At 42.5% G+C, this 71,522-nt stretch overlaps 3 protein-coding genes across 4 annotated transcripts; 2 read left to right on the top strand and 1 right to left on the bottom strand.

The window, feature by feature from the left end:
• Positions 1-525: 525 nt before the first annotated feature.
• Positions 526-6,003, top strand: LOC112542735 (vomeronasal type-2 receptor 26-like). Its single transcript, XM_088128855.1, has 5 exons — positions 526-846; positions 1,226-1,531; positions 2,803-3,030; positions 3,910-4,030; positions 5,102-6,003. The coding sequence occupies exons 1-5, from the start codon at positions 526-528 to the stop codon at positions 6,001-6,003; spliced, it is 1,878 nt and encodes a 625-aa protein (XP_087984981.1).
• An 11,991-nt stretch (positions 6,004-17,994) lies between these two features.
• On the top strand, positions 17,995-41,173 carry LOC112542755 (vomeronasal type-2 receptor 26-like). The gene is made up of 8 exons (XM_088128854.1): positions 17,995-18,006; positions 29,919-30,097; positions 32,088-32,379; positions 33,031-33,352; positions 33,713-33,843; positions 35,546-35,773; positions 37,750-37,876; positions 40,278-41,173. The coding sequence occupies exons 1-8, from the start codon at positions 17,995-17,997 to the stop codon at positions 41,171-41,173; spliced, it is 2,187 nt and encodes a 728-aa protein (XP_087984980.1).
• A 7,725-nt stretch (positions 41,174-48,898) lies between these two features.
• LOC103059623 (zinc finger protein 202-like) lies at positions 48,899-60,406 on the bottom strand. Of its 2 annotated transcripts, XM_025176346.2 has the most exons (7): positions 58,870-60,406; positions 58,436-58,565; positions 58,205-58,287; positions 56,367-56,493; positions 56,191-56,283; positions 55,686-55,795; positions 53,340-53,472 (listed from the first exon to the last, which is right to left on the bottom strand). In XM_025176346.2, exons 1-6 carry the CDS (start codon positions 59,278-59,280, stop codon positions 55,707-55,709), a joined length of 933 nt encoding a protein of 310 aa, XP_025032114.1. In that variant the 5' UTR covers positions 59,281-60,406; the 3' UTR covers positions 53,340-53,472; positions 55,686-55,706. The 2 variants fall into 2 exon arrangements, with proteins under 2 accessions (XP_087985021.1, XP_025032114.1); XM_088128895.1 differs by lacking the exon at positions 55,686-55,795 and having other exon boundaries at positions 48,899-53,472.
• Between the last annotated feature and the right edge of the window lie 11,116 nt (positions 60,407-71,522).

Genomic DNA, 71,522 nt, shown 5'->3' with positions numbered 1-71,522 from the left:
GTTGCCTCACCTCCTTGGAAAAAGAAACAAATCAGGTCCCAAGAACATTCTTTGATTTACAACAAACTTTGGGCATTTCTTTCCTTTCCTTTCCTTCCCACAAACTCATTTCCTCAACCCTTCGGGGGGAAAAATGAAGAAGTGTTCCAATTCCAATGTGACCAAGGAGACAAAGTTCTTGATTGCTCCTTTTATTTGGCATAACCCCTGGAAGGGCTGCATGTGTCCAAGTCCAACACAATTTTGGGAGTCTTGTAGTTAGGGTCATTTAATTTATTTAGGTCATGTGGTATGAATATATCAGAATTCTGGGTTTTATGTGCTTGTAATACAATTGCAATGAAACAGGAATGCTTCAATTGCTTTTTCTTTACTGCTTCAAGAATTTCAGAGTCTGGTCATTTCCCCAGATAACTTGAATCATTAGGCAAATCATCCTTAGCTGGAAACGGTCACCAATTTTAGCTTAGCTCTGAAGGGGAAGGGGGCATTTTAAAAAATGGAAGAGAGATAATAACGTTCTTGATGGTGATATTATATGCATCTATTGACAGGAAAGAATACAAACAATACTGGAAAATTCTGTCCTTCCTTTTTGCCATTCAGGAGATCAACCAGGATCCCCATCTCTTACCCAACCTCACCCTGGGATACACTATTAATGACAATTTTTTCAAGGAAAGAATCACCTCAGATGCCTTACTAGACCTGCTTTCAACTGGGGAGGCCAATGTTCCAAACTATAACTGTGGAAAGCAGAAAAATATACTGGCTGTCCTTGAAGGGGGTGAAGTTGACATTTCCACCCAGATTTCAACCATATTGAGCCACTACAAAATCCCTCAGGTGTGCCTCTGTGTATGTTTGTGCATGGCAGCTTCTCAGGTCAATTCCACTCATGGTTTTCTCTAAAGAAATTCAAGGGTGGTTTCCATCTAAAAGTGGCAGTCAATGGTGAAGGATGAAATGGTGAAAGCAGCCACTTCCCTCATCATCAAGATCCCAGTCTACCTTAGGGGCCAGTGCTGGGTATGTTTGAAGGAAAAGTCCTATAGTCACTTATAGCTGGGTGTGAGTACTCCTGTAGGAAAGCAAATTGTGTGTGAAGGCAGTTCCTTGCAAAGGTGGAATGAAGATGTCTAACCTGGATCGTAAGGATAGACATATTCATTCCAAATATTGGAGCAGATGTGATTTGATCCAAAATTCTTTCTTTTCTTTTCAGGTCAGTTATGCTTTTGCTTCACACGTTCTGAGTGATAAAAAACGTTTTCCTTTTTTCTACCGAATGCTCCCCAGGGAAGGCACCCAATATCCAGGGATCGTCAAACTTCTCTTGCATTTTAGGTGGATGTTGATAGGACTCATTGCTCCAACCACTGAGAACGGAGAGAGGTTCACAAGAACATTGACTCCTATGCTTACAAAGAACAGCATTTGTGTTGCTTTTTCGTTAGGAACCTCCTTTTCTTTGAAGGACTTTGAGAAGATTATTGACCAGTTGGACAAATGGAGAAACGTCAATGTTTTGGTTTGTTACGTAAAAGCAAATTTCTTCCTAGGACAAATATTCTTCCTTCAAGTGATGATGCAAACGTTTATAGAACCCAAGGCTGACAAAGTCTGGATCACCACAGCTTTGTGGGATTTTACCCTGGAGTTGAAGTCTCTACAGTATATCTCCTCCCTCTATGGTTTTTTATCCTTTCTAGTCCACAGGGATAAGTGGGCAATAGATGCCAATTTTCCACTCCTTTACTCTTTGATTCTGAACTTTGTAGATGAAGGGTTTCATTGTTCATACTCAAAGCCAGTTGGGTCTGTGAAAGGATGGACAAGGTGCTGTGAAAAAGAAGATTTGAGGATCCCTTCCCCAAAAGAGCATGAAAAAATTTTGTCACTTGATGGTTATCACATTTACACCAGCCTCTGGGCTGTGGCACATGCCATAAACACAGCGTATTCCTCCAGATCCACCAGGCGTGTGAGGAACAGGAGCTATCAGTTGGAAGGTCAAATGCTTCAGCCTTGGCAGGTATTCTCTATTCTACCACTTCTCTAAATGAGAATCAGAGCTATAGTTCCTTATCATGAACAACTTTCTCTCAGAATTAGTTTATTTTGATCATGCTAAAAATGCAACAGAGAGATTAAATGTTATGAGATGCATCCTATTGAAAAATGCTTTGTATTGGTTCTGCTGTCTGCAGTCTTAGTAGGACTAAAGGACACCAGTGGTGGGATCCAAATATAGTGATGAAATCAGTGTCTACTTGATCCTTTTAATGATATTCCAAATGCATTACACAGAGTAGCCAGTCTTGAGATTGAGCCCAGAAAATTTTTCTCAGAGCACAAGTTTGCACACATGTAAAGGCTTTAACTTCCACACCTCTAAGAAAGTGAAGAAGTCAAGTCCCTTCGAATTGAACTCGACTTCTAGTGATTTCATGGAGTGGTTCCTACAGGTTTCTTGGTGACAGTCAGGAAGAGGCTTACTATTATCTGTTTCTGGGAATATAATTTCCAATCATCATATTTTCAATTCCTAATCAGGCCCAACTCTGCTTAACTTCTAAGCTTAAACCAAGTCAATCCAAACTTCTAAAAGCAAAAAAAAAAAAATTAAAAAATTGCATAAAAACATTCAGAAACAGAAAGAGCCAGGAGACATTCTAAAAAGTCACTCACAGCTACTCATGTTGGAATGAATTCTGCACCATAAGGGATCAGTGGATAAAAGGGCCAACTTGTCACATTGTTCCTGTGTATCCTGCAGTTTTTTCTTCTCTCCCCTTCTAGCTCCACCCGTTCCTGCAAAGCCCTCAGTTTCACAATGTTTCCATGGATGGGGTATATTTGGATGAAAACAGAGAGCTGGCAGCTGACTTTGACATCATGAGTTGGATTGTGTTCCCGAACAAGTCCATTGTCAGAGTGAAACTGGGGGATCTAGAAAGGCAGGGAACCCCAGACCTCAAGTTTACTCTTGATCAGGATGGTTTTGCAAAACTGATTTGGCTCAAGAAGGTAGGAACAATGGATTTGTTTCATTTCACAGACTCCAAAGCTTTTCAGTTCTGTAATAAACTCTCTGTGCCTCTGAGTGCCTGGGGATTGCACAGAATTGTTGATCTTCAAGAGAGAGGACTTTTCCCCCAGCTCTTCTAGTAAACTGTGCAGAATAAATATGATATTCACAGGAAGGCTACCTTTGGTCCTTAAATTGTTACTTCATCAGAAAAGCACCAGCAGGTTTCCTGGAAGTTCATGTATCACAAATGGAGAGAGGACTTTGCTCCTAAAGAATCTGAACTCTAAAATCAGTACTAAGGAACATCAAACACAAGAAAGCAAATGAAGGGAGACAAGAAACAAGAAGCAATATGCATGTCATGATGAGGGTTTAAGGTCCATTAGAGGTTTCAAATCTGAATCAGAAAATCCAAGAGGTGAAGGGGGCTATTGAGGCTCTCCAGCTGCTACTCAGTCCTGGAATCCAAATGAGTACATCCCACCCTCTAAATTTGCAAGTGGTTCCAACATAATTCAGGTTCAGTCCAAAGCAGGAGATTGACTTTAATCATTAGTATTTTTTTTCTTCTCTTTCCATTTTTTGGAGGGGAGGCAGGTCCTTCCAGTCAGTGCTGGCTCCTGGCAACTACCTGGACAAGTCCCTGCAGTTTTCTTGGCATGATTTCAGAAGTGGTTCTTCCTAGAGCTGAGAGAGAGGGGCTGGCCCAAGACCACCCAACTGCCTTCGTGCCTAAGGCAGTACTAGAACTCATGATCACCCACTTTCTAGCTGGTGCCTTAACCACTACACCAAAGTGGCTCTCTTTCTCTTTCCATAGGTTCTTCTTAACATGTTTTTTTCTTGGTCTTCCTTCTTTCTTTGCATAGCCCCTCCCTCCTTCCAGGTGTGTGGAAAGTTGTCAACCTGGATTCGCCAAGGCAGCTCAGGAAGGAGAACCTGTCTGCTGCTACCTCTGCCTTCCTTGTGCAGAAGGAACCATCTCCACTAAGGAAGGTGGGTGAAAGCACCTTTTGCCCAGGTATTGTCCATGGAAGGCTTCTGGAAAGGCATTTGTAATCTTAGCTCTTTCAGAGTAAGTACAGTACAGTACATATGTCATTGCCACCATGTCCATTGTGTGTGTCATGATCTCGTGCTACAAATGATGCAAGAGATTGTATCTTTTGTGTCACCATCTGTGATGGAATGTGAGAATGACCCTGGAAGACAGGGAGAAGAGATGCTACCTACAGAATGATCAGATAAAAGGGGGAGGAGCTGGCAATTGAGTAACGGGCAGAGAAAGAAACTTAGAAAGGATCCACCCTAACTCGTCAGGCAGTAAAAAGAGACAGCAGGAGATTTGTACTTTCAGAGTTGCAAAATTAATGTCAGCCCTCCCAGGTAAACCAGACAGGAAACAAGACCAGATGAGCTAATTCTGTTAGGGAATTTTCTCTGCCCATTACACAGTTGTGGGCTCCTCCCACTTTTATCTGATCGTTCCCTAGGCAGCATCTCTTCCCCTGTCTTCCGAGGTCATTCTCACATTCCATTACAGTATCAGATGACATAAGACAATTTAGACAAATGATGTATTATGGGATGGTTTGCTTCTTTTAGTTCCATCCTGGAGGGACTTGTTTTATTAATATTTAACTAATATTGTTTTCACCCAATCTGGACAATCTGGGGTCCAATTTACTTGCCATTTAGTAAACTTCTAAACTAGAACTTTTTCTGAATCTCCCTTATAGCTGGCAAGGGTTGTTTGTTTGTTTGTTTGTTTGTTGCTTTTTTGTTTTTGTTTCTGTTTTTTTGTGACTATGGAACATCCCCATCCATTTCAGCCACTTCAACTGTGCAAGGAGAATTATGGAACTTGCTCTAGTGCAAGCAGGACATCTGCTCAGGGACATCACCCACTTTCCATCCCACTGATATTGTCCCATTGGGAGAATTATTCATTCTTGCCTAAACCATTTCTAATGTTAATTTTTATTTTACTATTTTGAGGGTGTCTGCTCTAAGCCAAACAAGGGTAAGCAGTAAAGGGTATATTCTGCTTGTTGTTGTTGTTTTCAGATGCAGAAAAATGTGCCAAGTGTCCAGAAGATCAGTATCCAAATCAGGAACAAACCCAATGTATCCTCAAGGTCATCACTTTCCTGTCCTATGAAGAAACGTTGGGGGTCATTCTGGTTTCCTTTATCCTATTCTTGTCCTTCATAACCAGTGTGGTATTAGCCATCTTCATTAAACATCTAGAAACTCCAATAGTTAAGGCCAATAACCGCGACCTCTCCTATATTCTCCTCTTGTCCCTCCTTTTTTCCTTCTTAACCTCCTTCCTTTTCATTGGTCCTCCAAGGAAAGCAACTTGCCTTCTCCGACAATCAGCCTTCAGCGTCATCTTCTCGATTGCTGTCTCTTGTGTCTTGGCCAAAACAATCATGGTGGTGCTGGCCTTCTTGGCTACAAAACCAGGAAACAGAATGAGGAGATGGCTGGGGAAGAGCTTGGCCAATTCCATCATTCTTTCTTGTTCCAGTGTCCAAGCTGCCATATGTAGTTTCTGGCTGTGGAATTCTCCACCCTTCCTTGACTCTGATATGCACTCACAATCTGGAGAGATCATCCTGCAATGTAATGAAGGGTCTGATGCCATGTTTTATGTTGCTCTTGGCTACATAGGTTTCCTGGCTGCTGTCTGTTTTACGGTGGCTTTCCTGGCCAGGAACCTCCCTGGGGCCTTCAACGAAGCCAAGCTGATCACCTTCAGCATGCTGGTCTTCTGCAGCGTCTGGGTCTCCTTTGTGCCCACCTACCTGAGCACCAAAGGGAAGTACATGGTGGCCGTGCAGGTCTTCTCTATCTTGGCCTCCAGCGCTGGCCTGCTGGCATGCATCTTCATCCCCAAGTGCTACATTATTTTACTAAGACCAGATTTGAATACAAAGGAGCAGCTAATGATAAAAGTAAAATAGAGAAAGTGCTTCCTATTCATCCTTTTTTCAAGGAGAGACACCTGCCACCTCTTTGTACCTCCCACATGCCTCCCTTGGGCATTTCTGTTCTGCTCAAGGACCATCTATCCATGGCTGAATCCACAGCATGGAAAGCACCATAACTTCCCTTGTGTTGATCCGGTATCTCATTTCAGTTATTATCCACCCAGTTTAAGATGCAATTTATTTAACTAAGTTTACCCTCAACAGGGCACATCTCATGAACTTTGCACAGTGGGATTGATAAAGGATATTAGAATATCCAGAGCTCAGATACTTTGGTCACCTAATGCGAAGAGAGGACTCTTTGGAGAAGACCCTGATGCTGGGAAGGATGGAAGGCCAAAGGAGAAGGGGACGGCAGAGAATGAGATGGTTAGATAGCATCACTGAAGCAATGAGCATGAAACTGAGCAACCTCCGGGAGGCAGTGAAGGATAGGAAGGCCTGGTGCGATGTGGTTCATGGGGTAACGAAGAGTCGGACATGACTTAACAACTGAACAACAACACCAAAGATAATCCAAGCCTATTTTATTATTACAAATTATTTTACTATTACAAGAACCAGCCAGCTCTCTCCAAAGACCCAAATGCTTCCCACCTCAAGCCTGTCAGAACCCTCTCTTTTCCAGTATTAGCTGTCAGGGGTATGGTGACTCCCTTTGGGCAACCAAGATGGGTTTTTCCTTAAACTGGCAGCTGCTCCCCACTTCCCCTTCTTTTACTTCTTTGGCAGAGAGACCATTGCCATGTACTTCCTGGCAGATAACCTATCCTTCCAGATTGGCCTTTCTCTTCATTTTCCTCCTAGCTCCCTCCTTCAAGCCTCTTTTCAATGGTTCTGCTGCAAACTGTCAGATACAAACTGGATTGGACATCTGCCTTTTGGAGCTGCAAATTCCCCAAATGCACTTTCCCATGGAAACTAAACTGTCAGCTCAGCCATAAAACATTTAGAAGAACAAGGAATGATGAGAGGCTGGGAGAAGATCCCAAGAGCCAGACACAGACTCTGGGAAGCAAGGACAGTGTGATAAGCCTTATAACAGGAACTCTTCTGAAAGAAAAGATATCCATGACATTCTGCCTCTTTCTTCCTTCAAAACCCCCACTGTCTTTGTAGTCCTGCCCCATGGCCTCATAGCTATCTCCTAATGGCCTCACCAACCTCAGTAGATACCTAATGCACTATAGAAAATCAAACACTTTGCTGCTGTACCAAATCATCTGAATATTCTATTTTGCATAAGTTGATAGAGAGGAAATGTAACCCTACCCTTCTTTTGGCCTGTCTCCAGCATTGTCAATAAACCAATTTGAATTCCAATGTAATTGTGTCCTGGTTTCTGATTCAAAGGTAAGATTTGCAAAATTCTCCTACACTCACCCAAGGCACTCTACTTTGCTATGATTGATCCCAAGCTCATGCTTCCTCATCTGGACCCTAAGAGCTTCCAGGCTCTGGGAGACCATCTTGTTCAGAATAGCATTGGGATGTAAAGCTGAGGATCATCAACAGATGCATGATACAGTAGATGTTGTCAGATGTTGTAATGTTGTCATTACAGATGTAGAGGAATGGAGGGAATGGCCTTGAAGGACAAGAGGAAGAACCACTACCAAGGATTTGAGCCCAGGCCAAGAAACTAATTTGAGCCCATGTCAACAGAAGATTTTCCCCAGGGGTTTCATGTTGAAGAGGAGTGAATTGAGCCCCATAGCAAAGCAACTCATAATTGAGGGGCTTTGGTTTGGCCTTTTACTCCCCACAACCAATGGCTGGATCTGCCCCCTCAAGAAGTAGGAGAAGCATTGTAGTACACAACCAGTCTTCAAAGGCAGTCCAGAAGGAGACCATAATTGATGATATCAAAAGCCTCTGAAAGACCAAGAAATGCCAAGAGGGTCGCACTCCCCTATCCGGATCCTTCCAAGTCTATTCCCAGGGGAAACAAGGCAGTCTCAGTGCTAAAACCAGGGCCAAAGCCCAACCAGAAAGAGCCCACATAATCCATTTCATCCAGGGCTTTATGCAGCTGACCTGGAGAGAATTCTGAAGTTTTTCTATTCCAAAATAGGACAACTGTTAGCCCTGCACTTGAAATACTCCAGGGCAAGGTGGTAGCCCAGATGTTATATAGGGCTGAGATCTGCAGGTGGCATAAGAAGGTTATTACCTGTGTGAGGAAAATGAGGAAAATATATCTGCAGTGAAGCCTTGATTATTTTGCCTTTGTGTCCTGCGTTTTGATTCCACACCTGATTGGAAGTAAGAACTTCCAAAAGAACTTCATAGGGAAGATTTTGGGACTCCCAAGGGCTGCCCTGCTGCTTATCTAAGGATAGAGGTAGGGTTTGTGGTGGATTGCAGGACAGAGCAAGGTTCTCAGGAAGGAGGGGGTGGATTCCAGGAAAGGCAGAGAGACAAGAGACAACACAGTCTGGAGCAGGAGCGTAGGAAGTGTAAGAAGTAAGAACCACTTCCAAGGTACATCCACTACTTGCAATAGTACAGATTTAGTCTGGCAAGATTTTGTCTATATGGTGTAAGCAATAAAAGAACTGAATTTGGTTGGACTGTTTCCCTGTTGTTCTTGGGCTGGACCTGACAGGTTTCTTTTCATATCTGTTAGAGGACCCCTTGCATTGTTGGGGCAAGATAAGCAACCAGAACACCTTCAGGAATCCCACCTTCCCAGACTTTACTTTCTCCATTCCATAGCTGGGAATCAATGGAACAAACCCTACCCCTTTTGGGGGAATCCAGGTGTTGGAACAGAGAAAACCTTAGGGACAGTTTTTTTGAAAGAGATGCCAATAAAAATGCTACTACAGTAGAGTCATCCAAATGTTCATCTTGGTTTCATCGCTGTAAAAAACAGAAGCTTTATTTGTTCTTGGTTAATATGATGAGTGCCCCATTGAGAAAGGATTTGTCATCCCTTTGCTTGCATATTGAAGAGAGATTTTGTAAGTGCCCTGCTGAACACCATCTCTGTCCTTGTGCTGTTGGTCAAATGGAGGATGTTGTCCACGACTTCCTCCACTGCCCCATTTATGATGGGATGAGGGCCGAAGTATTGAAGATAGGTGAATTCAAGGGCTTGGACTTCGAATAACTGAATTATCTTCTTGCAGATGTTTCCAACTGTGTATTCTCAGATTCCTACTTTTGCTTTGTTGTCATTTAAACTTAGAAAGAAATATTGAAATTTCATCATAGCCCTGGCTTTATTTTGTTTCGACTTCTTTGAATCTAACCTACTTTTTATTATTGTACTGTATTGTATTGTATTGTATTGTATTGTATTGTATTGTATTGTATTGTATTGTATTGTATTGTATTGTATTTTCTGCAATGCTATGTTGTTATGACCTGTGGTTACAGCAATCAAACTTCTTTATTTACCTGGAGAGAATAGTGGAAAACTCCTGGAGTTTTTTTTACCTGGAGAAACCTCTTTATTTACCTGGAGAAAACTGGAAAACTCCTGTTGCATCTGTTCAGAATTTTTCCACATATTCATATACGCCTGCATAATTTTCTATACACTCAGCATAAAAAAAAAAAAGAGGGAAATCTTACTAATTAAAAGTGGTAGCCTGTTTTTCTTATGACTTAAAAAAAACAGTATTTGGTGATTTGCTTGTTTAAGGAACACTGAGTTAAAAATATGTGCTTAAAAATCACTTTTCTATTTTATTTTGACATCAAATGTTCTTTTGTATTCAGATCTGGGCTTAGTAAAATAATAAAGCACTATAAAATAGCTCAAAAGTAATGAGAAAACCTTGTAAAAAATTGCAATTTAAGAGCTGAAAGAGATTCTGGAATAAACCGGTGAAAGTTTCCCTCATAATTATGGTATTTTTAGGAGCTATCACAATGGAACATAACACTGAGTTTACAAAAACAGCTTTGCTTGGAACCACATATATATTACAGTGGGTACAAAGCTTGATCTGACCCTAAATTGCTAGCATTTGGTGAATATGCTTCAGAAGAGACAATAGTAATAACAATAGTAATAATGACATTAGTCATAAGAACAGTTAAGCCACTATCCTGAACAGATAAAAAATACTTCTCAGTACTGTGGAGATTGTGTCTCCAATGAAAAAGATTGTTCTAGAACAGCATTTGCCAATCTTGACAAATGTATGGACTTCAACTCCCAGATTTCCCATCCAGCATGGTCATTCCTACAAATTGTAGAAAGTGAAGTCCATACAATCTAAAGTCTATTACAAATATTTTTAGAGATAGGAAAGGATTATGAGAAATTATGATATGGGAGACAAAAATGCAGAATAGGAATGATTTATGTTTTCACTATTAGCTGTTCCTTTGTATTCAGATGTGGTCTTAGTAAAATGATGTAGCACTTGGGGAAGAAGATGCAGACCAGCAGGCCAGCACTGGAGGCCAAGATTGAGAAGACCTGCACAGCCACCATGTACTTCCCTTTGGTGCTCAGGTAGGTGGGCACAAAGGAAATCCAGACGCTGCAGAAGACCAGCATGCTGAAGGTGATCAGCTTGGCTTCGTTGAAGGCCCCAGGGAGGTTCCTGGCCAGGAAAGCCACCATGAAGCAAATGGCAGCCAGGAATCCCATGTAGCCAAGGGCACCATAGAACATGGTGACAGAGCCTTCATTGCATTGCAGGATGATCTCTCTAAGTTGGGAGTGCATATCAGAATCAGGGAATGGGGGAGAGATGGCCAGCCATATGCTGCAGATGACCACCTGGATACTGGAAGGACAAAGTATGATGGAGTTGGCCAAACTCCTTCCCAGCCATCTCCTCACCTTGTTCCCTGGCTTTGTGGCCAGGAAAGCCAGCACAACCGTGATTGTTTTGGCCAAGACAGAAGAGACAGCAATTGAGAAAATGATGCTAAAGGCCATCTGACGGAGAAGGCAGGTGGCTCTCCTTGGCTGGCCAATGAACAGGAAGGTGGTCAAGAAGGAAAGCAGGATAGAGACCAGCAGGATGTAGGAGAGGTCCCGGTTGTTGGCTTTGACAACTGGAGTTTCTTGGAATTTAATGAAGATTCCCAAGACAAAGATTGTAGTTAAAGATAGGAACAAGGGAATGGAAACCAGGATGATCCCCAGATTTTCTTGATAAGATAGAAAGGTTTTAATCTTAGGGATACAGTGATCTTGTTTGGCGTTTGGATGTTGATCTTCTGGGCATCTGGTGCATTTTTCTGTGCCTGAAAATACCAGGAATAAAATCTTCAATAAAGCATTACTTTAATGAAATACATAGTTTGAGTGATATTGGTGCTAATTTGAATGATTTTGTGTAGAGGAAATCTAGGAGCCATAAGAATGTGGACCCTGGGGGATGGGGACTCCACTGCTCAAGTGGAATTTGGGCTGCCATCTGTTGAGGGTGCTTCCATTTGGGTTCTTGTAATAAGCAGATGAGTGGACCTCAATGGCCACTTCCAGGTCTGTGATGGAATGTGAGGGTGGCCATGGAAGACAGGTGGAAGAGATGCTGCCTAGGGAATGATCAGATAAAAGAGAATGGAGTCTGCAACAGGGTAACGGTTGAAGAAAGAAATTTAGGAAGGATCTGCCCTAACTACTCTGGTAGTAAATAGGGAGGGCAGGAAAACTGTGCTTTCAGTTGCAAGATTGATATCAGCCCTCCCAAGTAAACCAGACAGGAAACAAGACTAGGTGAACTAATTCTACTTTATTGTAAGGCTACATTAACAGAATCTTGCAAGTTTGAAAGTACAAATATGTCCTGAAACTCTGGAAGTTGTCACTGTTCAAAGAAATGGGTAAACAGCAAACTAAAACATGAAAGATGTTTCTGCAAGATGAAGCCTAAGAGATGCCATCTTCCTGGCAATGCCAAGCATTCATTGGTGTAGCATCTTTACCATCCAAGGTAATTTCTTGTCAGTCATTATGAAATCAGCTATATCTATTAGAAAGAAATTAATTTTTTAAAGGATAAGTGACCAAAGCCTATAAAAATGCCTTTTCATGGAAAACCTCAGGAAGTATGGTGTTCCCAAAAGTCTGCCCCTTCCCCCTGATGTCACCCACCTTCCATGGTGGAGATGGTTCCTTCAGGACAAGGAAGACAGTCGTAGCAGCAGATGGGCCTCCCTTCCTGAGCCACCTTCATGAATCCGGGGTGACAGCTTTCCACACACCTGGAAGGAGGAAGGGGCTGTGCAGACAGAGGGAAAGAAATAACATCCACAAAATGAATTATTATTAAATTTCAAGAAAGGGGCAAAGGAAGAAGGAGTTGGTAATCTCCAGTTCAAGGCTTAGATCTGCCAACTTGGAAACTTATAAAAAGTAGGAGCTCATCAAACTGATTTGCCTGCATCTTGCTTTTTTGCTTTTCTTCTCTTCTAATTTTTCACACACAACACTTTTTAGGTTTCAGTTCAAAATTTGCATATTAAGCACCTCAAAAGAAGGTGTGGTGCAGTCTTTGGTTTGATGAAATGAATCACTTTTCTCCCTTTACACAGTACTAATCAACAGCTTGCTTGAATGGTTAATCAAAGACTATGTCACATTTCAAAACCACTCCCCATCCAAAGAGAGCAATCCTATTGGTAAGAGTTTCAGAGAGAGTGAAACAAAGATTCTTTTCCCACCTTGTTCAGAACTTCCATCTCAACACCACCATTCAGGTTGATCATCAACTTGAAATCCTGGCTTCGTTGCCTTTCTAGACTCCCAAATTTCACTCTGCTAAAGGACATATTGTTGGAAAAAATCCAATGCACTATCTCCAGGTCTGCTGCAAGGTCTTCATTCTCATCTAAATATACCCCTTCTATAGAATTATTGTAAAACTCAGAATTTTGAAAGAAGGAATGAAGCTGGAATAGAAGAGAAAATGGGTAGATTTAAACAGGGTTTACAAAGACTCATTTCATTTGTGCTGGGGCCAAACTGAATATTTCTGTCTTTCTACACAAAATCAAAATTTCAGATTCATTTTCCAACTTATTCAGGAGAGAATTTACAGGGATTTGAATCACAACACCTTCTAATTTATTGTTTAAATATATGCAGTCTGGAGAAACACTGTGAGATTTGATAAATAGAAAATTGGACTGGATTTCAGGATTCTGTTACCATAACCTTGTGAGGGAATGTATCTACGAGGAGGAGAGTGATGTGGGAGATCAAGGCTATCAGGAAGGAGGGGGGCATTCCAGGAGTGGGGAGGAGGCAAGAGGCTGCATAGTCCGCAAGGGGAGTGTGGGAAGCGAAAGAGGTTCAGGGTAGCCACTCCCTAGAATCTCCCAGGGTAGATCCACTAGTTGCTGTAGTATAGATTTAGTTTGGCAAGATTCTGTCTATAAGGTGTAAGCAAATAAAGGAACTGTACTTGACTGGACTGTTTCATCGTTGTTCTTAGGCTGGGCCTGACAAACCTACTATATTCCATAATGCAATGCTACTAAATACTACAGTAAGTAGTATTCCTGGAATTACTGCAGTACCTCTTTCCTGAACCGGCCTACCAGGAAGGACTGACATCAATGTTAAAAACTGTCTAAGTGTTTCACTATCCTTTATACTATACAAAATCAAAGCAGGGTTATTATGGGTTTCTGTCTCACACCTCCTTCTCTGTATTGTCTTGTCCCAGTCATTCCTTAATTGCTTCTTCCTGCCTTCCACCCTTTAGAGTTCTCTGGTACCTTCCCCAAGGTCATCTCTCAGTTCTTGACAAAATGCCTTGTCAAATAACAGCAATGACTAAAAATCGTATTAAAAGGACCCAAAGATGACCTTGCCAAACAAAAACGATGCTGACATCTCTTCCCATTTACTTTTCTCATTGCTGCATTTGGCAAGCAACAGAAATATAGCCAATAACCGCATAAGGTGTTGTTCCCTGTTCCATGAACTTTTCCTGGGCCATTCCCTTGTGTGGTCAAAGAAAGGAGCAGTATTCAAGTACCTACCATCTGAACTGGTGTGAGTCCCCAGCTGCTCAAGAAATGGGGTCTCAAGCAGCCAAGGAACATACTGAGGAGATCCAGGGAAGGAACCCTAACAGGAAGCTACAGATAGGGACTTCCTGTCTTCCTTCCACTCCAAGCATTCTCCTGATTAGTCAAAAGAAAAGACCAGTATACAAACACTTATCCACTACACTGAGTCCACCGCTGCTCAAGAACTGGGATTTCAGGAAGCCAAGGGACACACAAGACCCAGGCCAAAAGTATCAAGAAGAAGCTGAAGATGATGATGATAGGGACTTCCTGTCTTCCCTCCCCTCCAAGTATTGGAAGATCCAACTAACACTGTCCCTTGAGCGCCAGAATTGTGAGCAGAAGCGACCCAGCACTGCAAGGAAAGTTGCTTCTTTTTCTCAGTTTCAGTCATTTTCACAGAAAGCATTTCAAACTGTGCAATCACATTGGCTAATCCATCTTCAACCATTTCCAAGCAAGGGGAAAATTCCCCCAAAGTCTACCTTTGTGTATGAGTATCATAATAGTAAGAGAGCCAGTGTGGTGTAGTGGTTAAAGCCCCAAGCTTCAAAACCAGGAGATGGTGAATTCTAGTCCTGCCTTAGGCAGAAAGCCAACTGGGTGCCCTTAGGCCAGTCACTCTCTCCCAGCCCTAGGAAGAAGGCAATGGCAAGCCACTTCCAAAATCTTGCCAAGAAAACTGCAGGGACCAGCTCAGGCAGTCACCTGGAGTCAACACTGACTCAAAGGCAGGCAGGCAGGCAGGCAGGCAGGCAGGCAGGCAGGCAGGCAGGCAAGGAAGGAAGGAAGGAAGGAAGGAAGGAAGGAAGGAAGGAAGGAAGGAAGGAAGGAAGGAAGGAAGGAAGGAAGGAAGGAAGGAAATCATAATAGTGCCATTTCCATAGCAACCTACTATGTGGTTTGTCCCATCATCTATAGCAGCTGTTTTGCAGTACGGTGTGCAGTTCACTGCACCTTTGCACCTGCGGAATCAGAGCAACCCTTGACATCCTAAACATCAAGCCTGTTTGGCTCTGGTTAGATTTCTTTGTTAGGACTCAAATGCTCATGAACCCTCGAATTCGTCTGGGTCCATCCAGCTCTTACAGATCCTGTGGAAACTTTCAAATAATGAATTAAAAAATGAATAAAACAGCCAAGGAATGGGGATTGCCTTTGAGCCAAGGCACTCCTTCAGCAGGGGAGGGGTGAGAATGGTGACACTGCCTTATTCACCCCACAGATCATGAGAATGAAGAGGACAGGATTGGGCTGGACATGGTGGTGCTCCTGCCTGCAAAGAGAAAGGTCAGAAGAGAGAGGTGCACAAGGAAAGCCAAGTACTTATCAAGAAATCAGTATTAGAAGGCAAAGGTTTGGCATTTGATGGAATGAAGGAAAGGATGGTTAAACAGGGAGACAAGAAACAAATACCTGCCAAGCCTTCAGCCTTGGAATTCCCATATTCCTACCATCTTTGATCCTTATCCTCTTCGATCTGGATAAATAGGCTGCGTTTAAGGCCCGGGCCACAGTCCAAATTGTGTTGTAAATGAAATAGTTGTCTAGAGACAGGATCCGATCCATCTCCTCTTGATGAATAGTCTCCAGTTCTTCTCTCTCCCTGCACCGTCTCCAGACCTTCACAGAAAAGGCATCCTTGCTGTAGGAGCACAGGAAGGATTTCTCTGCAAAGTGTTTGATGAAATAATAAAAATCCAGAAATGCATCATAGTTTGCCTTTTTATTTGACTTCATAAGAAAGGAAAACATGCTATGGATGAATTGAATGGAAAACTCCTTATTTATCAAATAAATAGTAAAGTCCCACAGGATTGATGTTATCAGGACTTTGCCTGTCACGGGTCCCTTAAAGTTTTCAAGTACTTTATCTATAATTAATACTCCTATATTGATTGAATCAGCCTCTGCAGCATAAAGAAAAACATTCACTTCCCTCCAGTTGTGGTATGGATTCAAATCCATGACAAGGTCATAGAGAGTTGTAGGAAAGATTTGTGATAAAACCGGACAAATACCATTCTTTATCAGCATGGAAGTCAATGTCCTCATGAACCTCTGCCCCTGGTCAGTGTCTGGAGCCAGCAGACCCACCAAGGTCCACCTGAAATGGAGCAGCAGCTTGACCATCCCTGGGTACTGGACTCCTTCAGCAGGGAGCATTGGGTAGAAGAAAGGAAACCGAGTTTTATCCCTCAGAATCTGGGAAACAAAACTATAACTGATCTGAAAAGGAAAGATGCTATTTTATTTGACACCCATAACACCCAAATGTTAAGATAATAAGTCTGGCTCTAATAAAAGGAGAAGCCACTCCATACAAAGAAGGTTTCTCTACCTCCTCAGTGTTTCACACATTGTTTCTCTCCACATTTGTTTTTTGAGTAGAAAATATTCCTCTACCCAGTAACTAGCAGGTCCCCCAACCTGGACTAAGGCCATGGTGAAGGAATATGTCTGCTCTAATACTCCTTCCAACTGGATTACCTGAACCTTCATCCTTAATATTGAATACCTATTAATACCTCCATAGTAAGACCTGTTCTCCATTTACGTTTGAGGACCTCTGATTGGAAGCTGCATGACTAAAACTTATCTACCCAACAAAGACACACCTGAGAGATTTTGTAGGTGCCCAACATGGTCGAAATCTGGATGGAGATGCCAGTCTCAGTCCCTTCAAGAACAACCACTGTGTGTCTCTGCCTTCCACACCTGTAGTTGGGAACATTGGCCTCCCCATCTGAAAGCAGGTCCAGCAAAGCATCTGAAGTCATTTGTGGATTGGAATAATGTTCATAGATACTGTAACCGAGGGTGATGTTGGATATGAGATGGGAATTCTGGTTGATCTCCTGAATAGCAAAAATGAAAGACAGCATTTTCCAAGATTCTGTCAATGATATCCTGCAAGTATAAATGTATTATAATATAATCAGTGAAAAGAACATTTAATTTAACCTTTTTCTTTAGAAAATACTTCTAATCCATTTTAGCCCATGTGTTACTTTTAATGGATTACAGCATTCCAAAACTAATTAGTATAAAAATAATAAAAAACAATAATCCACATTAATAAAAGATGTTAGATGATTTTTCAAAAGCACACCCCAATTTCTGACAGGAACAGAAAGGCTGAGGAGGTTTTGAGCATCTGATGACATTTTTGGATGGACTGTTTCATCTCTCCTAAGAAGATATCTCCTGAGATGTCTTATATATTTCAATGGAACTCTGGGATATGTTCAATTTTTATTTCATTTTAAGATACTCAATGCATCTTATGTTTAAAGTTTATTATTATTAAATTTAGCTTATTCTTGATGTTGTCAGTATTTTTTACAGCTGGACTAAGATTTCAGACTGACTTTAAATATTCTCTCTCTCTCTTTCTCTCTCTTCCCACAGTTAACTTCTCCAATACTTAATATTGGAGTTGGATTTTCAACCTGTTTTTCCATATTAAATATAGAATAATTAAAACACATTTGGAAAAGGTCATTTCCAACTTACATGTAAATCATTATAAAATTACCTGGCAAGGAAAAAATACAGCATTCCTGCATTTTTGTGTCTATGTTGACCCCTTTATGGGACAAGGGAGGGATAGAAGGTAGGAACCATCCTTCGTTAGATCTACAGTCTACTTCTGCTCAGAGGATGTCAAGGAAAGCAGATGTTTCTTCTTCAAAGTCAAACAAAAAGATCCCGACTTGGGGATTGTGCTTGAGAATTTCAAAGGAGACTCATCAGCTGCAGGTGTGAAACGGATCCCCAAGGGTGAAGTGGGACAGAAAGAGAGCAAAAGTAGCAAATCAAGGGGACAATGCCTGGCAGGATTGGAGGGTTGGAAATTTTGTGCAGCGGCTGTAATAAGGTACAAAAATATTGACTTACGAGTATAATTGAGTTGAAGGAGTGGAGTGGAAGCTTAATGGTTGAAATGTAGTCTTCGTTGCAGAGACTATGCCACCAATGGTAAGCTCTCCTGGCCTGTGATGGTTCTGTGGGTCCACCTCATCCCTCTTCAGAGTTAGGAGGCATTTGGCTTTGAGCATCCCTGGGGCCACAGAAGGAGCAGAAGCAGCAACATGAGTTGTGTTCCTGATTGAGCCTCCTGCACTGTGTCTGCTTTGAACAATGATCAATAGGAATTGATAGAAGAAATAGGAGTTGACAGAAGAAATCAAAGACCTCTTCCAACAGAGAAGCTTCTGTGGTTTTCTTATCCAGACAGAGGAACCTGAAGCTTCACATCTAAAGCAGGGAAAGTAAATGCAGCCCATGCTGACCCTGAAAGCCCCCCAGGTTCTCCCTTTCTCCAGACCCATTTATGTCCCCAAGACTTTGCAATAACTTTAGTTGACAAAATGTTATTGAGATATTGAGGAGAAAGCAAGTCATTGACTTGTTTGCCTGAAATTTTCTGAAAGTTTACAGAAAAGTCTCTAGAGATTTAGCACCAAGACAACAAATAAATCACTATAATTTAGATAATGGCATGAGGACAAAGGTGTCCTCTCTGAATTTCAAATGAGTCAACTAGCAGGTAAACAAAGGGAGAAGTTATAGATGGGATCCAAACATCAATATGGATTTAGTTGGTTTCGATTTATGGTGGACTTTGGCTGTATACATCAAGTTAGCCAAGAATCTGCCAGGATGGTGGTTGCTCCTCTTTTGAATGGAGACCAATCTGGAAACCAGAAAAACTGTTCCTGCTTTAACCACTTCTTGTTCCTTATTGCTTACCAAACCAGAGCTCAAGTCTGCTGAAAGAGAATTTTTGTGTGGTGTTATGTTCATCCACAGTAATGCGCTTCAGGTCCTATTGTTGAGTTGTTCCCGCTAAATACAAATAAAAATGAGTCTTGCGCTTTATTATGGAAAAGAGCTATTCTTTGTGAAGGTGGAACTAAACCATATAGCATGGATTTAGTATCTAAACATGATAGTAGCCACAATTTTGGAGCGTGAGTGAATCTGGAGGACTCCTGATTCAGTGGCTTAAACAGAAGGATCTATGTTGATCCTCATATTTTACAGTCACACTGACATGAATGTAGAGCAAAGAGAAAGGGGGAATCATGTTTGTTAAAAGTGGTAATCCATTTGCACTTTGACTTGAGAAAAAAAGACTTACTGTATTTACTAACTTTTTATGTTTTAGAAACAATTAAGTGAGCTTTATCAGAACTAAGCCCAGATCAGATAATAGTCAGCTAGTAACAGATTTGACCCAGCTGAAGAAACATAGAAAAGGAAAATCACAGTTCTATCAATTGATGTGGAAAAATACTTTCATAAAATGAATAGTCAGTACGATACATATTGGCTTAATCAAATGTGAATTTTCCAATGACTTGATAAACTAGGTCAAGACTTCCTATGCACCCACAAAATCTGAAGTGAAGGTCAGTGGTTGTTTTTCATCTGTTTTCTCTCTTTGAAGGTGCTGCACGGTGATGTCCACTTTCTCCTTTGATTTTTGGTACTAGCTCAGATCCCTTAGATTGTAAGGTTTACCCCATTCATCTAGAGAAACTCTCGTGACATGTGTGTTCAACAAAGAAGTTTACTCAAGCGTAACGTACGTAATTACAGACGAAGCCAGAACTGGCTTGGCACATCTTATGATACAATTTATAGTCCCCTGTTCCCGCGCTTTGTTTTGTTGCTATGATACAAATCACCCGCAGTAATTCCCCCCTTTGCCGAAATGGCAAATTCAGTTTAGTTCCTTTTGAACAAAAAGCAACTTGATTGCTTTTTCCCTCTGGCCAGGGTCGCGCCTTCGTTGGTTCTTTCAGTCATGCGCAAAGCCAGGGTTTTCCTCATCGCGTGCTGATCACTTTGCCACTCACCGCTGCTCAACCCTTTGTCCGTGGCGCTCTAGGCTAATGGCGCCAATTCAAAACATCCGCTCTGCAGTTTCAGTTAAGCGGTCCCCGCTGGCCCATTAATCAGCTTGAGGTTTTCCCACTTCCCCTTTTCCGCTTTGCTGCGCTCAGGCGGTGGAACGGACTCGGCGCGGCTGGGCAATTCCCTAGCCATGCCGCGCTGGCTGAATCTGACATAGATCAGATTATACAGGCTACAGTCTTTGAGATAACCAATTTCAATGTCAATTGGTATTATATACTGATTATATTTCCATTCTGCCTCTGATGCACTTGATTAATGCATTTGGGTAAATCGCAGGATACTCTGTTAGCTGGTCTAAGTCTGAAGTGATTTGTGCATTAATCGAGTAAATGATCATCATTTTTCTATAGTACTGAATTTATTAACTATTTAGATATTGTTTTCCCAGATGACCTTTCTCAGATCATTCCATTAAAGAGGGATACAAAGAGATTTCTTTGAATATTGATATGTGGAAGTCTTTGAGCCTAACCCTTAAACACTTTTAAAAAATATTTTATTAGAATTTTTCAATATAATAAAAGTATAAAAATTAAAAGAAAAATAAAAAAAAGAAAAGAAGTGAAAAAAAGAAAACATATAATTATGACTTCCACCCTTCTTTCTATTGAGTAATTCCCATCTTAATTTTTCCTCTTCCTCTTTAATCCTTTTTGATCCCCAAATCCATAAATCATCAATTCAGCCTTTTTTTATTCAACAAAAAGTCCATATAAGTCTTCCAGTCTTTCAAAAAGGTCTTTATCGTTTTTCCCCTGACCACTGGTCATCTTTGCCATTTCTGCAAGCTCCATCAATTTTATAATCCAATATTTTTGCTGTGGGTATTCCATTATTGCATGCAATAATCTTGCCGCAGTTACCATATACAATATTAGTTTCCCATGTGTCTTTTTCTAGTTCAGCATCCATAAAACCCAATAGAAAGAATTCTGGTTTCATTGTAATGTTGGTCCACAGTATCTTTTGCATCACTGTCCGAATTTTCACTTTTCTTTTTTTTTTGGCTTTTTCACAAGTCCACCATGCATGATGAAAAGTCCCATCTTCCTTTTAACACTTCCAACTCTGATTTGACATTCCTTAGATTTTTGACAGGTTCACTGGTGTCATATACCAATAATACATCATTTTACAAAAGTTCTCTCTTAATTATGACACAGTGTAAATTTAACACCAGTTTCCCACATTTTCTCCCATCTATCCATATTTATAACCAAAATTTGCAACCCATTTCAACATAAAGTCTTTAACCTGTTCATCCTCTGTTTCAAACTTTAATAACAACTTATATATTTTAACTATTATGTGACCATCATTTGTACATAACTCTACTTCAAATTCCATTTTCTTCTTCTCAGTTCCAATTGTCCTTTTGTGCATATTAAACCTCTTTCATCTGATTATAAGAAAACAATTGAAAAGAATGTCCTGTCACTAGTTGTTTGAGCCTAACCCTTAAACACTTTCAGTATGAAGGTAATTCCCAGGATACTTTATATGATGCATGGAATTCTCATTTAATCTTTTGGAATTACTGATATAAACAGACCAGAGACACTGCAAGATTGATTGATTGATGTATTTATTTATTCAATTCGCATGGCTCTGGGCAGTGAACACAATTATAATAAAGTAAAAACAATTACAATAGTACAAAAATTAAAACACATAGTAGCCAAGAAAATATCATATCTCATAATCACTAATACAACCAACCAACGGGTCCCTGCACACACTCTGGGCTCCAGGCCTGGGCACAGAGCCAGGTCTTTAGGGCCTTATGAAAGGTCAACAGGGTCAGGGCCATCCTGGTCTCTGGAGGGAGAATGTTCTGTAGGGTGCACACTATGGCAGAAAAGACACATCTTCTAGGTCCTGCCAACCAGCATCCCTTAGCCAACAGGACCTGGAGCATGCCCATCCTGTCTGACCAGATCAGACACATAAAAACAACTGGAAATATTGTTTTTGAGAGCCAGTAGAACCACCCCCTCCCTCAAGGAAGAATTAACCACAAGTCCCCTCCCGGGCAGCCTTGACCAGCCAGGAGAGGCATGGATCTAATATAGAGATGGACAAACCAAGAGCTACAAGAACCCTGTCTACTTCCTCAGTCTCAACAGGATCAAACTCTTCCCAGATGACCATGCAAGATCTAGCTCCCATAGCCTCCATTGGCACCACTTCAAAGCCAGTGTCCAACACAGAGCAAATCCGAGTGACTTTATCTGCCAGATGCCTAGCATATTCCTCACAGTGGCCCTGTAGGTGAACCTAAGAATCACTCCCTCCAAGGAGGGTCTGGGTTACCTGTGTCAGAAAACGACAGACACGGGTTCGGTTGTCCAGTAGACAGAAGTTTTTATTGGGCACGTTTGCAAAGGTGGGTCCCTCCCGCAGCAATGGAGGAACCCCGAAGCAAGGTCTGACAGGTTTTTATACCCCCTATCTGTCCTCCCCCTCCTACGAGGGCTTGGCTCACAATCTCACCTTTTTTACCGCCCCAGAGCGCCGCTAATTAACCGCAAAACCGCAGACATTCCACTCAATCAGCGCAATACACATTCCAATCCCCACTTGACCCGACAGCCGCCCCCTGCCGTTTCTCCTCACTCTGGTGCGAACGGGCCTCTTGCCTGCAGTCTTTCCTCCCTCCTGCCATCCCTCTCCACTCTGGTGCGAGTGTGCCTTCTGCCCATCCTCCCTCCTGCCGTCCCCCCCAAGGCTGCCCCATGGTGCACAGCGCTCTCCCCTAGCAAACATGGTTCGTTTGAGGCCCTCACTTCTCCCTGCCTTCTCACAATCCCCCCTTTTTCTTTTCACGCCTCTGTTGGGCCTCAAACCTGGCTAACAGAATTGCTCCCTCGTCCCGGACCCGGGGCTTCACACACTGGGACAATTCCCACAAGCAGGGAGGCATTGCATTAAGCAACATACTAGGACCAGTAAGGCAATGAAGCCAATAGCTAGTACAGAAAGTTGTTTTAACCAAGCAAAGTTAGGTAACCAACTAGTGAGCCACGACCAATTCCATCCCTCTGGATCCTCAGATATGCGAGAGGCTAAGGTCTTCAACTTGGCTAGTTTTGCTTCAATATAATTCTCATTGTTGGTTAGGTTAAAGCAACAAAGACCTTGAAAAGATTCACAGCCTTGTCCTGCCCTTAATAGGAGATAGTCTATAGCTATCCGATTTTGAATGACCGCCCTCCTGATCTCAGTGACTTCTTCAGTGAGGGCTGCAATGAGAGAGGATGTAAGGTTGACACTTTTAGCCAGGAGGCAGGCCACCTTCCTTAGGTCCAGGTAAGCTCTTCCGCTTAGTGCAGGAACCCCTACTAAGGAGAGGGCCAGAGCCATGGCTTCTGTTTCGGACAAGAGTGTCACATCACTCTCACAATCAGATGGCAGCTCCCTTTTTCTTTTTTCTTTTGATGGGTGCGCTTGCATCGGAGGCAGGGCATATAGAGAGGTCAGGCGCCCTATGGCACAAGGGTCCCCTGAACTATAGGCTGGAACATAGGTGTAAGCTTCATGTCCACATAACAAAAAGAAACCTTTAGGTAGGTATAGAGGGGTTGAGGCGTAAGGGATATTATAGACCCCTCCACAAGTGAAAGCAGGACCTTTTGAGGGCAATGGGGGGTCCGGTTCTGGGTATTGTTGAAATATACACATTGAGTTGCATTGGTTATCCCCAAGAGATTTAGAGCCATTTGCCTTTGATTAGTCCAGGGTCTTGGTATGGGAGAAGACCCAAAATGATAGAACATCCCCCCCCCCCGGGGATCATCCCCAGTGATCAAAGCTGTCTGTGCCAATTCTACGCTTTTATGTTGGTCATCTCCTCCCCTGCCTTAGTTCAGTTCCTTTTAAGTTTTACTTTGAGTCCGTCTCCCGGTTGGGCAGTCCACGGTCGGGGGTCGGGAGCTCACTTAACCCGATGGTAGTGGGTCCAACCCCCCTGTCGGGTCCGAACCGCTGATTCAGTTGTCAGGAGAACTTGGTATGGTCCCTCCCAAGATGGTTTCAGCTTCTCATCCTTCCACGTCTTTATCAGGACCCAATCCTCTGGCTTGTGGGGGTGTTGGTCTTTCAGCAAGGGGGGCCGTTGAGCGAGGAGTCCCTGTTTTCTTAGAGACAAGAGAGATTGTGACAGTACCAAGAGATACTTTCTTAGGAAGGCATCCTTTAGCTCGGGGATAGGCTCTCCCATTGGAGCCAGGAAAGGTCTTCCCATCATCAACTCGAACGGGGAGACCCCCACATCCTTGCGAGGGGCTGTCCACATTCGAAGCAGGGCAACCGGAAGTGTCTTTGTCCAAGGTAGCCCTGTTTCCAATCCCAGTTTGGTGAGATGTTGCTTCAACACCCCGTTGGCCCTTTCCACTTTCCCACTAGAGTCAGGATGCCAAGGGGTGTGGAGTTCCCATCGAACCCCCAGGCTCCAGTACCACGGCTTTACAGTGTCTACCAAAGCCTGCACCCCCCGTGAGACCCTTCGTGCAGTTTCTCCACCATCCCCCTCATGTCAGCACGGCTCACTACTGGGGTCCCCTCAATTGTAACCCAATGACCTGCTTCCTCCCTGCAACCTTCCCTTTCCAGCAGCTGTGAGTAAACCCCGTTCCAGCCAAATTTTCCCGAAAGTGTGCACTACTCCCCAGGCGTATCGCGAGTCTGTGTAGACGGTGAGGGACACTCCCTTTCCCAACTCTAGTGCCCGTTTCAAAGCGTGCACTTCACACAGCTGAGCCGACCAGTCCGCTGGTAGTGCCCCCTTCTCTATTGTCTCTCCCTCCGCAGTCACTATCGCGTACCCTGACTTCCTTTGTCCCTGCTCTACTCGGCTAGACCCATCCACAAACCAGACCTCACCCTCCTCCAGCGGGACCTCCTGCAGGTCCTCCCGGGTCTTTGTTTGCAGCTGCAACAGGGTGGAGCACTCGTGCTCCGCCGGCTCCCATTCTTTCCGCTCCCCCGCAAGAAACTCCGCTGGGTTCAAATTCCTGTCTGTTCCTACCACCACATCAGGACTTATCCGGAGAACTGTCTCATATTTCAACATCCTCCCTTCTGTCATCCAAGCAGCCGCCTGCTGACTAAGCACACTTAAGATCTGATGGGGTGAATGGACAATCACGGGGCTCCCAAAAGTGAGTTTTTTCCCTTCTGTCACTAACACAACAGCAGCAGCCACTGCCTGCACACAAGTTGGCCATCCCCTCACCACTGGTTCTAGGGCTTTGCTCAGGAAGGCCACTGGTTGATATTTCCCAGCCCGTCTCTGAGTCAGCACTCCAATGGCAGTTCCCCCATGGGCTGTAACGTATAGGTGAAAGGGGAGGGCCAAGTTCGTAGAGCCAGAGCCGGGGCCGTCACCAGGCTCCTTCGTAATTCTCCCCACTTCTCTGTGTCCCTGTCTGTCCATTCTACCCTGTCAGATGATCCTTTCAACTTCTCATACAGAAACTGAGCCTTGCTCATGTACTCATCTATCCATAGCCGGCAATATCCTACTAGACCCAGAAACCGCCGCACCTCCGTTTTAGTATGAGGGGGCTTCAACTGCATTATCCCCTGTATCCGAGAAGGATCAATCAACTTCTCGCCCTTCCGGAGTACATGTCCTAAATACTTGACCTCCCTTTCCACAAATTGGACCTTCCCTTTTGACACCTTCAATCCTTCCTCAGCCAACCAGTTCAATAAAGCCACTGAGTCTTCTCTCACCTTTACTTCCTTCTCTTCAGACACCAACAAATCATCCACATACTGCAGCACCCGAGAACTCCCAGGGGCCTGGAACCCCTGGAGTTTCTCTTCCAATGCCTGTCCAAACAAGAGGGGGCTCTCGGTGTACCCCTAGGGCAGCACCGTCCATCTCAGTTGTTGCTTCAGCCCGCGCCTCCCATCCCGGGACAGCGGGTATTGGGCTTGCCGCAAACCCGTCACCCCTGGTTTCAAGGGGATGCTAATTGGGGCGATGCGAAACTGACCCGCCCCCCCTCCCCTGCCCATACCTCAGGGTTCACAACCTCCACGTCCGCCTCCCGCAACAAACACATCCTTTCTGCCTGTTCCACATTCCACAACTCTATTCCTAGACTACCCATTAGATCCCTTTCCAGCAGGTTCACTCCTGCCTGTGGGATCAGTAACACATCTGCAGTTACCTCCTTCCCATTCCACTCCAGTCTCACTTCCTCCAGTACGTTTGCCTTGACCGGAGAGCCTCCCACCCCCATCACCGATACCGACGCGCCCCGGGATTTCGCAAACCCTGGGATCAGTTGGCACAGCGATGTTCGAGAGGCTCCGGTGTCCACGAGGAACTGCTGTTCCTTGCCGGTGGGACCCACCGTGATGTTTACCAAGGGTTCCCCGTGGGTCCCGGTTGGGGAACCATGACCCCCCTAGTCGTACAGGGGGAAACTCCTCTCATGTTCTCCAGATGTTCAGCATTATTGGGATCCCAATTTGGGTCTGCCAGAGGGAATTTAGTATTCGCGGCCGGGGCATTTGGGACATTTGCATTCCTTCGCTCCCAAGCCCAGAGCGCAGCTCGCCGAATCTGGCCCCTCTCTTCTGGCGTATAGAGGTGGGCTAAAATGTAATTCAGTTCCCCCAGGAGTATTCCACCGGGCCGAGAAAAAGTTCCAATTGTTCGGCGGCGGTATGGGCGTTCTCTTGCATACGAGGGAGGGTCTTTTTTAATTCCCTCAACTCACTGGGTTTGATGGGAACCGTTACATAACTGGTGACGGCCACCCCCTGTGCATTAGTTCCATTTGGGACCTCCAGGACGGGGAAGGCACTGGCCGACCTTAGAATAAAGGGCAAGTTCTGAATGTCTTGGTTCAGCTGGTCCAGCTCTTTCCGCAGCCCGGGATAGGGTGGGGGCGCCGGAGGGGGAGAGGTAGGAAGAGGAGGAGGAGGAGGAGGTGGCGGCCCCCATTGAGGTCCAGTCAGCTAGATGTCCTCCTCATCCTCCTGTTCTTTTTGGACAAAAATTTTGGCTAACTTGGGTCGAGGCCCCTCCCAATGAACATGGAACCAGACTTCCACATAGGGTTCCTGTGTTAACATTTTATGTTCCACAATGTAGTTTTTTAGTTGGGTCACACAGTAATTACTGGGGATTCCAAGAGTATCCCAATGGTAGGGGAATTCGGGGTCCACTAGTGGATATTTTGGCCATTCTTTAGTGCACAAAGTTATCATGGTCGGTTTTTCCAGACCCCTGGTGAATGGACACAACCAGGGTGTCTCCCATTGTTGCAACAATTGTCCTAATGGAGAATCCGTGGGGATTCCCCCTACTGCGTTTTTCCCACTGGCCCCTGGCCTTACACTCTTACTCTGCGCCTTACCCATCCTTCCTGACTACGTTTCCCACCTTACAGAAGGTCCCGGACTCTTCTGTCCCCTTGCGGCGTCCAACGCCTCGTAACCACGCTAATCTCCCCGAGATTATGGGTAGGTTGTACTCACCAGACCTCCCAGAGGTCCCCTCGTCGGCCGACTTCCTCTTTACTTCTGTCTGACTGGCGATTGGAGTCCCGTCCCGGACCCGACTTCGGGGAAAATGGGAGACACCTCAACGGGGTGTTACGGCCGATTACTCACCGGTTCCCCACAGTCCGGTCCATGTCGAGGACTCCTGGCTGGCTCGCCAATTTTGTCAGAAAATGACAGACACGGGTTCGGTTGTCCAGTAGACAGAAGTTTTTATTGGGCACGTTTGCAAAGGTGGGTCCCTCCCGCAGCAATGGAGGAACCCCGAAGCAAGGTCTGACAGGTTTTTATACCCCCTATCTGTCCTCCCCCTCCTACGAGGGCTTGGCTCACGATCTCACCTTTTTTACCGCCCCGGAGTGCCGCTAATTAACCGCAAAACCGCAGACATTCCACTCAATCAGCGCAATACACATTCCAATCCCCACTTGACCCGACAGCCGCCCCCTGCCGTTTCTCTTCACTCTGGTGCGAACGTGGCCCAACAGAGGCGTGAAAAGAAAAAGGGGGGATTGTGAGAAGGCAGGGAGAAGTGAGGGCCTCAAACGAACCATGTTTGCTAGGGGAGAGTGCTGTGCACCATGGGGCAGCCTTGGGGGGGACGGCAGGAGGGAGGATGGGCAGAAGGCACACTCGCACCAGAGTGGAGAGGGACGGCAGGAGGGAGGAAAGACTGCAGGCAAGAGGCACGTTCGCACCAGAGTGAAGAGAAACGGCAGGGGGCGGCTGTCGGGTCAAGTGGGGATTGGAATGTGTATTGCGCTGATTGAGTGGAATGTCTGCGGTTTTGCGGTTAATTAGCGGCGCTCCGGGGCGGTAGAAAAGGTGAGATTGTGAGCCAAGCCCTCGTAGGAGGGGGAGGACAGATAGGGGGTATAAAAACCTGTCAGACCTTGCTTCGGGGTTCCTCCATTGACCCACCTTTGCAAACGTGCCCAATAAAAACTTCTGTCTACTGGACAACCGAACCCGTGTCTGTCGTTTTCTGACACCTGAAATAGGACTGCTGGGTGGCTCTCTGTGGATTCAATAAGGTGGAGAAATAATTACATTTCACCACCCTTATCACCACAAGGTAGGTTCTAACAACAGCTCTAACCCATGTTCAGTCTGCTTCGCTCCTTCCCATCCACCAGCAGCGCTCTAGGTGTCTCTTCACCCGCTTCGTCTCTCTTCGTTCTTCTGGATCCATGGGTGCGATCTAAAGCTCCAAAGCAATTCCAGGCCATTCTGAGTCCACAGTCCTGAGAGTAAAGCAAAGGAATCAGCCAAAACAGCTGCTAAGCTTTGTGGCCAGTTGAGCCGCTGTTGCAGCACTTGGCCTGGTTCTCTTGCAGGACACGAACCCCCTCTAGAGTGATGTGGACTGCAGGGGCTGTTCTAGAGAAGCTGTTCCCAATTAGTTTTTTAAAACATACATATGCAAAGTTCCCTAGTTTGACATGATTTTGCAGCTCGTTTGCCTTTCCTGTCCTAAATCCCTGTTGCAAATGAAATCTAATCAGCAATACTCATTCAACCAAATGCAATTTGTCTTTCTAAATGGTTTGCTCCTAACCCCAAAGCAGAAAAAGAAATAAACCAGGAGTTCTACAGGAAGCCAAGATTTCTTCAAAATGACAAATGTTTGATATACTGATAAGATGTATAATGTAATTTGAATAAGTCTATATAGACCAGGGCATTTCTACCCATTTTAGGCTTGTATTTGCCTCCTGTATCAAACAATGATCCAATTTGTGCTTCCATGAAAGTGTGCCGGCCTCTGGTTTAACCAAACTCAAAAAGTTCCCCAACACATAATTACCAGTTGCTCTGGGGGAAAGACAAGGGACTTCAGAAGCTGGTAACGAAGGTCAGCAAGGCATGAGGCAAATCCCAGCAGATTTCTTGTTTTCTGCCGTCTCAAAAGTGGGTCAAGAGCACTTCCATTAATAGTGGGGAAAGGCCCTCAGAGGTGATCCAGAGGAACTATGGATCTACCTCTGTGCATTGTTCAGCTTTGTGGAGTCACACAGAATTCAGGTTGTTGCAAAGAGGATGCTCCTTCTTATAATTATCAAAATTATAGTGATGTTTTAGCTTTCAGCCAAATCTCTATGGATTTTTTCCCAAAACTTTCTAATGACTCATAAACAGGTTCAAGAGCAACATGAGGCAATGGCTTGCATTAGAAAGACTGGTCTCACAACTGTTTCCAAGTGCCCAGAGATCCCAGCAGGAATTTTAGAGATGGCAGGTAAAGGACACAGATCTTAAGCTCATCCACTACAGTTGTGAAGCTCGGGCTGAACCCTGTTCTGAATTAGACCATCCACCAAAACTTTAGCATGGTGAAAGAGCCTAGGTTTCTTCTCCCAATTCTTTAGGCTGTTGCAAGACAGGAGATGGACTTGGTTGCTCAAGGAATGCTTCTTTTGTTTCTACTTCTGCTTCTGCTGCAGTCTCATATTGCCAATGGGGTGCTTAACCCCAAGTGCCCCCTGACTCTGGAGCAGGATGAACTCAATGAAGGGAATTATTACAAGCCAGGGGACCATCTCATCGGTGGACTTGTCTCTATATTCCCTGCCCGGTTTCTACTAGGCAGCTTCAGAAGGCCTCCGTCTGCTAACATTTTATGGTAAGTTGTGTTGTGTGAATGAAACTGGGAAGAAGAGAAGAATTGATGCCAGGTCAAGTTTATTCCATGGTTAGGTTGCAAGCCTAGATGACATATGCAAATATTCATACCACCACATGGATTAGCTGGTTTTTATATCAAGGGGGAATTTGTGGAATAAAAGTATTCATTTGTTTAGCTCAGGTTTCTCCAATAGGCAGGAGCCCTTCCTAACATCCTCTAATTACTAGGGGGTTTTTTTCCTTGGTCAGATCCATCATGCTGTTCCCTTTCAGGAAATGTTATGGAGAGTGCAGGCAAGAAGAAAAATATACTAAGCCAAAGAAAGTCAAGTCAGGAAATAAGAGGGAAAAAGGAAAGGAAATATAAATGAATCTAGTTTATCCCAACTCTCTGGAGGAGGTTCTAATGCTCGGAAAGGTGGAAGGAAAGAGGAGAAGAGATGGCCAGCAGCAAGGTGAATAGACTCAGTTACAGTAGCGATGAGTGCACTGTTGAAAGACCTGAAGGACCAGGTTAGGGACAGATCATCATGGAGAAAATGTATCTATGTGGTCACTAAGAGTTGACAACGTATTGTTGGCATCTAATCATAATCATCATCAGTTTATCCCAACATCATTCACTATACTTCTCCATACCTTTCTATTCTTAGGTATCATCCTTGCTTCCTCCTCATTCCTAGGTGGCCTCATACATTGCCTTTGGTTCTTCAAACTGCTCACCTCTGTCCTTCTGACATTCTCATCAACTCCATCCATCCATGACTTTCTTGATCTTCCCCTTCTTCTTGACTTTTCTTGAATAATTTGGGTAACCTGCTGTCCTTTTAGTCTCTGAGAAAAGACTCCAGGGAATGCTGGTGCTGGTAAAGTTCCTTTGGAGGTAGAGGTTTGGAGTAGAGGTTTGGAGCCATTCCTCTACTCAGTAAAGACATGGATTAAAAGTCTCCAAAACTTTCTTACAGAGCCTTGATCAGAAACACAAAGACACCTTAAGTAACATTCCCAGGTGAAAGAATCCACCTACAAGCAAATTTAAACGGTCAAGTCGCAAGGCATTCCAAACGGTGCCATTGTGTTGGCTGATCCACATCCAGGCATTTGCACATTTCCAAGCAAGTGGAAAATTCTCCCAAAGTTTACCTGTGCAAGTCCATATCGTAATAGTGGTATTTCCCTAGCAACTTACAACTGGGCTTGTTCCGTTATCTCTAGTAGCTATTTCACACTGCAGTGTGCAGGTTTCACTGCACCCAAACTGCACCCTTGCGCCCACATACGCAGAGCGACCATTTGCTTATCTATTCTGTGCTGTATTGACCACCTTTACTTCCTGATCATGAAAACTGTTTGGCTAAGGCTGCATCTCTTTATTAAGACTCAATTCCTCACAAATACCCCAAACTCTTCTGGGTTCATCCATCTCTCTCACATCTGCTGCCAAGAAGGGAACAGCCAGGTCTTTAAAGCCTTATGAATGGCTAACAGCACAGCATGTTCCAACAATGGTTTAGAACAAGTCCTTCTAGACTTCCTCAAGACTGGAGCATCCCTCTCTGTGATTTGTAAAAGCCACAGCCCATTTTTTTCCAGGTCTCTGGGTAACTGTGAAAAGTGAGGCAGCTTCTTTAAAAGGCATTGTATCACTAATGAGTGGAGCTTTAGAGGTGCATATGTGTAGCTCAGGGTTGAACTGTGGAGTCCTTGGGGTTCTCTGAGCTTGGTTCTTTTGTTGCAAGAAAAGAACCAAGCTCAGAGAACCCCAAGGACTCCAGAGTGGATCTTTCACAGCAATGGCCATTGCATTTCTCCCCAGGCACCCATAGAAGTCTGGATAAAGGTTGGGCTGCTTTAATGACTAGTGGGAAGGTGCAGTGCTCCTGCACAGTCCAAATCAATTCTTCCAACTCATTTCTGAAACATGCCCAGCCTTATTTAACTAACAAGCCATTTCCATGAATGGTAATGTGGTGCACATGTATTTGCAGGAAAGGATCCCCGTATTACTGGAAAATTCTGTCCTTCCTTTTTGCCATCCAGGAGATCAACCAGGATCCCAAACTCTTATCCAACATCACCCTGAGCTACAACCTCCACAACAACTATTTTAATACCAGAATGACTTCAGATGCATTGGTGGACCTGTTCTCTATTGGGGAGGCTAGCATTCCAAACTATAGCTGTGGAAGGCAGAAAGACCTCTGGGTTCTCCTGGAAGCAGCTGACTCTGACATCTCCATACAAATTTCAACAATGGCAGCCATCTACAAAATCCCACAGGTAAGTTTATGAAAGTGTAGACCCCTGCAACTGGCTACTTTGCAGACTCATTTTAGCCTGGGTTTTCCTTCAAAGATTTTCAAGAACGTTCCTCCAGAGAAATGGCAGATATCTTCATACTGTAGTAGATGAATCAGCTTGTAGCTTAGGGTTAAGCATTCATATCCACTTACACCCATTAGGTTCAATGGGCCTTCCCTAGATGTCCAAACCAGAGAGGCAGATTCTATTTTGGCAATCCTGATATAATGGCTTTCACTTAAGAGGCTATTAAATATTATTTATAAAATATATTAAAAGAGGCTTGCCATCCTTTACCTTTATTTTGTATGTTTTATATATTTAATTGTAATTTCTTTGTTTGATATTTGTAAGCTGTCCAGAATTGTTGAGAGTCAGGTGGGATACAAGTTTAACAAATGGTGGTGGTGGTGATGATGATGATGATGATGATGATGATGATGATGATGACGATGATGACGATGATGATCAGCAATGTCTGAACAGAGTCCCAGCAGTGGGTCTTCTTGCAAAAAATGAGAATCCCATCCATGATAAGGACCAATCGGGTTTCTCTATTCGGTGTATAGCTAATATTTTGGCTTTGATCAGACCTGAAAGAAAACATTAACATCTTTATTCCCTTTTCAGATCAGTTATACTTTTGTTTCCCAGGTTCTGAGTGATAAAACTCATTTCCCTTTTTTCTATCGGATGCTCCCCACAGAAGGAACACAGTACCCAGGAATTGTCAAATTGCTTTTGCACTTTGAGTGGACCTTTGTTGGTCTCTTTGCTTCAGACACTGACAATGGAGAACAGTTCCTGAGGACGTTGACTCCTCTACTCTTGAAGAATGGGATTTGTGTCATTTTATCAAAAACCATCTCAGTGGCTCACAACAATGAGAAGGTCTTTTCTGCTTTTTTCTACACATGGGGGCAAGTCAATGTCTTTGTTTACTGCGCAGAAGGTAGTGCCTTCCTAGAAGGAATAGCTGTTATACAAGAAGTAATTAAGAGCTTGATAAAACCCATTGTGGGGAAAATCTGGATCACCACAGCTCTGTGGGATTTCACGATGCAACTAATCAATCATAAATTGTCTTTTCAAAACATCCATAGTCTTTTCTCCTTCTTCATCCATACCAAAAAAAAGAAAAAAATCAGCAATTTTAAAACTTTCTATGATTTCATGCAGGAGTTTAAACACAAAGCTTTCCACTGTTTTCCTACAAGGCATGACTTGGCTGTGAAAAGCTGGAGAAGATGCCAAGAGAAACAGGAAGTAAAGATTCTGCCCCAAGACAAGGTGGAAATGATTTTATCTCTAGATAAATACTTCATTTACAACTCTGTCTGGGCTGTGGCACGGGCCTTAAATGCTGCTTATTCATCTAGATCCAAGAGGAAAATAAAGATGAGTGGAGAAAGGTTGAAAGCTCTAAGTCTACAACCTTGGCAGGTATCTTAATGTCCACCATAGAGATTGTTCTTGTGCATGATAATCAAATATATAAATTTGTAAACCACCCAGAGTCACTTTTTAATGGGATGGGGGATGACAAATTTGAGAGAGAGAGAGAGAGAGAGAGAGAGAGAGAGAGAGAGGGAGGGATAGCATGTCTGTTGGGTGCAGCCCTGGTAACTGGCTGTTACTTTTTTTGATTTTATCCTCTTGCACTTTTTTATAGTGTTGTGGAAAAACAGTAATCTACTAAAACATCAGCCAAAACAATAGAGATCTGAAACAAAGTTTATTTATTAAAAAAAACCCTACAACAATGATCCCCGGACTTGCAGCCAAGGAGACCTGCCAAGAGCCCCAATTGTAGTTTGGCAAAGGGAAACTTTCTAACTCCTATTATATAGGAGATAGAAAGAGTGCATCGGCAATCATGAATCATTAATTATATTACATAGACAAGAAAGGCCCCCAACCCTAAATTTGCAAAAAGCCTAGCCTTGGATGATTGTGCTATGAACCTTATCCACATTTCCTAACCCTAAGGACAAGTATTTCTTCCTATTTTATGATATAGTGACCCTTTTTCACATCTCTCCTCAAAATGCAAGTCTGCCTCTTATTATTTACTTTGTGTGTCTTCCTTAGGATCATTTCCAAAGTAAATTACAGTATCAGAGGGTGTTCTGAGTTCCAACAATGTTCTACCTACACTGGAAACATGATTTAAGCAGAAAGACTAACATCTTAACTAAGAAAATGTTTTTTTAATTAATAACTTTTAAACTCTACAATGGATTTTGTTGCATGGACTTATTATTAATGGGGGGTAAGGCTTTTATGGTTTGAAGTTTTTGACAAAATTCAAAGCAGTGTATAAATGTTGATAAAATCAATGAAGAGAAAGAAAGAAAGAGAAACAGGACATAAGTAAGTTTTGGGTTAGTCACCTTTCTTTTTTAAAATGAACTTGTACAATTTGATGTCTGTGACATCAGCCAAGGACATGTATTCATGATTACATAAAAGAATGTTGACAACTTTATCAAATATGTGCCATATTTAATAATGAGCCTTAATGGGGATGAGGAGATCTTCGAAAGATGCTAGATAGTCTTGGGCGATGGTGGATTCTCCTTTACTGGAAGTTTTTCAACAGAGCCTGGATGGCCATCTGCCAGGGATGTTGCATTATTGCACTGGACAAAGTGATGGGCTATGTGATCTTCTTTCAAACCTTTCCATTGTAGGATTCTACATAGTGGATTCCTACACTGGGCAGGTGGCTGGTTTAGATAATCTCCCAGGTTGCTTCCATTCTAGAATTCTATATTTCCAGGGAGGCCTCTACAGTGGAGTAGATCTAATGATGAGAGAACTCATCCATGAAAGCTTAAGGGAGAATAAAATATTTGCCTATAAAGTGCCACTAGATTTGTGGGGTTTTGTGTTAGAAGACTGATCTAGCTCTCTCTGGACACAGACATTTCAATCTGGAAAGAAGATTGAACTGTAGGTAATTCAAGTATCAAACAGGAATTCATTCATTCATTCAACTTGTATAGCCATCAAACTCAAGACTCTGGGCAGCTTACACGCAAATTTAAATACAATCACAAGAGAAAAAATGACACATATCACCTGAGATAAGGAACTAGGCTTCTTGTTTTTTACATGCTACACTTTTTGTTTTCTGTTCTAGCTTCACCCATTCCTCCAAAACTCTCAGCTGCACAATAGTTCCATGGATGGAGTATATTTGGATGAAAATGGAAACCTGGCAGCTGATTTTGACATCATGAACTGGATGCTTTTTCCAAATAGGTCTGTCTCCAGAGTGATATTTGGGAGTCTAGAAAGACAGAGATCCTTGGGTTTCAATTTTACCATCAACCAGGATGCTCTGGTGCACCTGAAATTACTCAACAAGGTACAGAAACTGAGGTCTTTAATTTCATTGTCTCTCAAGTTCTTAATAACAGCAGTGAAGACTGGAGATGTCTTCACAATCTCAGGAGAGAACCTTCTTTCATTTCTGTTATTCGGTTGCATCCAAAGTAGACCCTTCAGATAAAGCTATATCACTATACACTGCGTGCACAATTAGGCAAGTTGTATTTCTGAGGATGAATTTTATTATTGAACAACTACAGTGCTCTCAGTCAATCCAAAATGTTAATAAACCCCAAACCTGAATATTTAAGAAAGTAAAAGTGAGGTTTTGGCTTTCTTAGGAGTATATCTATGTATGCACAATTATTGGGCAACTATTAATGTGCAGAATTATTATGCAACTAAATGAAAAACGAAAATTCCCCCATCTCACTCGTTTATTTTCACCTGTTAAAGTGAGAATAATAAACAAACAACTCAAAATTTGTAAATAAACATTTCTGACATTTCGAACAAAAAATCAGTGACCAGTATAGCCATCCTTCTTTGCAATAACAGTCATAAGCCTTCCATTCATGGAGTCTGTCAGTTTCTTGATCTGTTGACAATCAACTTTTTGTGCAGCAGCAACCACAGCCTCCCGGACACTCTTCAGAGAGGTGTACTGTTTTCCTTCACCGTAAATCTCCCGTTTGAGAAGGGCCCACAAGTTCTCAGTAGGGTTTAGGTTGGGTGAGGAAGGGGGCCATGTCATTATTCTTTCATCTTTGAGGCCTTCACTGGCTAGTCATGCAGTGGAGTACTTCGATGCATGCAGTGGAGCATTGTCCTGCATAAACATCATGGTCTTCTTGAAAGATGCAGACTTTTTCCTGTACCACTGCCTGAAGAAAGTATCTTCTAAAAACTGGCAGTAGGTTTGGGAGTTGATTCTGAGTCCATCTTCAGCCCAAAAAGGTCCAACTAGCTCATTTGTAATAATACCAGCCCATACCAGTACCCCACCTCCACCTTGCTGGCGTCTGAGTCGAAGTGGAGCTCTGTGCCTGTTACTGATCCAGCCACGGGCCCATCCATCTGGTCCGTCAAGAGTCACTCTCATCTCATCAGTCCATAAAACCTTTGAAAAATCGATCTTCAGATATTTCTTGGCCCAGTCTTGCCGTTTCAACTTACGTGTCTTGTTCAGTGGTGGTCAAGTTTCAGCCTTCCTTCCCTTGGCCATGTCTCTGAGCACTGAACACCTTGTACTTTTGGGCACTCCAGGTAGGTTGCAGTTCTGGAATATGACAGCACTGGAGGATAATGGGTTCCTGGTAGCTTCACGTTTGATTCTTCTCAAATCTTTGGCAGTTAATTTGTGTCTTTTTTTCTCAACACGTTTCTTGCAACCCTGTTGACTATTTGCAACAAAATGTTTGATGGTTCTGTGGTCACGCCCCAATATCTTAGCAATTTCAAGAGTGCTGCATCCCTCTGAAAGACTTTTTACAATTTTTGACTTTTCAGAGTCAGTTAAATCTCTTTTTTGGCCCATTTTGCCTGAGGAAAAGAAGCTGCCTACTAATTATGCACACCTTGATGTAGGATGTTGACCTCCTTAGGCCACACCCTCCCTCATTACACAAACACACATCACCTGATATGCTTATATCCCATAAGCATTCAGGTTTCTACAGCTTGGAGGAGGAAAATATGCATAAAAATGATGTTATGGTCAAAATACTCACTTGCCTAATAATTGTGCACGCAGTGTATATTGAAATATTACAAAGCAACATCAGAAATCACATTGCAAACATTTGTCTTGAGATACTTAATATCTAAAGAATGGAATGGAAATATTAGAAAAGTAGAAGAGAATTGCCAGGAATGGGTAAATGGAAAAGAAGACAAGATTTTAGGATAAGTTTTAACTTAAGACCCATTAAACCCAGAGACAGAAATCCCCTTCCAACTTAAATAAAGTAGTCCTAACACATTTTCCTTGACATTCCTTGTTTCTATGATTAGCCCCTGCCTTCTTCCAGCTGTGTGGAAAGTTGTCTAACTGGATTCCACAAGATGGCTCAAAGAGGGAAGCCCATGTGCTGTTACAACTGTGTTCCTTGCGCAGAAGGGACCATCTCTGCTCAGGAAGGTGAGTGACTCTGAAGGGAATGACAGTCCTTGAGAAAATGAATTCACCTAACATTTCCTCATACAACAGCTCTCACTGCATTGTTTCCTCTTTCTGTCGTTTGTTACTTTCATAGATCTAGATGGCACCCCCTTCTCTAGAGGGAGAAGGAATTTGCCCTCCTTTTCAAAAGCCATTACCTTCCAATTCTTTTCAAAGCTGTTGGCACCCATCAGGAGAATGGGGGGAGAAGTGACATCATGCAGAACATGACCTCATGAAGCAACTGATGCAAACTATATCGCTGGCATCATTTGTGTGATGACATCATGACCCATGTGGCTTCTCCGAAGCATAAATATCCAAGACTTACTAAAACTATTTCTTGTCCTGAGTCAATTAAATGCTAAATATGATGGATCATATTTGAAATATTGGCCCTTTTAGATGCATTGGAGTAAATTTATAGTAATAACCCTTCCTATATTAACAGTTCAAGTTCATTTTGCTTATAGTCAGACTTCTGTCCTTGCAATCTAGACTGGGTACAGTTAATCCAAGGAACGAGAAACTGATTAAGAGAATTTATTACAAGAAAACTTAAAGTTACAGCACTAGAATTCCAGCAAGTGCCATACTGGCAAATGAAACACCAATATATAAGCAGTTTGGGGGGGGGGGGCAAATCTCTTCTATACAAAGGAGAGGGCTGGAAGCTTGCCTCTTTTGTGAAGATTGAAAAACTTGCATCTGTTCACTGCTGGTCCTCTTATCTGCCTGAGATGTGACTCACATTGATGTCCCATATTTTTTATTAGAATATAGACAATGAAAGTCAGAAACTTTATGAGTCAAATTTCTCCTGATTTCTTTTCTTAAGTGGTTTGAAAGGCCCCACGGCAATGGCAAGAATTCTTGTTAAGAGAGATTTGCTTCTTGCTGGTTCATTTTCATTTTCAACTGCTGGTACAGAGTTCTGACACTTCCACATGCAGAGGGTAACATGCATTGGATCCAACTATAATTCCTTAAATAAAACACATCTTTTTTCTGGGATTGTGCTACTATTGTGAAGGACAGACACTGATCCCAGGAATACTCACAGCTACCTTAAGGAGGTTCCAACAGATACTATAGGATCATCCCCTTGTGCACTCTGAAGCACCTTTTTGCCTTCCATCCAAAGTCCTGAAGAGCTGTACCAAAATTTCCAAGCTGATTCATCAAGTTCAGTTCCCCAATCCTCTTCCCAACTTGAACGTGGGCATCCACAGAAGATGGGCAAGAGAGTGCCAGTGATGAAACGTTTCACTGTTAGGTCTTCATAACTCACCAAAGGAGAGTGGAGAGAATGTGTACCATCAAAAGTAGCGCTGGGAAGCACTTTGGATTCAAAGGGGGGAAAAGAGTGAGAATGGATTCTCACATTGATAATGAGGCTACTAAACATGGGTAAACTTTGTCCAGCTGCAGGCTGACCCATATTCTCAGAAGCAGCAGACATCCTTCCATCTCCACTGAAAGTGTGGGCAAAAAAAAGCTAGAAGCTTTGACTCACCTATATATAGAAGGTTCACATTTGAAAGCAAAAGAAACATGTGTCGTGACATCATAACACAAACTATGTGATTTATATACTTGCATACAACTTTGACACACATGTACTGTACAAAGGTTGGGGGTTGCATCTTATCATCCCAATATATTTTTCAAGATAATCATGTTCTTATGGCTTGTACCAGCCAGCTATCTTCCCATTCTGGTTTTCAAATTCTGAAGAATTTGTTCTATATATTATAAGAGTATTCTGCAATATTGAACACATTCTTTTGATTTTAAAAAACACTTAAGCCAAAGCTGGATGACCTTCCAATGCTATGATTCTATGATGACCATTGATCAGGAACACTGGAGTTGGCAAATGGTTGACCTCAATTATCTTATGTTCAGAATAAAATCAGCAAAAGCCCACTGGCCAAAGCATTTTGGAAGCAAAGTGCAGCTTTCAAAGGTGTTAACACAAATATTTTTCCCCTGCTAAATAAACTTCAATTCAGATGAGCTAGTAAAAGAACATGGAAAATATGCTTTATTTTGAATGCCATGATTCCATGGGCTGAAGTCCTGCAATGTCAAAAGGACTTGGCTACTTCAAATTAACTTTACATAGAGATTATTTTTTATGAATAAAACTGGAATTTCCTGAAAAGCCAGTTTGTCCTTTGCTAATGAGCATCTCCTTGTCCTCCATCTCTACTGCATATTTTGCACACTCACACAGACATACACACAGACTCTGTCACAAATGGCCTTTTGGTCTCCTGGTTTCCAGCTCCCACCTAAGGAACATACTGGATAGAATGAAAAGTAATAGGCAGTGGCAGACAAGTAATTCTTGGTTGGTTGGGGTTTTTTTCCCCAGATGCAGAAAAGTGCACCAGGTGTCCAGATGATCAGCATCCAAATGAGGACCAAGACCAATGTGTTCCTAAAACTATAACTTATTTGTCTTATGAAGAACATTTGGGGATAATCCTGGTTTCCTTTGCGGTGTTCATGTCCTTAGTCACAGGCTTTGTACTGGGAATCTTCATTAAATTCCTAGAAACTCCAGTAGTTAAGGCCAACAATCGAGACCTCTCCTTCATCCTCCTGGTCTCTCTCCTGCTTTCCTTCTTCTCCTCCTTCCTGTTCATCGGCCGACCAATTCAAGCAACATGCTTCTTCCAACAAATGGTCTTCATCATCATCTTCTCAGCTGCCATTTCTTCAATCTTAGCCAAAACTATCACAGTGGTGTTGGCCTTTTTGGCTACAAAGCCAGGAAATAAGATGAAGAAATGGCTGAGGAAGAGCTTGGCCAACTCCATTGTCCTATCTTGCTCAAGTGTCCAAGTTGTTATTGGTAGCATCTGGCTGTGGACCTGTCCCCCATTCCCTGACTACGACATGCACTCTCAGCCTAAACAGATTGTCTTGAAATGCAATGAAGGCTCTGTCGATATGTTTTATGGTGCCCTTGGCTACATGGGTTTCCTGGCCATCATCTGCTTCATGGTGGCTTTCCTGGCCAGGAACCTGCCTGGGGCTTTCAATGAAGCCAAGCTGATCACCTTCAGCATGCTGGTCTTCTGCAGTGTCTGGGTGTCCTTTGTGCCTGCCTATCTGAGCACCAAGGGGAAATACATGGTGGCCATGCAGGTCTTCTCCATCTTGGCCTCCAGTGCTGCCCTGCTAGTCTGTATCTTCATCCCTAAGTGTTACATTATTATACTAAGACCAGAGCTGAATGCAAAAGAATATCTTAAGATAAAATAAATTAGGAAAATGATTGTTATGTAGCTGCTTGTCAAAAGTTTTGTTTAAAAAGTCCAAGTTTATGTTCCTAAAAAGTTTTTTTATAAGTCATAGTCATGACAGAAATTAGCTACCAATTTTTAATAAATACGATTCCCCCTTTCTCTTTACTCTTGAGTCTATAGAATTAATTGCAGGTAATATAACTCTGAGTGTATAAGCCCTTAAAATATTGTTTCAAAAGTTTTCCAGTTTCACTCATGCTCCAGAATTGTGGCTATAGGCATCATCTTATTTATTTATTTATTTATTTATTTATTTATTTATTTATTTAATTGGATTTCTCCGCCGCCCATCTCACTCACAATAGGGGACTCTGGGTGACTTCAACTAATCTTCAATTAGTTCCACATTTATATATGCTTTAGTGGTTGGTTCCAACTTTCCTATTTGAATTTGGAGGTCCACCTGGATTGACATGAATGGCATGAAATGTTGAATGGCAGATTCCTTGCCTGATTTGATTTTGAGATCCAATTTTGTATTTCCCAGTTTAACTCCACATTGGTTTTCTCCAGGCATATGGGAAGTTCCATTGGTCAAATTTAACTTTTTGGGGGGCGGGGGGGGTGCCTTCAATTCAGTGCTGACTCTTGGTGACTGTCTGGACTAATCCTTGCCATTTTCCTGGCAAGATTTTCAGAAGTGGTTTGCCATTGCCTCCTTCCTAGGGCTGAGAGAGAGTGACTGGCCTAAGATCACTCAGCTGGCTTTGTGCCTAAGGTGGGACTAGAACTAACAGTCTCCCAGTTTCTAGCCTGATGCCTTAACTACTACCCAAAACTGGCTCTCTCAAGTCTAATTTAGGAGCTAAAAAAGTGTATTTCAACATGTGGATGAGAAAGTCTCCCAGCACCGAGAGACCTAAAGGGCCAAACTGAAGATAGATCATTCTGAGAGAATCTATCCATGTAACCACTAAGAGTCAACACTGATGGTGGCAAATCAATCCATCAGTTAAACAGCAAAGGATATCCTTCCATAGTCATTATGATTATCAGCAGGAATAGCTCCAAAGAATACATCTATCTACACACACATATATACACACCTTCCACAGGTAGATGCTATTCTGATCTAGTATGAACACCCTTGTTGCAGCTGTCAATTGCTCCTTAATGGAGCAGTGCCTTTTCTTCAACTCACACCATGGCTGTGTGGTCTCAGAAAGTGAGGACTAGAATCCAGGAGTCATGCCAGGGATGCAATGCTTTGCAATCTTTGGCCCAAGAGTTGGGCATGAAGGACAGTTGTGAGGTTTTTTTGAAACCACACCCCATCAGTTTGACCCAGACTCAAGAGAGACGCAAAAGCACTGCATCCTCGACAGGGATTTTTTTAAAGATTTTTTATCCCACCTTTATTATTTTTATAAATAACTCAAGGTGGTGAACATACCTCAGACTCCTTCCTTCCCCTATTTCCTCACCACAACAACCCTGTGAGGTGACTTGGGTGGAGAGAGAGTAACTAGGCCAAAGTCACCCAGCCGGCTTTCATGCCTAAGGCGGGACTAGAACTCACCGTCTCCTGCTTTCTAGCCTGGAGCCTTCACCACCAGACCATCTGGCTCCCTTTCTTTCATATCTCCCCATAATGGATGGGGGTGACTTTTTATTCCGCAATACCAAGGTATTTTATAAAAGTGAGCTGTAAAACTCAACTATATACACAAATATATATGTGAGCGCTTTATCTAGCCTTGACGTCCTGTTGTTCTAATATCCTATCTCTAAATCAGTGTTCTTAGTGCTAACCTTCTATGTGAGTGTTTGGTCTATTTTCTATTATATAGAATTCTAATATATTCCCCAGGTGGCTGGGGAATTCTGGGAGTTGAAGCCCACACATCTTAAAGTTGCCAAGTTTGAGAAACACTGGTTTAGAGTTTAGTAGAGGCAGATCATCCACCTGGCTGCTGTGCCTGTTTTCCCCAGTATTTTGCTGGCAAGGTCACTAATTTTATCACGAGTCTTGATGCTTCCTGGACAGAGTCCAGAGTGGTTCCTCCCGTGATGCATCGCCATATTCTCTAGGCTTCTGTAGGCCCTGTGAACATTGATGAAAAGGATAGGGGGCTTTCTAGTATGTCCCCTGCCACTTGTGGGTTGGATCCATACCCCACTTGGCTCTTTTGGGGGGCAGGTAGGAATGTGTTCGGCTGGATCAGTCAAGCCTCATTTTTTATTTATTTATTTATTTGTTTGTTTGTTTATTTATTTATATTTATATAGCCGCCCATCTCACACTAGGTGACTCTTGTGTGAAATGGGTGGCTCATTGCAGGAGGGGGGTGATGCCTGCAACCTTGAAGGAGGCTATGGTGCACCCCTTCTTTAAAAGGCCCTCCCTAGGCACAGCCAATCTTGACAGTTATCACTCAGACTCCAACCATCCTTTTTGGGGGGGCGGGGGAGGCGTTGAGAGGGGAGTGGAGAAACAGGTATGTATACAAACTTTTTAAATGAAGGCTCTGTTTTTATCTCTTTTCCTTAAAAAGCCCTTGATATTTCCCCCCATTTTCCATGTCAATTCCTTAGAAGAAAAAGACACTATAACAACTTTAAATGTTCACTTCATAAGCATGAATTGGCTTGACTTTTTCTAGATTTCCACAGTGCCTTGAGGGCCCCACGACTGAAGGAAGAAGCTTTCTAATCCTGCTTTGTAATCTTGGCTCACTCCGTTGGGGACTGTGATTCAGCTACCCTCATCTGTCCAAGAAATGCACAGAGTACTGTACAAATCGCCCTTGGACGCTGTTCTCTTCTAAATAAGTGAAGTGCTTTTACTCCTCCCAAGAAATTCAACTGCCTTCCCAGGCATCTGGTGCTTTCAATATTTTTGTTCTTAAGAGCGGCAAAGAGCAGCATTTCTCAATCTCAGCAACTTTAAGGTGTATGGCTGGCTGGGGAATTCTGGGTGTTGAAGCCCATACATCTTAAAGTTGCTGAGATTGAGAAACACTGCTCTAGAAGATCCAGGATTCAGACCTCAGTATGGGACAGAAACAGTATCGGTTGCACATGTGCTAAAGCTTTGGAAATCAGCAGTACTATGTGTGAGTGCATCAAAACAGGCAAGAAAGAGGATGCAAGGTTGCAGTCCAAGCCCTGCTTCCTTTCTATGTGCATGCATATAGAAATGGGACTTGGGTTGGATACCAAGCCCACCATCTTGCCCATCGTGACTCTCCCCCATGGATGCTATTGCTGAGATAGCTTCATTTGGGTTCCTGCATTAAGGAGCAGGTTGACCTCCACAGCCCAAGTGGTCCTTTCACGCAAGGCTTCCATGAGTCTTCCCTTACTTACAAGTAACCACAGCGCAAACATGCCACGCAAGCTCTTTATCCTCATGACACTACTGTCATCCCATCCTGGTCCATATCAGAGGCAGACTGAACTCACTACCTGTAGCATTACACTTTGAAAGTGGTGCTTTTCCTTAACCCAACACAATTTTTGACATGGATACCATGATGAATACCATGAGACTAGGCTGAAGCTGCAATAACTAAAGAGGAAATAGGCACGTCAGCAGAAAGGATAAAAAGCCCGGAATTTCGTTTAAAAGATCCCTTTGGGGAGGAAGATAAGAAGGAAACAAATTGTCAAGGAACAAAGGAAAAAAATGTCACCTGAACCAGACAAAGGAAGTTGGGCCTGAGCACATGGGAAAAAAACCCAATCCCAGCGAATCAACAAAGCAAGAACTTTGGGGGATAAAAAGGGGGTCCTGAAGCTCACCCACTCCCTGAGTCGTCTTTAAATCCAGTCTTGGTGGCTTCCATCCCTCTAGCTAGTGCCTGGCAGCCTGCTTGAGAAGGACAGGGCAAGTGTGCATGAGTGTGTGTGTGCGTGTGAGAAAGAGCAAATGTACATTGTAACCAGTAAAGTTTGTTGTTACTTTAAATTCACTAGGTCTCCATGTATTCCAAAGAACCCGCTGTGCCTCAGTGTTTGGTTGAAAGTGAGTTATGTGTGTCCGTAATTATTTCCCAGCTGTTGACCAGGGCTGTGTGTCTTGCCTGCTCTAGCCACCCTACTTGGAAAACCCAGGGAGAAAGCAAGGGAGGCTGACAAGATCGGCGTGCCTCAACAGGCTGCGAGTGTGTGAGTGAGTGACCATCAGCTGAACCTGGGAGCATGTGTAACAATACCATCCAACAACTGGGATTAGCCCAGTTCCTATTGGCCACTATAAGCTGGTTTGGACATGCCCCCTCCCCTCCAGTCCCTGGAGGCTTCTCCTTTCTCTATATCCAATAAGTCTCCAAGCTAATCTTGATTCAGAGATGTGGAACAGCCTAACAGCAGCTGACCCATGTCGGCAAGAGGTAACAGCAGTGAAGCAGGAGAAAAACAGACAGCTCTTTCTTCTCCTACTTCACTTACAACTCTCCCTCACCTGTCAGGCTACTTTTGGACATAGGTTTAGTGCTATTCTAGAATAGCACTGAACTTGTATTCAAGGGTAGTCCAGTTATCAACTGGTATCAGTTGATAATTGGGCTCTTTTTGAACATGGGTTTAAGCAAGCTTCTGGGATAGTGCTAGACCCATGATCAGCTCTGTTTAAACAAGGTCTCAGTGTTTTTTGAATGCACCTGTGCAAAACCAGAGCCTATTTTGAGAGTGGCTAGGCTCACTGGTCTAGCTGTCAAAACCAGCCCCGGCCTTGTTAAGCAGAGGAGCAATGGAGGATCCCCCTCCAGCTGACAAGCTTTGTGGAGAGAGGAGGGAGTTAAAGCCAGGGAAATCCACCAATCCGTTTTTGAAAATAAGGGTAGTACCCTTCACTGGAATTGCACCTGTGGCAAGATAGAGATCACCAATGGGGACAACTAATTTTATGCCAGTATACTTTTCTGCCTGTTTAAGATAATCAAGAATTTGAAATCCAGTGAAAGAGATGCATCTCTATAGATTTTGAAAACACAGGGAGCTATCACGCATTGCCCTAGAGGCAGGAATGAAGCCCTTAGTCAAGAAATCAAACAAACAAACAAGCAAGGTTTACTGAAGGAAGCCATAACTAACTCCAGTGATTCCAGAACAAGTCCTGTCTAAACCCTTTTAAGTTTCATTTTCCTTCTGCCCTTCTTTCCGGCATGTCTCCACACCTGTGCTTTGTTCATGTAACTACTGTATCTAATATGCTATTGTGCTGTTCATCCCTGTTACACTGACCACCAGGAGGCACTATGTGACCTGTTTCTTCCTATGTGGCACTCATCAGATGTGGGTAGCCAGATGTTCTTCTATAGGGTTCAAACCCTCTACCAGGAATTGAACTCACAGACCTTTGCACCAAAGATGATTACATGTACTGCATTATCTTTGGAAGCGATCCAGGTCCTGATACTCAGTGGTGTTGCAGGAAGGGGTCCATAGAATTTATCAGAATGTAAAATCCTGTACACAGGGGCATAATATATTGCAACATCTGTACCTTTCCACTCTGAGAGCTTAAGGGAAGGTGGACAATCTGATAGTATTCAACACTGCTGAATGCCAGAAACTGAATAGCTCTTAAAATTAATGAATTGGATTACCGCAATATTATTTGGACACTATGTGTCTAAAGTGTGAAAGTCCATGAGGTCAATTCTCCATAGAGATTTGAACTCCACTGAAGAACATTTGGCCACGCACCTCTGATTTTCTTAGTAAGGATGAAACTGGTCATCTACTACCTTCTGATGGTCAATGTAACTGAAAATATCACACAGGACATACACTGTGTAAAGATAAACTCCCCACATACAAGATGGAGGAGTGGACGTCTTGTGCATGGGGACATCATGTAATGTGTCATCCATCTCCTCCTGCTCTGAGAGCTTAAGGGAAAATGGACTGCATAAACCATTCAGATAGATCCCTGACTGTGTGATCACTAACTGTGTTACCATAGAGCTGTAGGCGGTTGGCTTTCAAGATAAGCCAAAGCAGTTGCAACCTCCCAAAAACATGGCACTGGGAATGTGTAACATGAATCAATTTTAGCCTAGACTGTGTTCCACATGAAGTTCAATTAGAGTTTAAAATGCAAAGGTAAAGTTTGAGAAGTTGACAAGAGTTTCACTCTCAGTTCAGCTCCCCAGTTGCTCTAGGTCTCAGCTCTGGGCTTGAGTGGCCCAGAAAACACTTCAGTAATAACTTTGCATCAGCGTCTTCATGCTTCATTCAACATATTCTCACCTGCTGTTCCTTGCTAATGTTTATGGCTCTCAATTACAGTCTTCCTGGGCCAGGAGTGGAAGCCAGCTTGAGATTTAGAAACAAGCCAAGCAAATGACTGTAATTTGAGTAATTAAAAGGAGAAGAGGTGAGGTGCCTACAATGCGCTGAATTCTGCCTAGGTCCCAGCGCAGGTGCAGAGCTAGAGAAAAACATGTTTACGCCAATTCCCTGAAGGGGTTTAATATGCTAGCAACAGGCAGGCAAAGAGACAGTCGAGTTAGGCCTGCCTTTTTCACAAGAAGTAGAATCTCAAGAGCAATAATACATTTAGCAGCATCGTAAAAAGCAATCAAATGATTATTTTAATGTCTCCGATTCCCCACTGGTTGTGTTGCAATGGAGGAACCTGGAAATTCAGCTTCAAAACATGTTGCTTCCCTCCTGTTTTCTTGGGAGCTTGCCAGATTCAGAGTTTTGTAGAACTTTGAATGCTTTGCTAGCCCAGAGTGCCATTCTCAGCAGTTCTAATAAAAATATTCCCTGAAACTATTTGGAGATGACTTTGGAAATGTTACAGACTTTCTTGAATGACCCCCAAATGCCTTCAGTGGTGCCCTGAACCATAAAGAGACCATATCAAGCTGGGTTCCCATAATCCAATCAAAATTTAGCCAACCAGAATTTTAGCAATTGTATTCTATGTCAGTGGTTTCCACAGGAGGGGCAAGATGGCGGAGAGGGTGGTGTGATGCAAGCCCTGCCCCTTTTGAACGTGCATGTTGATGCACATTCAAAGGGGGTGTCTGCCACCTTCCCCATCTTGACCCCCCCCTTGTTGATGCCACTGTTCTGTGACCCCCTCCACAACTAACCACACTCCTAAACCATGGCATCTTTAACCATGATTTATTGAATGAGCCACAATTGGGTGAGTTTACCCAGCAGGCTATGCTTCTAGCCATGGTTTACAATGCACCACAGCTGGTTCACACAGCATGCTAAGCCCTAGAAACAGCGACTGCAATGCATCCTATATTGGGCTTCTTTGGGAGGCAACCCAGGAGCTGCAATTGGCGCAAACTCATACGTATGAGTTGGAAGAGACCTCAGAGATCATCCACTCCAATCTCCAGCTTGGTGTAGGACCTAAGACAGACAATTATCCATGTCCAATAAATGGGAATGTACCAGAAATAAACAAATAGAGGTGACTGTATCAAGAACCTACTAGTAACTCTGGATTACAAGAACTTCAGGCTATGTGCTATTTAATCCAACAGGCTCAAAGCAATTTAGAACAGGAAAAAAAATACAACATTGAAATTAGAACCAACTGAAAGCGAACAGCAGCTCCCTGAAGACCACCCAGAACATCCAAATCTTAAGCAACAGGATTCCTCTCACCACCCATTTAGGCCAAAGCTCTCCAGAAGAACCAGGAGTTTATTACTGACTCTCCCCAAAAACCAGCAAAGCTGCAGCCAATCTAAAATAACTGTAACAATTGTAATAATATCAAAGTTTATTCTGATTTATCAAAGATTTATTATATAGACCAGCATCATAAAATGAATAGACATGCATTCTGCATATGCATACAGAAAATATAAAAATGTAAAAGGAGTAAATATCCACAGGTAAAGCTAAACAGCTGAAGTTCTTCCAAGCCATGGGAAAAGTACATGTGGACTGGGGACAGCTGAACAGCTTGAAGTGTTAATCTCTGGACAGTGACAGCAACAGCACAAACCTGCCCACTTTTTAGAGGTGTCACTCCATGTTTGGCCTTCAAAACCAACAGCACTCTCTCCTTATCTCACATCCCAGAGCAGTTTATTTGTGCTTAGCTCATTCTGGAGTTACATTCTCTCTTGCTATCATCAGACATTCATTCTGGTTGTTCACATTTCGCAATTCGCATCTTTTTTGAGAGTCATACCTTAGCCACTGGAAATAGCTGACTCCACATTTGGTACCTAGACTTCTAAAGAACTTTCTCTCATCTTGAGCTTCTTTTCCAAGGAATTCCTCCCAGCATGGAATTTTAACTCTCCTTTGAGTACTCCACCCTCTTCCCAAACAGTATCCCTGCCACATTTCTAGGGAATGGCCGCCCCTGATTTTGGTGGGCCTCTTTTGCTTAAAAAATTAAAAAATCACTACAGGGACAAAGCTGTCCTACCATTCTTGAGAACATTGCATGTTGCAAGAACTTCACTTCCAGTGTGTCCACCTTGTTCTATGTCTGGAGGCTAACCACTGGTAAGGCCACCTATTTGACATGTAACACCATGGCTGAAGTCAGATAATTTGGAAAAAGCCATGGCTCTACATAATGGTTAAAGCTCTCTGCCTTAACCACCCCCAGTTGAACTCTCAGTCAAAGGGCGGACTAAGTCTGATCACAATGTGGCATAAAGAGAAGGATGATTTCAACAAGGAGATAGGTTCCTTTGATCTTTGTCCATTGGCCCCTTCACAATGACTCTTTCAACACTTCTGTTTTTTCCAACACAGACAGCATTGAAATAATTGTGTGTCTGTTCCTTCCTGCAAATTAAAGAGTTTCAATCTTCCGTATTTACAATAGGGGCTATAAAAACCCCATGTAGAGAACCTGGGAGATGACCGTGAAGGAAATATGCGACAACCATTATATAAGCAAAGAGGGGTAAAACATTTCTTGGGTCTGGGCAAGCAAGATAGTATTTGGAAGACTTAGGCAGGCTCCTCCCTGATTCACTAGGGTATAAGGAGGAGGGAAAACACAGTCAGGCTTGCAAGATTCTGTTACTATAGCCTATCTCAATAATTGTAATGGTATGTGAGAAAGACTTTGAAGGATGGGGTGAAGAGATGCTGTCAGATAAGAGAGGGCATAGCCCGCAGCTGCATAATGAGTGGAGAAAGAGCCTATGAAGGGACCCTTCATTGCTTCCCAGGCTGTAAAGGAGACAGGAGGAGATTTATACTTTCAGACTTACAAGATTCTGTTAATGTAGCCTTACAGTAAAGTAGAATTATCTCATCTGGTTGTATTTCCTGTGTGGTCTACCTGGGAAGGCTGACAATAATAATGCACAATTCTAATCTTTCTGTGGAGTTAATATTCTGATTTACTCCATCTCATAGGGCTAGCAACCCCCCTCCTTTTTTTAAAAAAAATATGCTGAGTATCTGTCAATACACCATCAGGTTACTGTCAACTCTTAGCAACCACATAGGTTTTCTCCATGACAATCTGATCCATCATCATCTCCTCCATGATAATCTGGTCCATCACGTCTTCCAACGATCCAGTCATTGCCACTGCAACTGAGTCCATCCCTCTTGGTGCTGGTTGTCCTCTTCTTGTCTTTCCTTCCACCTTTCCCAGCATTAGAGCTTTCTCTAGAGAGCTAGGTCTTCAAATAGCGTATCTGAAATATCTCTCAATACAATACAAGGATACAATTCTATACCTTCAACTTTCACAGCTACCTGGTGGAACACTATAGCAGCACAACACAATCCCAAGGGTGGAAGGGTGGGGGTCTCAAGCTGCTTATCCTAGAAGTGCTCTGGCTCTTCAGTCACTGATTGTGTTCTACCCCTTAGGATAGGTGCTTATAGTTCTCATGGCTACCACCTAACTCATCTGGGGTCTTCCTCAGAAATCTCCCACTTCCTGCTCTCTGGCTGATGGTAAAAAGTTAAAAAAAATGAAATAATGGATTAACTGCTATACTGTCACCTCCTGGCTATATAATGCTGAGGTGTATGGTTAGAGGTTCAGCCCTTCAATGGGAGAAAGATCAATCTCCCAAGATATGAACTAAATCAAACTTTATATAAAAGAATAAATCGAATATTAAAAGTCTAATTTAAATTTTTTTAAAATACCGACAGCATTCTTGGCAGACCAAAGATGATGCTGATATGCTACTAATAGGATTTCTTCAACACTGCCGTTATTAATAATATCAAGGGGAGAGGGGGGAGAAAGTGATGACAATGATGATGATTTTAAAGAAAATCCTATTATCTTCTGTTGCTTTGGTCCCTCTATATATATATATATAGTTCCCTGGCTTCAAGTGCAGCTCTCAGTCTGGAATTTCAGATTTATATTACTTCATTTGTGAAGACTCACTGATGAGAACTAAGATGAATGCTTTGACTGAAGAACTTTCCAAAGGTCCATGAATTTCTAAGGTTTTTCCTTCAAATGGACTCTTTTATGGGAGTTAAGGGATCTCTTCTCTCTAAAGTTCTTTCCACAGTCCAAGCATTTATATGGTTTCTCTCCTGTATGAATCCTTTTATGGATAGTAAGATCACTGCTCTTTCTGAAGTTCCTTCCACACTCCATACATTTATACGGTTTCTCCCCAGTGTGAATCCTTTTATGCGAAGTAAGAGAACTGGTTGTATTGAAGCTTTTTGCACACTCCATGCATTTATATGGCTTTTCACCTGTGTGGATCCTTTTATGAGAAGTAAGGGAACTGTTTGTGCTGAAGTTCTTTCCACACTCCATGCATTTATATGGTTTTTCCCCTGTGTGGGTCCTTTTATGAGAAATAAGAGAACTGTTTGTGCTGAAGCTTTTTCCACATTCCACACATTTATAAGGTTTCTCCCCTGTGTGGATCCTTTTATGGGAAGTAAGAGAACTGTTTGTACTGAAACTCTTTCCGCACTCCATGCATTCATAAGGTTTCTCTCCAGTGTGGATCCTTCTGTGGGAACTAAGGCCTCTGCAATCAATGAATCTTTTTCCACACTCTGTGCATTTATATGGTTTTTCCCCTGTGTGGATCCTCCTATGGGAAGCAAGTTGATTGCTCTGAGTAAAACTCTTCCCACACTCCATGCACTTATATGGTTTCTCCCCTGTGTGGATCCTTTTATGAGAAGTAAGTTGACTGTTCTGAGTGAAGCTCTTCCCACACTCCATGCATTTATACAGTTTCTCTCCTGTGTGGATCCTTTTATGACAGTTAAAGGTGCTGCTTCCCCTGAACCTCTTCCCACACTCAGTACACTGATATAGTTTCACACCAGAATGGATCCTTTTATGGAAATTAAAGGCACTGCTCCACCTGAACCTCTTCCCACATTCAGTACACTGATATTGTTTCATACCAGAATGGATTCTTTTATGGGAATTAAAGGCACTTCGCCACCTGAAGCTCTTCCCACATTCCATGCATTTATATGGCTTCTCTCCCGTGTGGATCCTTTTATGAGACGTAAGAGAACTTGAGTCACGGAAGCTTTTTCCACACTCTGTACACATATATGGTTTCTCACCCGTGTGGATTATTTTATGGGAATTATAGGTGCTGCTCCATCTGAATCTCTTCCCACACTCAGTGCATTTATATTGTTTCATACCAGTATGGATCCTTTTATGGGAATTAAAGACACTGCTCCACCTGAAGCTTTTTCCACACTCCATGCACTGATAAGGTTTTTCTCCTGTGTGGATTATTTTATGAGAATTAAGACCTCTACAGTCAATGAAACTTTTCCCACACTCCATACACTTATAAGGTTTCTCCCCTGTATGGATCCTTTTATGGGAAATAAGGCAACTGCTTTTATTGAAGCTCTTATCACATTCCATACATTTATATGGCTTCTCCCTTGAGTGGATCCTTTTATGGGAAGTCAGAGAAATACTCTTGCTGAAGCTTTTTCCACACTCACTACATTCATAAGGTTTCTCTCCCACGTTCATTTTTTTCTGTAAAGAAAGAGCCGAAGTCTGTTGGTTATCTTGTCCATCCTCCCTGCATCCATACTGTTCTTCTTTAATATGTGTTCTGGAATGTTGATTTAAATCTATTACATCTTCACATATTTTCACACTTTCCCTTAAACATTTCCTCTGTCCTTTTCCTTTGCCATCTTCTTGCACAAAGAAATCTTGAATTTGAGTGCATTGGACAGTGGAGATTTTCTTTCTTCTGTTTCTTGATAGTGTTCCTCCAGGGCTTTTGGGTTCCATTCGATTTCCAAATATCTCCTTACGCTGTTTCTCACTGAACATCTGGAATGGTTCCATCTCATCCTCTTGTCCTTTGGATCCTTGGAAATGAGAGAATAAAAATACTAAGAGAAAGGAAAGGAAACAGATCAAACCATCAGAAGTGATTGAGAATTTCCTGCTGAAATTCTGCTAATGACTCTCCAGCACAGAGTCAAATAAAGTCATCTAATGTTTACTCATTTTGGACTTGCAAATGGGTTATTACCAAATTTATATATGTATAAAATGGCACAGAAGGAATATTGATCTAATTAATTAATTTAGAAGCTGCCCAACTCCAAAATTACTCTGGGAGGCTTATCATTAACATAAGAAAATAAAGAAAATATTTATAATAAAGAAGAACCTAAGCAACCAGACAGACTAAACAACAACCAATCACCCAGGGATCCACAAACACCTTATCCCAAAGCCTAGGAGAACAGCCAGATTTTACAATTTACAGAACATCATCACGGTAGGAGCTCAGCAAATTCTGAGGGGATACCATTCCAGGGGGTGGTGCTATGATAGAGAAGCCATGCCTTCTGGTTCCTGATATATGGCTTTGCTTGATCGAGGGGACCAAAAGCATGCTAACTCTGCCAGATCTTACTGGATGGGCACAAACCACAGGAGACAGGCAGTACCTCAAATAACCTTGCCCTATGCCAGGAAGGGTTTTATAGGTGATAACCAGTACCTTGAATTGCATCTAGAAGCCTGCTGATGACCAGTGAAACTCACAGAGCAGTGGTGTCATGCCCAACTCTGCCAGCACTGCTGCATTCTGGACTAGCTGCAGCTTCTGAGTGATCTTCAAGGGTAGCCCCATGTATAACATATTGTAACAGTCTAATTGTGAGGTGACTAAGGTATGAGTGACTGGAGTGCCTTCAATCTAGGAATGGGCACAAATGGCACACTATGTATGAATGAATGGTGAACCTATGCAAAGGCCGTCTTGGCACAGTTGCCACCTGCTCTTTGAGTAGGAGCTGTGAGTCTAAGATACCCCCAGATTGCACACCAGTCTTGAATGGGGAAATATAAACCCATCCAAGATTGACAGAATGTCCCCCAGATCCAGGGGGGCCAAAAAATCCACAACCATTCAGTTTTGGCAGGATTGAGCTGAGTGTGTTGTACCCATCCAGACCAGCATGGCCTCTGGACACTGGGACAGGACACTGACAGAATCACTTGGCCAGTCTAGAGTCATGATATACAATTGGGTATCATCTGCATACTGATGATACCAGACCCTGAACCAGCAGATGACCTCACCTAGTGGTTTCATGTAGATGTTAAACAGGAGAGGGAAGAGTGTCAAGTCTTGAGGCCCCCCACAGCTAAGAGACTGAGATCTCTCTGCCCATCAACAATTGAAACCACCAGTGAAAAAGGAGAACCAATCCAACATAGTGCCCCTGACTCCCACTGAGAGATCAAGGAATACCAGGATGGACATATCCCCCCATCCCAGGTCCACGAAAGATAATCAGCAAATGTGATCAATGCCACCTCTGTACTGAATCCTGGCCAGAAATCTGAGTGAAATGGCTCCAGATAATCAGCTTCCTCCAGGATCCTTTGCAACTGCTGTCAAACTACCTTCTCAACAACCTTCCCTAAAAAGGAAAGTTTGGATACAGGATGATAATTGTCCAAAACCATCAGGATTCTTCAAAGATGAGGCACCATCCTCTCCCTCAAAGAAGCTGACACCTCTGCACTTACCAGCAATATCTATTCTCCCAGGAAGCCTTAACAACCCAGGAACAGCCCAGATTTAATAAACAGGCGGTCAAACTCACAGTTTGGGGGACCCTGTCCACCTCCTCAGGCACCTCAGATTCAAACTCATCTCAGATAACCCCACAAGACTGTGCCCCAGGCACCTCAACAGGACTTGCCCAATTAGTCCAATTCCAAGCAGGTCTGAGCAACTTAATTTGCCGGATAGTAAGAATATTCTTCACAGCAGCCCCGCAGATGTTCCTCTTGCCCATCTCTCCCTTGCAGGAAACAGGTCATTTTACATAGAGCTACTAGACAACTCTCGGCAGATGCAGTAAGGGTGGAGAAACGTTGACGTTCCGCCACCCTTAGTGCCATTAGGTATTCCTGAATATGAGCACTTACTCATGTTCTATGAGACTCATTCTGGGTAGTTTCTATTTTACAACCAGTAGAAACTTTCAAAAAACAGGATTATCTTAAACAAACCTCACGCCTATGCTATTATCATTTTCCTTAGATATTAACTCACAAAATGTATTCCTGTAAGATCTCAGCAGAGGTCAGATCCAAGACACTGAGGGATCGAAAGAAACAAGCTTATAAAATTTGGTCTCAGGATGCCTGAAAAGACAACTGGAGCTGAAGAGAGAAGCAATTGAATTTAGTTTGTTACACATCCTTGCCTGCCTTTCCTGAACTACGACATTCATTTTCCTCTCACTACAACTACATCTTTGCAGAGAAATAATCCCTGGAATTGATGGAAAATCACACGTCTGCACAGGGAAAAACTGGATCATGTGCTTGAGAAAGCCAAGGCTCACCATTATAGAGGAAAAGGGACAATAGCCAAAGAAACTGCCTGAGAAAGCACCACAGCTTGTAGGCCAAACAGGCAAGCACAGGGACCCATACTAACATCATGATCAAATGCCAATATATCTCTAATTGCTGAATTTAAATTAAGACTAAAAAAAAGAAAAAAAACACTAAGAAGAACCACCAAACAGATAAGAAACAGTCACTTGACCCACCTAAGGAGGCAACACGTGATCTCTTCCCTTCCATGGAGCAGGAGAAGACTGGATTTTCTTTCTTCCAGCCAGGAGATGAGATCTGGTTGAGGACTTTTTAAATTAAAAATAGCTGGTTACAACCAACCACAAAATGCCACCTCTAAGTATTAAAGCACAGAAGAGAGGGCTCTTACCCAAAGAGGCCACATGTCTAGCATTCTCTAGCATGACTTCCTTATGGAGGGCTTTTTGGTGAGGATCCAGCTGAGACCACTCCTCCTTGGAGAAATGGACAGCCACCTCCTTGAAGGACACGAGAGACTGAACATGGGGGAAAAAGGGGTTCTCTATTAACAGACAGGCCCAGCAAAGATTTGCGAGTTCAGAAAATGGGCATTTTCTAAAGGTTCCAAAAGTAGGTGAGTAAATGACGCCTTTCACAGCACATTGGGGCACATTTTTATAGAATCTGCAGGACTTCAGGGCCATTCAGTGAAAGAATTATTTTATTTATGTATCAAATTTGCCAACGCCCATCTTGTTAAAAAGTGACTCTGGGCGGTTTACAGAGAAGATAACGCTAATTAAAAACACAATATAACAGTAATCCTAAATAAATAATAAATATATTTGAAGAATTGATGGCGAGTATTAGGCTCAGGGAGCGTCATCAGGGCACCAGCCACCCCCAGGGTTGATTAAAACTCTTATAGCCCCACGCCAGTTGGCAGAGCCAGGTGTTTAGTCCTTTCCAGAAAGCTGGGAGGGTAGGGGCCCGCTGCACCTCTGGAGGGAGAATATTCCAGAAGGCAGGGGCAACAGCAGAGAAGTTCTCTCTCCTCCTGGGCCCAGCCAGCCAACAGTCTCTCGCTGACAGGATCCATAACATACTCTCCCTGCCTGACCAGGTCGGACAGGTTGATGTGATGGGGGTGAGACAGTCCCTCAGAATTAACAGGATTATTCAGGATTAACTGGCAGACAGGTCTGGGACACACACAAATTAGTGGCTGCAATCCTTCCTGTGCATTGGTGGGGACAATTTTAACCAGTTTTTCCTGAGGGATCAAACCTGCCAACTCCCAGCCCCGCCAGAAAGGACGTCAAGACACATCTGTAATATTTTTTTCAATATACAGGTGATTGCCTAGAGTCATTTGGATGAATGAGGTGGCTTATAAATTTAACAGCTAAATAAATAAAATCTGCGGGTTGGTGTCTGCTTCTTATTTGATTCCAGGGAAGCTGAATCAATCCCTGGGTGGGAGATCAAAAAGGGAAGCTAAGAAGTTTCCCTTAACTTTATTGTTGGCATCCAATCATCTGGATGCCTTTAGAGACTTGATTGAAACTAAATCTTACAACACAACTGTTACTTACAATGCAACCAAACCTCTTCTATCCAGCTAATTTCTTTAGAACTTCATAAACTAGAAATAAACCCATTATTGTATTTCCCATATACTCCATCATTTTAAGAGTTTATACTGGACAACCTCTTTCAACATAATTTTTAAAACTCGGATTCCTTTAGCTTTCTCTACATTGTTTTCCAGTGGTACTTTCTAAAATGGAGGTAACCAATCTGATTATTTAACCATTTTTAAGCAATTCTGCACAATGCAAATGCTTTGGGAAGATGAACTTGCAACTTTTCTAAGTGGCTCTTTGTTTTAACTGACAGTATTTATTTATTTAATTTGAATTTATTAACCACCCAGATCCAACAGACTCTGATATATTGGCTAAATCCTGACTCTTGAAAGATAATTTAATTCCTGACTCTTGCAAGATAATTTTTTGCACATGACCTTCATGCGAGAAATCACTGAACTTGTTGAAAAAAATGAATCAGAAAGAATCTCTCAGTGTCAATAGTTTGTTTCCTAAAATTTCCAAAACACTTTTGTGAAATAGCTATGCTGAGAGCGACTGGTCATTGATTTCTACATTCCACTTGCTTAAGAACAACATATTCTACACTGAGTCTAAGAAAAAAATGGGAGGCCTTCTCTGATGTTTCTGCTCCTACCTGTGTTGGAGGTTCAGATGCTCTTTTGACTCTACCAGAAAAAGGAGATGGTCCTATAAATGCTAACGACATCTCTCTGCTTCCTGTCAGGGAGTGAAAAATAGTAGAATCAAGAATTTTAAAAGCAGAATTAATAAAAATAGGACAATACAGTACTTAGAATACAGAATATGAAAGGTAGCTGGCATCTCTCTGTGAAAATTTCCATCACTTGGAAGGCCTTTCCCTTACCTAGTGAGGTGTCCTGACTGTGATCTTCCTTGGAGAAGCCCCCCAAAAGTGCCCTCTGAGATGGATGTGAGGGACCATCCCTCCTTCCATCAGGACATTCAGCAATTGCCTCCATGAAGGACCTCTGGATCTGATGTACCAGAAGGAGCAAAGAAGGATAAATAACAGAACAGCACACAAAAAGAAATAGATTCTTCTCCTCTGCCCACAACTTCATAGCCCCTTATATGCATTTGTGAAGATGGAAAGTGACTACCACTCCATTGTCCCCAGTATATGCCCTGGAAGGAACAATGGATCAATATATGTAAAGAATTATTTAAATAATGTTGTTGTAATATCAGTGCCACAAAACTCTGGTGGGGAGACATTTAGGAGTTGAAACACAGAATTCATAACATTAACACCCCTTCCAGACTTCCACATTCTCCCACCTGCAACTCTTCCTGCTTCTTGTCTGCCTGGCTCAGCAGGAAGCCCTCAGCCAGGGCCACGGCCTGGGAACAGGTCTCTGCTCCGCACTCCCTCACCCAGCTCTCTATCTCGGGGGGCAGGACGGCCAGGAACTGCTCCAAGACCATCAGGTCCAGCATCTGGGCTTTGGTGTGCTTTTCCGGCTGCAGCCACTGACGACAAAGGTGGGAGAGTTGGCTGCAAATCTCACGGGGTCCCTTGGTCATCTGGTAGCGGACATTCCTGAAGTGCCAGTGATGTATCTCTGAAATGATGGTTTCCTCTTCCAAGACCTCCTGCCCAGATCTTTCCCAGATTTCCCCACAGCTCCCAGGCCAAGCACAATGAGGCCTCTTTCCATCTCCTTCACCTGCCAGTAACAGGGCATCCATAGCGACTCTGTTCTCTAAAAGAGCTTGGAATGAGGCCAACGGAGCTCCTGGATCTCCAAAGATCGTTTCATTCACAAGACCTGAACTGCATGAAAACGGACCGGACAAGACCGATCAGGCTATTCAGCCCTCTCTGCTTAGCTGTTACTTTTGTTTCCAGACAAGTAGACGGAAGAGGCTTCCAATTTATGCATCTGAAGGGGCAAAGAAAGAACCTTCAGGAATTACACAGACCTGAAGATGGGGGGGGGGGGGGGGCTTTTAACCTGTTTGACGGCTCTCCCTATGAGCATGCAGAAGAAAGAAGAGATGTGTCTGGGCTGGCCCACTTTTGGGAAGACACAGGAGGGATCACTTTAGACAAGTGAGGGTGGGTGACTGTCTGCCGGCGGAGAATGTAGGACCTCCAAGCCCCACTTCCATCAAGGACTCAGGAGAGTAAATAAAGGTATTTGGAGGGGGGGTGGAGTGCTTCTGCCTTACCGACAAAGCACCAACCTTCGCTTCTTCAGAGAACAGCCCTCCCTTCTCGCTCCCGCCCAGGCAGGGTTCGCGCAAATACCTGTTAACGGGGAAGGCGATGCCCCAACAAACCAGATCATGGCTTAGCGTGACAGCCTGGTTCCCTCAGCTGCAAAGACCCTCCCTCCGCGCCCACAAACGCCGTCGAAGGAGCCGACCCCCATTTTCGCCAAATCTTGGCTAGGGCGGGGACGCAGCCGCCCCGCAGTCCCGATGCTGCAAAATCGCTCTGATTTGCACGCGTTGCGAAGTCTCCTCTCCCCCCGCCCCCCACCTCCTTCTTCCTGTGGATTCTGGACTTTTTCCTCCCGGCCAACATAGTTAGCGCTGGGCTTTTCCTTCTCCCTCTTGCCTGACCCACGCATAGAAAAAAGACAGCTGGGGGGAAAGGGGCCGCAGGCTCTCTCCCTCCCAAGACCAGAATCCACCTGGGGGCTGTTCTTATTATGTTTTTCGCTCCTTCCCCAACACGCGGCCACTTGGGACTTCCCACGAGCAGAGCTCTGCAGTCACACAGCCCATGTCACGTCTGAACCGCGTTCCTGCAAGAGTTTCCTGCAGCCGCTTCGACTTCGTGGGGATTCCGTCAAAGGGTTAAAAGGAGTGAGTGTAAAGCCCTAGAAAGGCAAGCGTTTCCGTGATGCCACTCACTTCCTTCTACCCTCTGAAAATCCCAGGTCACGATATTCCCCTTCGGTGGCCGAACGATCTGGCGCATGCTCAGTTCCCTCGTGAAGTTCTCGGGCTGCCAGTCCTGATATATTGCCGAGGGAGCACCCTAGTGGATTCTGCGCATGCTCACTTCCTTCCAGCGTTCGGAGGCGGACGGTTGTGAGGCGATTTTGTGGGTCCTGCTCTCAACGCCAGGAGAACTTGCAAGGAATGGGGGAAGAGGTGAATTTTCCATGGAGGGCCAGGGATGATGGGAGCGGGAAGAAAGCACCCCTTGAGGGGAAGGCAGAGGCAGGGCTTGGAAGCAGGCCCTGAGGCGGGGATTTCTCCAGAAGGGCCCCCAACTCACCTTCTACACTGCCCCCACCAACCATCCGTTATTTTAATTCGTCGGTTTCTGATTTTTCTTGAAGGGGATGGATTGGAGAGATCTGAGGAGCTCACTTGCTCTAATCTTTAGTCCACATACTTTATTGCACGCTTCTGTTCTGCTAGTCCCCACGAGTCGTCACGGATTCGCCAGTGATTTAAGAAATAAATAAATTCACATTCTCTGGGCAAGAGGAGGCCAGCCCGATAGTCCTTAAACAGCAAAACGCTTCAGAATGTTACCTCAGAATTGCACGAGAGCGAAAATGTTTTCTGGATTTTTGTTTGGTATGTTCCTGTATTATGTTATTTTTCATTATTTTATACTGTATGCCTCCCAGAGTCAGGCAGCCTATAAATTTAAACGATAATGATAATAAACAATAAAGAATTAAGGCAACAATAGTGAGCGACTCCAGAGGAAAAATGGAAACCTTTGTAAAGGAGCAAAACGGACAAAAAGCAAAGTGACAGCCAAAGATTGGAGCAAGAATGATGCTCATTTAATGACATAATGTTAACCAATTAAAATGTATTTAATGTAACCGATTAAATGAAGTATTTGAATTTGCCTCAGAAAATATAAATAGCAAAAGACTTATTTAATTACGTGTTTTGGTGCTTTTTTTTTTTACTGCAAACTGCCTCAAGATGTTTCTATTTATGAAGCAGTAAGTATGTATAGAATCATAGTAATAATTATTTAATATTTGATTTTATTTTGGCATTGAGCCAAATCACTCCAGAGCGATTCTGTGTGGCTCCCAATATAAAACTAAGTATGAATAAAATAACATAGTAAAAATAAAGTAAGAGAAATTAAACAGTGAGAGTCCAGACAACAACATCAACCCAGAAACAAAAAAAATGCAATAATTTCTAACAATGGGGGAGGGGTCATCCAACAACAGGAAGAATATTAGCAGAGGTAGTAATAAGACTAAAGAATCCCCTGAGATCTAAGGCAGCCTATGTACCTTGAGATCGTAAGGGAAGCGAACTGCCACAAGGGAAAAAGAAAAAAAATAGTTCTAGATAGGATACTAGAAAATGTAGGAAACAGAAAATACCCCATGGGTTGAAGAGACTCTGCATTTGGAGATGGGAGTGAAATAAAGAGAGAAATTCAGCTACAGTTAAAGAAAAGAGACACAACAGGAGAAAGAACTCCAGTGAAAAACATAATGGATGAAAAAGTTACTCCAAAGCTGCAGGAAACTTTTTTTTTTTAAGTCAACCTCCCCATTTTGTGGAAAAGTGGGGATGTAAAACTGGCTTCCTTTCAGGTCAGGATCACTTTGGATTTTGTTTTTGCCAATTTAATATATTTGAAGAAGCTTTTTGTTCTTGTTTTCTGCATCCTTCAGCAACATCAGCTCATTTATCGATAAGTACATTATAACTCCATGGGTGGAGTTTGTTATGTCTTGTTTCAAGCTGGTCACTGATGTTACCTATCTTTGCGTGGGACCTCAACAAAGTGAAGTTGGTTGATTCCCTGACATTATTGGCTGGCCAATATCACCTAGAAGTGTCTTGATTCCAAGCAATCTTTCAACACAATTTTTATGGAGAAACTTTTCCAGCTTGCCAATTAGAGTTTATAATCTAGTCACAATTTATTTATTGCTTTTCACTTCTCATCCACCATGTCCAGGGATTTAACATATGTTAATGTGTCGTATTATTTAACATTATTTTAAATCAGATACATCTTTCAATGCCATGTTTAAATGATACTAAACTAAGGTTAGCAAATTCAATGATTTCATCATTTTTAGCAGTTTTCCATGAAGCAGATCATTTGGAAAGGTGAGATCTAAATCTTCCAAGCAGATAGATAGTAGAGTGTCTCCTTGTTTTCACTTCCACTATGTTTTTACTAATTTTGTTCTTGTCTCCTGAACAACCTTTTTAAAAGTAGTTATTTTATACAACTTTATGTGCAAGAAAAGAAACCACTGGATTTTTTTTCATTGATTAGATGTTCTACTAATAAACAGTGACTAGCTCTATTTTATCTCTCAGTATCTCCACCTGATCTGAGAGATCTACTAAGCAGAAAGTGACTGGACTATTCCACATTCCATGTTGCTTAGAACAGCAAATTGTACACTAGAATAAAATAGGGAGCCTTTCACTGGATCAATGCCTCTTCTTTGATGTTTTTCCTCTTACTTAAGTTGGACGTTCAAAAGCTCTTTTGGCTCCATCAGAAAAAGGAGGTGATCCTATGAATACCTATGAGTGATGTTGTTCTGTTCCCTATTAAGGAGGAAAAAACATTGGGGCAGAATTTTTAAAGGCATTATTTATTTAAAAAATTGAAGATATTAAACAGTGTACATGAAAAGCCAGAGAATGAAAATTAGCTAGAGTCTCTCTGGACAATGACCCTAGAACTTTCCCTTACCTGATGAAAGTAGAAGCCCTCAAAAGTGCCCTCTGAGATGGATTTGAGGGACCATCCCTCCTTCCATCAGGACATTCGGCAGTTGCCTCCATGAAGGACCTCCAGACCAGAGGAGCAAAGGAGGAGCAAAGAGGGGAAATAAGGGAACAGCACACAAAAAGAAATGGATCCTTCTTCTCTTCCTATACCTTCAGAGCCCCCTATGCGTATCTCTGGGGAATGAAAGCAAGAATTGAACAATTGCATCAAACATACATTATGGAAGAAGTGAGGGAACTTCATTAAACCATCTAATTGTATTATAAATGCCAAGAAACTCTGGCTGGGAATCACTTAATCATTCTAAGTTAATATTCATTATGTTGACACCCCTTCAGAGCTCCAAGACAAAATTCTCCCATCTGCTCTTCTTGCTTCTTGTCCTCTGCCTAGCTCAGGAGGAAACCTTCAGCCAGGGAACTGGTCTCTGTTCCACACTCCCTGATCCAACTCTCCATTTGGCAGGATGGCCAGGAACTGCTCCAGGACCACCAGATCTAGCATCTGAGATGTTGTGCTTCTTTTTAGTTGCAGTCACTGATGGCAAAGGTGGTAAAGTTGGCTGCAGATGTCTGGGGGACCGTCATGCCCGCTGGCATTGTCCATTAATTTTCTCTGTGTTAGTTTCAAATGGGGTGAACAGCTCTCCTGGATCTCCAACTATCTTTTCCTTCATAGGACCTGAACTTCATGAAAAGCCCTCGGACAAGTCTCACCTGGCCATTCAACCCCTATGCAACACAAGGTGCTTCCAGTTTATATATCTACAATGGAGAAGGAAACATACTTCTGAAATTACAAGGCACACAATGAAGCAGTGAACAATACCCTAATGAAGGGACTACCTGAGGAACAAAACAAAAGCCCCACTCCCACCAACACTGGCAGGGCATGCCACAGTATATAAACAGAGTATCAGATTCAGTCGGCATGGCACAGCGAATGCCACTGCTCAGTTTCACCGCCCCTGATCAATTTCACCGTCCCAGGCACAGGCAGCGGAAAAGGGGAAGTCAGCCGAACCGCAAGTTAATTGCCAACCGGTGGCGGCGATTAACTCCACAAGTTTCATTGGAGCTGAATGTGGTAACTCTTACATAAGGCCAGGGTTCACCCTTGAGCACTACCTGGTACTCACTGAGGAGCGCTCGCGATTTTGTTTGTAGAGCAGCTGAGGGGCTTCGATCCGTTCGATCTCAACAAGGATGGCCAGTGACGGAGAGGGCGCGAGCTCGCCGTGCGGGGAGCAGCCCAAGCCTGAAGGCACAACGGCAGGACCGGCCCGGAGCAAGGGGCATGGGGAAGCAGTTGAGATCGCGCCGGAGGACACCAGGTGGTCGTTTGGCGTTGGGATGGGTCCCGACAGATCGGCAGGGTGGGGAATCACAACGAGCGGTGGCTCGGGATCCAAAAGCCGAGAGCTGGAGGAGAGAATGACCCAAATGAAGAACAACTTCCAGCAGCAACTGATGGCCATCCAGACCATGCTGCAGGCCATCATTCATGGTCCCAAGGCCCTGACTAGAGAGCCCCAGGCGGTGGAGGGGTTGGCCAAGGCCAGCACCAGCCCTGTGCCCCAACCAGCTCTGAGGACGTGCCATGTAGGAGGGGCATTGGGAGACCAATGAGCAGTAGACGTGCTCTGATTCCGGGGCATGAGCAGCAAGTTCTTGGGGGACCCCGAGCAACTACCCTGTTTCCTCACACAGGTGAGGAACTTCATGAGGCAGAGCGGGTCGCCTACATGGCCAACCCATTGGAAGGACGAGCAGTCGGGTGGGTCGTCTGCCTGTACAACGCCAATGCAGCAGAACTCGAGAATTTCCTGGAGTTTATGCAGGCACTCCGGGACCAGTTCGAGGACACGCTGAGTGCCAGGTGGGCCATGGACAAGATCCAACGGCTGTGACAAGGAGAGAAATCGGTGGCAGAGTATGCCCTGGAGTTTCAGTGCCTTGCCGAAAAGCTCACTGACTGTCTAGAGTCCCTGAAAATAGACTGCTTTCAGAGTGGACTCCACCCAGAGATCCTGGAGTGGGTGCTCGGGCAGAACGACCCAACGACACTGAAGGATTGGATCTGGCTAGCCGGGGTGGCGGAGACTGCATGGCAGTGGGTCAAGAGTTGGATGCGGCATCAGGAGCCAAGCAAGGTCGAGGCGAGCAAGGTAACCACGAAGGAGAGACGAGGCAGCCGATGATGGAGCGCGGGGGACTGGGATGCCCGGAGGAACGTGGGTCTGTCAGAGTCTGCACACTCATTCCCAAAGTTCAGTAAATCCTCTGGAGACTAAATAGTTCCATCAAAGATTTCTTTATTGGGAGAAATGCACAGCAGCTATAGTTTGTTGAGTCTAATTCTACAAAGCAAAACCTTCCCTTTTTAAGCTCAAACTCCCCCCCCCCCGGTTCCTTTCTTTTCCCGCTTGAAATTCTTCATGCATTGCTCCGGTTCTCACAGCGCTTGGCCTTGGAGATGCCTGTGTAAAGATAACAGCACCTGGCATCCTCTACCCCCTTTCTCCTAACTTCAATGGCAGGTCAAGCAAGCGGCCTGCAATTAACATTTTTGCTATTAACCATTTGATATACATTGTGCAACTAAATTAAAAGCAATTGAAGGTTCTAGCTTGCGTAGATCCTGACATGCTGCCCTCCAACAGAACAAATGTTTTCATATTCGGAAAAGAATCTGAAAAACAGAAATAACATATATACAAGCTGGTGATTATAATGTTGTTCATTTAGGTTTATCAGGATATTTTGAATGAAATAAAGAAATTAGTTTAGGAGCTTTAACATTTGAACTGTCAACCCATTCATGGTGTGTTTTTGGGAAATGTTTCCATTGAACCAAGTATTGTAGTTTGCCTTTAAATTTTCTAGAGTCCAATATATCTTTAACTTCAAAATGGCTTTGTCCTTCAATCATCATGGGATTTGGAGGATGTAGTGTTGGATGTCATGTATTTGATTGTTTAAATGATTTCAATAAATTAACATGGTAAACTGGATGTACATTCCTGTAATGTTTTGCCAGAGTCAATTTAAATGCTACAGGATTAATAATTTTTTCAATGGGGAAAGGCCCAACGAACTTTGGGGAAAGCTTTTTGCATGGCTGGGAAGATTTTAGATTCTTGGTAGACAGCCAGACCATGTCGCCTACTTTCCAGGGAGGGTTTGCAGAACGTTTTCTATCAGCAAACTTTTTATGTTGGCTTCTGGCCTTTTGTAGTGTTTTTACAATTAGAGGCCACCGTTGTGTAATGTTGGTAATCTATTGATCAGCTGAAAGTTCAGGAAAGTTCTTTAGAGGCAGCTCTGGGAAAGGCAGAAAGTCCTGGCCAGTAGCTATTTTATAAGGTGTAAATCCAGTACTTTGATGCACCGTGTTGTTGTAAGCACCTTCAGCAAAAGGTAAAAGTTCTGACCAATCATCCTATTGGTGATTAGTAAAGCATCTTAAATATTGTTCTAATAATGAATTAATTTTCTCAGTCGATCCGTCTGTTTCCAGATGAAAACTGGAACTCAGGGCCTGAGTTGAACCAATTAATGTAATAAATTCCCTCCAAAACTTGGAAGTGAACTGTGGCCCGTGATCTGAAATCACCCTCTTAGGGGTGCCATGGAGGCGGTAGACATGTAGAATAAACAATTTGGCAAGTTTTTTAGCATTAGGAATTGAAGTACATGGAACAAAATGTGCTTATTTAGAAAAAAGATCAATTACAACCCAAATAACAGTATTATGGTTACTCTCAGGTAAATCAACAATAAAGTCCATAGAAATTTCTTTCCAGGATTGTTGAGGAGATGCAACAGGTTGCAAAAGTCCCAAAGGTTTCCCTCCCCTCTTTTTTGAAATGGCACATATAGGGCATGTAGATACATATTCAGAGATGTCTTTTCTCATGGTAGGCCACCAAAATTGTCTATGTAATAAATGCAAAGTCTTTATAAATCCAAAATGTCCAGAAGTTTTGTCATCATGGCCCTTTTGCAAGATGTGTTTACGTAGTGAAGATGGTACATACAATTTGTTTCCCATCCACCAGGCTTGTTGTTCATGGGTTAAAGTATTTTTATTGTTTTGAAACCAGTCATCAGAGTCCAATGCTGCATTTAATTTCTTTTTTTTATTAAGTTTTTTATTTTTTACAGCAAACACAAACATACATAAACAAACCAGAACATAAAAAACATAAAAAACATTTTCCATCTTAAACCGTGTGTCAGCCAGTTACCAATCATTTGTGCCATCCTTTCATAGTCTTCACTCACCATTTATATAGATTCTCATGTTATCTATCCAACGTATATTTATATATTTATCAGTTATCAATTATTAATCATTTGTGACTATCTATAACACCAGCTTTCATTATAAGATTTGTATCATTTTTGTCCATTGATTATATATATATATATAGTAATTTATATCAGTTTATCGAGTTTCTATTATATAATTTCCTAATCTATTACATTACTGAATCTTTTCATCCAACCATTGATAAAACAAATCCCATATCATATAAAATTCTTGCTCTTCTTGCTCTCTAATTTCAAATGTCAATTTACTCATCTCAGTACATTCCATAATTTTCTTAATAACTTCCTCCTGCATAGGTACTTTTTCATTCTTCCAATTCTTAGCAAATACAATTCTAGCCACTGTCAAAACATTTACAATCAGATATTTCAATTCTTTACTGTATGTTTCCGGTATAATTCCCAGTAAAAATGTCTCTGGTTTAAAGTCTGTATGTTGTTTTGTCATTTTTTCCAACCATGTGTGGATTTTAATCCAATATCTTTTGGCTTCTGAACATGTCCACCACATATGGTAATATGAGCCGGGTATCTGATGACATTTCCAACATTTATTTTATTTATTTATTTATTTATCGGACTTGTTCTTACACATTCTCGCGATCCTCGCTAGGGGTAAATGCCACCTGTAAAACATCTTATACAAGTTTTCTTTATATGCAGTTGACATTGTCATTTTATAGTTTTGAGACCATAGTTTTTGCCACTTCTCTAAATCAATTCCATATCCAAAATTTTTCCCCCATGCAATCATTTTTTCTTTGAACTGTTCTTCCTCCATTTTAAATTCTAGTAAATGTCCATAAAGTTTTTTAATCACCTTTTCATCAGTACCCATCAAAATTTTATCTAGAACAGTCAGCTTATCAGAAATACCTTCTGCTTTAAAATCTTTATCAAATCTAGATTGTATTTGCAAATATGAAAACCAATTCATTTTTATACCTTGTTCTTCCAACGCTTGCATAGTTTTAAGTTCACCCTTTTCATTCAATATCTCAGTATATCTAACTGTTTGTTCCTTTTTATATGTTATTGGATAAGAGAAGGCTTCAATAGTGGATATCCATCGTGGAACTTTTAAATAATATTGTCTTCTTATCTTCTCCCAGTTTAAAAACAATGCCTCTCAAATATAATGCCTTCTAAAATAGCCCTGTGTTTTTGTTCCCTTATACCATAGGAAAGCATGCCAGCCCAACAATAAGTCATGTCCCTCTAACGTCAATAATCTATTATTTCTTAAAGTTATCCAATCCTTTACCCACATCAAATTTGTCGCCTGGTAATATAATTCCCAGTTAGGCAAGGCAAACCCACCTCTTACTCTTGCATCTTGTAGTAATTTAAGCTTTATTCTTGCTTTTTTACCCTGCCAAATGTATTTCAATACAATTTTATTTAAGTCATCAAAGAACTCTTTCCCTAAACGAATTGGAATTGTCTGGAATAGATATAATATCCTAGGCAATATATTCATCTTAATGGTGGATATTCTCCCAATCATTGATAATTGTAGGTTCTCCCATTTTGTCAAATCTGTTGCGATCTGTCGTTTGAGTTTAACATAATTATCCTCCTTCAATGTACTACATCTTGGTGTAATATATATCCCTAGGTATTTAACCCTGTTTGTGACCTGTATTTCTAGGACTTCTTCCAGTTCTTTCTTTCGCCTTGCTAACATATTCTTTGTTAATCTTTGTTTTATCTTTATTTATTTTTAAACCTGCTACTTTTCCATATTCTTCTATCTTTTCAATTAATTTGGATGCTGTTTCCAATGGATCCTCTAGTATAAATACTAGGTCATCCGCAAAAGCTTGCAATTTGTACTCTTCCTTTTTGATTTTCATTCCTTTTATTTCTTTCTCTTCTCTTATATTCCTATTCAACACTTCTAATGTTAAAACAAACAACAGGGGTGATAGTGGACAGCCTGGTCTCGTCCCTTTTGTTATGTCTATCTGTTCTGTTAAATCTCCGTTTATCATGACCTTTGCAATCTGTTTATGGTATATTGTTTCAATAGCTTGAGTAAAATTTTTGCCAAAGCCCATTTGTGCCAATTGCAATAACATAAATCGCCAACTCACGTTGTCAAAGGCTTTTTATGCATCTAAAAATATCAAGGCCATTTGCTTTTCAGGATGTGCCTCATAATCCAAAGTGTCCAGAATTACTCTCATATTGTCTTTAATTTGTCTCTTTGGCAGAAATCCGTTTTGATCGGCATGAATAAAATTATTTAAAAATCTTTTCAGTCTCTCTGCCAAAATTGAAGCAAAAATTTTATAATCTGAATTTAATAGAGATATACTGTAGGTCTATAATTTTTAACCTGTTGCGGGTCAGTGTCCTCCTTCGGTATAAGTGTAATGTATGCTTCAGTCCATGTTTTAGGTATCCTCTTCTTTGTCATAACTTCATTCATAACTTCCAATAGTTGGAGGCTCAATATTTCCTGGAAGGTTTTGTAGAATTCCACTGGCAGCCCATCTGGACCTGGAGCTTTCCCAACATTCTGCTTTTTTAAAGCTTCTGTTAGTTCCATCATAGTTATATTCCCCTCTAACATTATTTCAATATCTTTAGGTATCTGGGGTAATTTCGCTTTCTGTAAATATTGTCTTACTTCTTCTTCTTGAACATTCTCTTGGTAGTACAATTTTCCATAGTAATCTTGTATAATTTTTTTCTTGTCCTCATTACCAAAGCAGATCTGTCCTTCTTCATTTATCAATTGATTAATCCTTTTTGATTCTCTCTCCTTTCTCAGTTTATAAGCTAGCCATCTGCCTGGTTTATTTGCATCTTCAAAGTAGTTCTGTTTAGCGCTTCTGATTTTTTCTGCTAGTTCCTCCTTTTCCATTAGTCCCATTTTATGTTTAATTAAATCCATTTTAGCTTTAATGTCTTTTTTTTGCAGGGATTTCTGTAACTCTTCTTCCAGTTTTTTATGGTCATCCTCCAATAATTTAAAGGTCTTTTTCTGCATTATGTTTCTTTTCCTTGTATAATCTATTATTAAACCTCTTAGGCCTTCATTGTGTCCCAAAGATTCTGTAATGATGTATCCTCTTTTTTATTTTCATTAAAAAAGAATGCAAGTTCTTTCTCTATTTTCTGTTTAAAATCTTTTTCTTTTAGTATCCTATTATTTAAAGTCCATCTAGATCTCTTCCGTTGTCCTTTCCAGATAACTACCATTGGGTTGTGGTCGGCCCAAGTACTTGTTTGTATTTCAATTTCTCAAATGTTGGCAAATAAGTCCGCTGACATCCATACCATATCAATTCTAGACCAAGATGCATGTCTGTTTGAGTAAAAAGTGTATTGCTTATTTGCCGGATTTCTTTCTCTCCATGCATCTTTCAAATTTATTTCTTCTATCGTTCGAAGGAAGGATTTTGGCAGTGTCTTCCTAGTTCTCTTTGTCGATTTCTGTGTTTTGTAATCCAATTGATCATTAATTATTCCATTGAAATCTCCCATCATACAAATATTAGCATAGTCCAATTCAACTATTTTCATATGTAATTTCCTATAAAATTCTTTTTGGTTGTCATTGGGAGCATAAATTGCAATTAAAAGAGTTTTAACATTATTATCTATTATTTCAACCATCAGAATCCTTCCATCATCATCTGCATAAATTTGTTCTGCCAGCATTGTATCTCTAATATATAAGACCACACTTCTTTTTTTACATTGTGTCAAAGAAGTGAATAATTTACCTAATTTATTTTGCTGCAGCAAGTATTCATGTTGTTTTTTGATATGTACTTCTTGCAGACAAATTATATCAAACTTTAACTTTTCTAATTTATGGAATACTTTCCTTCTTTTAGTAGCTAAATTGAGTCCATTTATATTGATCGTAATCAATTTTC

Source organism: Python bivittatus, unplaced genomic scaffold (genome assembly GCF_059951505.1).
Source record: "Python bivittatus isolate LINGU-HERP-01145 unplaced genomic scaffold, Pbiv_v1 ctg000820_np1212, whole genome shotgun sequence".
Lineage (NCBI taxonomy): Eukaryota > Metazoa > Chordata > Lepidosauria > Squamata > Pythonidae > Python > Python bivittatus.
The sequence above is the reverse complement of the archived record's forward strand: the minus strand, read 5'-3'. Positions and strand labels throughout refer to the sequence as shown.

Coding starts and splice junctions, on each gene's coding strand:
- LOC112542735 (XM_088128855.1), top strand. CDS start 526: ATGGTGATATTATATGCATCTATTGACAGGAAAGAATACAAACAATAC. Junction 3,031..3,909: donor AACTGATTTGGCTCAAGAAG/GTAGGAACAATG, acceptor GCATAGCCCCTC/CCTCCTTCCAGGTGTGTGGA. Junction 4,031..5,101: donor AACCATCTCCACTAAGGAAG/GTGGGTGAAAGC, acceptor TGTTGTTTTCAG/ATGCAGAAAAATGTGCCAAG.
- LOC112542755 (XM_088128854.1), top strand. Junction 33,844..35,545: donor TAAGTCTACAACCTTGGCAG/GTATCTTAATGT, acceptor TTTCTGTTCTAG/CTTCACCCATTCCTCCAAAA. Junction 35,774..37,749: donor ACCTGAAATTACTCAACAAG/GTACAGAAACTG, acceptor TTCTATGATTAG/CCCCTGCCTTCTTCCAGCTG.
- LOC103059623 (XM_088128895.1), bottom strand. CDS start 59,280: ATGGATGCCCTGTTACTGGCAGGTGAAGGAGATGGAAAGAGGCCTCAT. Junction 58,288..58,435: donor CAGTCAGGACACCTCACTAG/GTAAGGGAAAGG, acceptor ACTCCCTGACAG/GAAGCAGAGAGATGTCGTTA. Junction 53,473..56,190: donor ATCACGTGTTGCCTCCTTAG/GTGGGTCAAGTG, acceptor CTCATTTCCAAG/GATCCAAAGGACAAGAGGAT.